The sequence below is a fragment of the Paroedura picta genome, unplaced genomic scaffold, assembly GCF_049243985.1.
Source record: "Paroedura picta isolate Pp20150507F unplaced genomic scaffold, Ppicta_v3.0 Ppicta_v3_sca21, whole genome shotgun sequence".
Taxonomy (NCBI): Eukaryota; Metazoa; Chordata; class Lepidosauria; order Squamata; family Gekkonidae; genus Paroedura; species Paroedura picta.
The window spans coordinates 5,101,584-5,156,176 of NW_027518618.1; the positions used below are offsets into that span (position 1 = coordinate 5,101,584).

Genomic DNA, 54,593 nt, shown 5'->3' on the forward strand with positions numbered 1-54,593 from the left:
CTCTGCGCTTCCTCAACATTCCAGCAATTAATCCTGGGGAAGATTCAAATGAGTAGCCGTGTTGGTCTGAAGTAGCACAATAAAATCAGAGTCCAGTAGCACCCTTAAGACCAACAAAGATTTATTCAAGGCGGGAGCTTTTGAGTGTAAGGACTCTTCGTCAGACTGAGAACTGACCATCATAACAGTAGGAATATATAAGCAAAAGTTAATCTTGTTACATTAGTAAACTGTGTCACAGCATCCAAACACAGCCACATGATAACTCTCTGCCAAACTAGCCAATCGGCTCATACCCTACTATTTACTGCTGGCAAGTTATTACAACACTCAATACTTTGACATATCCTGGACTCAACAAGGACAAAGGTTTTTTATCTCACTATGCATGCTAACCTTATGTAACTTGTGTAGCCACATTCCTCACAATTTATTTTAATTGGGATTATGTGACTGTTAGAAATATGTAATGTAATTTTGAATTCTACTTTCTGGTCCCAGGACAAGATAGCTGCCAGCTTAGTTTCCACTTGTAAGAAAGTTTCACACTGGGATGGAGACAGACGGAGCTGGCAGTAAATAAGGGTGTGAGGTGTGGATCACTGGCTTTGACAGTTTTATTTCTGATATCTTTGTGAACTACAAATGGGTTGGAGGGGTTTGATTGGCTGGTTTGGCAGAGAGTTATCATGTGGCTGTATTTGGTTGCTGTGACAAAGTTTACTAATGTAACAAGATTAACTTTTGCTTATATATTCTTACTGTTACGATGGTCAGTTTTCAGTCTGACGAAGGGTGCTTGTACTCAAAAGCTCACGCCTTGAATAAATCTTTGTTGGTCTTAGAGGTGCTACTGGACGATGATTTTATAATCCTGGGGAAGGCGCTTGCCAAGCATGTCTTGACCATTTCCTGTGATTGCATTCCAGAGAGAACAGGATCCGTGGTCAAGCTTGAAATCTGCTTGTGCTACTTATTTATCGCATGGCCCGTGTGTCACACAGCCAGGAAATCCTAGGATTGTCCGGCAGCCAAGCAGGAGACATCTGGAGGTGTCTCCGTGCCGTGATCTAGGTATCCAAATGCTAACAATAGCCAGCCCTGAGATCTGCCTCTTCAGGCCGGGTCATGCTTTGTGATGGAGGCTGAGGGCATGTTTGGCTTGCTTGGTGCCCTGCGACAATGGCATCTCTTGCACATCCTGTGAAGATCTCTATTTCCCGTGTGGCCTTTGGAGAGGGTGACTGAGCACTGGCTGGCCCAGGACGGGGTTGTGCAAGAGAGCCCGGACGCTGCAACAGTGAGGAGGAAGGAAGGATGAGTGACGTGCCTCTTTGGCAGGCTGAATCACATGGGGCTCCGGATCTGTTTGGATCTGTTCAGGGGAGATGCCAACCCCAAGGTCCACAGCTGAGACAACTGAGGAGCCAGGGAGCAGCAGAGACTTGTGGGTGAGTCCCCAACCACCAAGGGAATACAGCCAGGGTTTGTGCCCAACACACTGCAGAGCCACTGGGGAGGGGGATGCTACAAGCCCTGTTCCGAAGCCCCCCTGACCAAGCTCCCCACTTGAGATGCTGTCGCCCAGTGGGGGGATGGGGCAGCACTGGGGGGTTTCTGCACACAGGGCTATGGCCTGGGAGCAGCCCTTGCAGGAGAATGGGTTGGCAGATGGGGGCAGTGGGAAGGGGGCTTGTTGAGCCCAGGGAAGAGGGGGCGAAGAGGGCAGACCCCTCTAGGTTTTTTTTTTTGGGGGGGGGGTCCAGCTCTCTCCCAGTCTCTGAGCAGGGTTGCTCCTGTGGAATGCTTGGCTGGGGGACCCCGAGAGAGAGCTCTACTCTGCCTAGCCGGGCCCTGCCTCAGCCCTTGGGGTGCCTTGGCCCTTCGGGTGTGGTTGCAACGCAGACATGGGGCAGGGCCCGGAGTCCAGCGACGGGCTACTCATCACGGACGGGCCAAACGCAGCGCTGGAGTGGCTGCTGACCTCCCCTCTCGCTGGGAACCCCACGGCCTTTGCCTGGCCCTGCCGCCCCCAAACCTGCGCAGCGGGAGAGCGCTCTGCACAAGCTCAGAGGGCACGGCGGGGGCGTGCCCGCAGCGCTGCTCCTCCTCCTCCGGCGAGGGTCGAGGGCGGCGGCGGCGATGCGGCTGGAGGCTCTCGGACAGGTCCCCGACCCCGAGGGGCAGGGCGCGGCGCGCTCCGAGGCTCAGGCCGGTGGAGAGCAGGTAGGACGTGCGGGTGTCTCCGGGCGCCGCCTCTCGGGGGTCCGGCCAAGCGGCGCTGCGAGCGGACGTGGCGGTTTCTGGCCAGCCTGGAGGTTTCTGGCGGGCCTGCGGGCGGAGGATCGGGGCCGGGCAGCGCCTGTCTCTTTCCCGGGAGGAGGCCCTTCGCGGGGCGCGCTCCGTCGGGCTGGCCTTGTCCGCGGTGGGTCTCGGGCAGGGGCACGCGCCTCTCTCTTCCACCGCCTCCCGTCCCGCTCCGCTTGCGCCCCGAGAGGCCCGACTGGAGCGACAAGCGCCGCTGCTTCCGCCCGGTGAGCTCCGAGGCTCCCCGCCAGCCCCGGGGCTCGGGTCCCTCGACCCCTGCTGTGGAGGCGTCTGGGGGCGGCAGGGTTCTTGCCAATCAGAAAGGCGCGCAAGAACCAGGGAGGGTTACTGCCGGACGCCCTCGGAAGGAGCCCCGATTCCTATGAGGACTTGCAAGGGACCTTCACCTGCATATAGATGTCGGTTTGCCACCCTGGCGATTGATAGATGATAGAAAAACATATTTAATGTGTTTCTGCGTGTTTTAAAACGATTGCGTTTGCTTAATGTTGACCTCTGAGGAAGAACTACACAGGTCCGAAAGTTTTGATTGTTTTCAATATCTTTACATGTTTGAACGCTACAAATAATACATTTATTTCTCAACCTTTGTAGGTTCTCAACTTTATTCCAGGTTGGGTCCCCTCCCCTTTTTTTCTTTATTTTTGTTGCTGTTGTTTATTGCTTCGCAGTTCTAAAATGTCCATGCCTGGAATACAACGTTTGACTCTCCTTGAAGACCAACAATATCTTATTAATGGTAGGCGCTTTAATGCATGTGCATGCTTCTTCAGAACAAAACCTCATACTCTGAATAGAATTTGGCTGGCTTTCCAGGTGCTCCTGAACTCAAACCTGGTTTCACTGCTTCAGACTAACATGGTGAGCCACCTGGAATGTTTCAGGGACTGTCCACTGGGACATCCCGTGGAGTCTTCCTGAGGATGTGCGTGGCACCTTTGCCAGCCTGCCTAACGTGGGACGAAGAGGCCTGGGCTCTGGGTCACAGTATGCCGTGACTTGGTGCGCTTTCCCCTGGGGCTCCAGTGTGCCTGTTCCCTTGGAATTCATTTCCTGCCTGGTGAGCAATCCTGGCCTCCAAAGGGAGCTCTCTTAAGTGGCCAGTTGCTGCTTTTGTTCCTTGCCCGAAACCTGGTCCCAGGTGATGCTGGCTTCGCTGACTCCCACCTGGGAGAGGGAGGGGCCCAGGTACATTGTTAGTGGATGGCTCAGCCCAGCTGTGCTCTGGGAGGGGCAAAAGCAGCCCTGAGCTTTGGCAGGAGCACGTGGCTGGATGGAGCCTGCAGTGCTGTAGGGACTTCAGGAAACGTGGAGAGGCTTCTGTCAGGCGCTCAGGTCTCACAACAGCTCTGGGGCTCAGAGCACTACATTGTGGGCTGTAGCTCACAGAAGCTTGTCCCACAGTCCATGGCTGGATGCCCAAGTACTACCCGACGCTGTATAGCTCTCACTCCAGGAGAGCTGAAGTGGTCTTAGCCAGACCTGTAATCGCCTGAGATTAACATGCACAACCCCTTCTAACCTCTGCCCCATCTCTTGAGCCACTAGGGTGGAGGCAAGGGTGAACAACCCACCTCCGACACTGATGCTGTGCAATGCCAGGTCGATTAATAACAAAGCCTCCAATCTGCAAGCTTACTTTGCAGAGCAGAGGGTAGACCTGGCATGTGTGATGGAAACCTGGTCCAAAAATGGCAAAACAGTCACTCTCAAAGAGCTGGTCCCTGCCGGGTTCTCTGTCCTCCATCAGTCGCAGACCATGGGGCGGGGAGAAGGAGTGGCAATCCTGATCTGTAATAACATCTCCTTCAGGGCTCTCCCTGCGCCAACAATCCCAGGAATTGAGTGTGTTTGCCTCGGGTGGAGCACAACCGAGCGCGTGGCCATCTGGCTGATGTATTGCGTGCCCAATGCACCTCCAGATGCCCTGCCTGCCCTGCTAGAGGCGGCCACTGCTTGGACATTACAGTTCCCCAGACTATTAATTCTGGGGGACTTTAATGTCCATGCGGAATTGCCGTCTTCTGGCAATGGGCTGGACCTAGTGTCAGACATGGCGACCGTAGGGCTCTCGCAATTTGTTGTTGGCCCTACCCACCAAGCAAGTCACTCCCTGGTCTTGATTTTTGATGCAGGGTTGAGTGTGGATCCGGTCATGACTACTGCTGTGCCGTGGTCGGACCACTATACCCTGAAGACTCGGCTTAGGTTGCCACCTCCCCCTCAGTTGGGCACCGAGCACATTTCAGCTCGCCCGCGGAGACTTATGGATCCAATTGGATTCCTGAATGTTCTGTGGGGCCCAATACCTCCTGGCACTTCTCTAGATGGACTGGTCAGCAACTGGCATGACAGAATGCTGGCAGCCATTGATGAGATAGCTCCCAAACGCCCTCTCCGACCCCGTCTCTAGAGGGCTTCATGGTATATGGAGGAGCTCCGGCAGAAGAAACGGGAACTGAGATAGCTAGAGCGAGTTTGGAGGAAGACTCACGACAAAGAATCGAGAGCATCTTATAGAATGCAGTTAAGAGCCAATGAGATGGCGGTGAAGTCAGTGAAACGAAACTTTTACTCGACTAGCATTGCGTCTGCGCACTCATGCCCGGCACCTTCCTGCAACTTTAGACACAGAAAGTGAACTAGAGGCCCCTTGGCCATCTTTGGAGAGAACAATGAGTCACTTCAGATGACTCACAAACTGAAGTGGACAGGATGCTAGCAGCGAGGTCAACCGCTTGCCCACTAGACTCCTGCCAATCGTGAATCCTAAAAATGACAGACAGAAGAATAGGAGTCCCCCTCCAGGAAATAATTAACCTCTCCCTCTCAACAGGAAAATTCCTGGAGGGTCTAAAAGAGGCAGTGGTACACCTGTTATTCAAGAAACCATCTCTGGCCGCACAAGACCCTGACAACTATCACCCACTTTCGCTCACAGCCTTGACTCTCCATTATACAGGAGCATTTGCCTCATTATATTCAAATATTAACAAGGACGGACTCATTGCCACTGATGAAAGCCAGAATGAAAATGGAAAACAAATGAATCTAGAGACCGTTTTGGCAGAATCAAAGTCTAAATAAATAACATAAGAGACTTTTTATCTTCTTATGCTTAATTAAGCCACTGGATAGATTCTGTCTCTCCTTCGTCACAGTTTTGGAATCATCCACTTTTTTCGTGCAGCACTTAGTGGGCCAAATATCAGCATTCCTGGAGGAAACTTCAGCCCTTGACCCATTTCAGTGTGGCTTCCGGCCTGGACATGGGGAGGAGACAGTGTTAGTCGCCCTGACGGACGACCTCCGATGCCAGCTAGACCAGGGCGAGTCATCGCTGCTCATACTATTAGACCTATCGGCAGCGTTTGAGACAGTAGACCATGAACTCCTAGCTCAGCGCCTTGCCGACACCAGAATACGGGGAACAGCCCTCAAATGGCTGAATTCCTTCCTCCGGGGCCATGGACAGAGGGTAGTGATAGGAGAGAGAATATCTAACCAACACCAGCTCACATGTGGGGTCCCACAAGGAGCAGACCTCTCTCCTATCTTATTTAACATCTTTATGCACCCTCTGGCTCAGCTGGTGCGGAGGTTTGGGCTGGGTTGCCACCAATATGCGGATGACACCCAGCTCTTCCTCCTGATGGATGACCCGCCCTGACTCCCCCCCCCCAGAATCCTTAGCCAGATGTTTGGAAGCAGTGACAAAATGGATCAAGCAGAGTCGCCTGAAGCTCAGCCTTACAAAGACAGAGGTCCTATGGTTGGGTAGGAAGGGACTATGGGAGGAAGCATGTCTGCTCACCCTGGACGGTGTGCAGCTCTCACCAACGCACTCCGCCAGGAACCTGGGCATGATCCTGGATGCTTCCCTTACAATGGAAGCCCAGGTCACAAAGGTAGCACGGCTGGCATTCTATCACCTCCACCAAGCCAAGCTACTAGCGTCCTACCTGGACCCAGAACACCTAGCCACAGTGATCCATGCGATGGTCACCTCTAGGCTGGACTTCTGCAACTCGCTCTACGCAGGCCTGCCCTTAGTCTTGACCAAGAAACTACAACTGGTGCAGAATGCTGCGGCCAGGATTCTCACTAAAACATCATGGAGATCCCACATCCGGCCGGCACTCCAACAACTTGGCTGTCTTCCAGTTGAATTCCGGATTAACCTTAAAGTTCTGGTAATCACCTTTAAGGCCATACATGGTTTGGGCCCAGTGTATCTGAGAGACCGCCTCCCTGCCTATACCCCCAAAAGTGTGTTATGCTCGGCCACCTCCAACTGGCTGCAGATCCCTGGCCCTAGAGAAGCGTGTCAGACCTCAACGGCCAGAGCCTTCTCGGTCCTGGCCCCCACCTGGTGGAACGAGCTCCCTGAGGGGCTCAGAGCCCTGCCCGAACTTCCACAGTTCCGCAGGGCCTGCAAGAGGGAGCTTTTCTACCAGGCATTTGCTTGAGGCCAACTGACTCAGAACACCTGCTGGTCCCCCCATGACTCTCCCAATGTTACTGTTAATTGTTATTTATATTATAAATGTGGTTTTGTAATCTTTTGTTGCTTTATTGAAAGTTGTTTTGATGTTATAGTCTGTATAATGTTCCATGTAAGTTATATAATGTCCAGTGTAAACCGCCCAGAGCTGCAAAGAAATGGGCTGTATAGAAATACAAATAAATAAATAAAAACAATTTGACCTTTTCCTGCCATTTGGAATGCACATTTCCCAGCTTTTGATCTTATTGTTGACAGACTAAAATGATTTGACTGTTAAAATTTGGTGTGTATCAGAAAGGCTGATAGAAGATCCTTCTCCAGAGGACATTGGGAGGCCTTTGGCATGTCCAAAACGGGGGCTGGCATATTTCTTGCTGGCCTCGGCTGACAGAGGAGAGTGAGTGGCTGCTCCACTTGGCCTGGTTTGTGTCCAACAGGGGGGGGTGTACCATAGCTTAGTTTTTTTAAAAAAAATTGTATTTATATACCACCCTCCCCAAAGGCTTTCTCTGGGGGGGGGGAGTATCCTAGAAACTACCCCCCAACTGATCCAGGAAGCACTTCAGGTGTTTGTGGCTGGGAAAATGGGGTCCAGGCCTGGACAGAGCTACGGCCTGAGTTTGTGCTTCTTGTTTCTTCCCCCGACCCTGCCTTGGCAACTGAGGGGAGGTCCTGGCTGGGCCTGAGGTCTTTGAGGCTGTGTCCACTGGCCCTTTTAGGGGTGAGTGGGTCTGCTGAGAACTAGGCAGCCTGTTCAAAAACAGAGAAGGGGTGCGTGTGAGGGGTGGGCCCCCTTTCCGCCCCTCTCTGCAGGGCACAGGCTCCAGTTGTCTTGGGAACAGATGTGGTGACATGCTCTGTGGGCGTCTGGGATTCTCCTTCAGGTGTGGGCATTAGAGCAAGGGCTAAAAATAGGTGCTCCTCCCCTGCTGGGATGGCTTTGAGAGCCAAAGGAGGCCAGAGCGCGCCCTCTGGAGAATCCCTCCTGAGCCTTTCCGCTTTGAACCCAGTCTCTCTTTCTAATTTGAGAAGTCTGCGTGGCGGCCGTGTGCAGCAGTCCTTCAAGGCTCCTCACCATCCACCCGCACCCCCCACCCTGGGCATGCTCTCCCTGGCTGCTGGGCTGGGAAATGTCTTGGATGCCTGGTCTGCCGTGCACCAGGCCACCAGGCGAGAGAAGCATACCCTGCCCTGGAGTTAGTGCTGTCCCTCTGCCTTCTCATGGGTCAGGGCTGGCCTAGATCTTTCCTGCCTCATCACGGGCCATGAGAGTTCATGAACCCCCTTTTGTGGCTGCCTCACGGCTTCTATGTTAGTATCCCTCCCCCCCAATTGCCACTGCCTCGCTTGTCCTGCCTCCCCAGCCCAGCTACCTGTCTGCAGATGGCAGGCAGGAAGTCCATCATGCACTCTCCCACTGCTCAGCACCTGGAGGAATCAGCTCCTCTTCTGACCTCCCAGAAAGGAAGAAAGGGGGGGATGATTCCGGAGCCCCCAGACTTGACTTCAGTGCCAGGCCTCCTCTCTGGCAGGTAAAGCAATGGAGAATGCTTTGAGCATGCACAGAGTGCATTTCCAGCAGGTGTTCCTATGTCGGACTTCCTGTTGGCTTGGACCCAGACATCTCCTTTAGATCCAGTCGTGTCCGGATTGTGGTGGCAAACTAGGTCTGGGTGTCGGGGAGTGTCGGGGATCCTGCTCCCATCATTTTCATCCTGCATGTGGGAGTGCAATTGCACCTGAGTAGAGCCTCTTGGCTGGAGCTGCTCCCCCCCCCCGCCGTTTTTTGCTGTTATGGAAAATTACTTGCCAGCAACCCAGTTGCCTAGCATCACTGTCTCCTCCCTCCTTTCTGTGAAAGGGAGGGGCCACCCCTGTTGTGACTACGATGGGGGAGGAGGAGGAGGCGGCGATGGCAAAGGGAAGCGCGTAAAAGCTTGACGCAGGCAGAGGGCCAGAAGTTATTATGCGTGCGTTTCCCCTGGCGCAGCCGCTGGGACCTCTGGATGCCCCCGGCCCTGGGGAGGCCATGCGAAAGCCAGACAGGAGCCCCAGCCGGGTAAGCCCCTGGCCCCCGTGACTGTCTCCGAGTCTTGCTGTGCTGGCCATGTGCATGAGGCCCCATGGGACCTCTGGCTGAAGAGAAGGGTCATGGAATCCGGGGGAGGGGGGGAGGCGCTGGTTTGGGCTGCTCCGGTTTTTCTGAGGCTACAGCTGTGTATTGTGGGATCCGGGTGCCTGGATCTTGGCAGTCTCTCCCTAGGTGTCTTCCTGGGACTTTCTTCCTTTCCCATGAGAGCTGTGCTGAGTGGTGTGGGAAATATGCTTTGTGTGTGCTCAGAGGTCCTCTGTGCTACATGATGCTCTGCATGTTCCTCAGCTGGATTCTGGCACTGCAAGCTGGTTCCAGGGCTGTGGTTTGACCCTTTGTTGACAATGTTGTTTTTTTCCCCTCCTGCTTCTTTCCAAGGGTGGGGCAGGGCCCTTTGTCTCCTCCCCCTCCTCTGAGACTGCGTTGTGCAAGCCGGTGTGACTCTGTGCAGGAGGCACATGAAAGTTCCTGGAAAGGGGGCAGCAACCTGCCATCTGTGCGTTCGTTTGTGTGCGTGGGAGAAATGAGGCTGCTTTCAGGAGGGGGGATGTTTTCATGGCTGTTGTAAGCCAAGTTGGGGCCCTTCCCTAACGTGGTATAGGGGGCAGGTCAGCCTGACTCCAGCAGGTTGCAGACTCTTTGCTCTCCTTCCGAGCAGGGAGGGGGGTTGTCAGTGGTTGCCCTGCAGAAAGAGGCACTCTGCACATGCTCTGAAGACTCCTCTGCTATTTGCTGCCATGTTCACAGTGTGAGGCTGGGCTGGAAACAGGTCCTGGGATGAACTCTACCTCCTGGCCAGCCCAGTTAGGTGGTCCCAGACGCACTTTTGTTCTGGAACAGGGCCCTCTCCGTGCCAGTTTTGGCCCTCTGCGCCTGAGCAGGCCCTGCTCCCTGGCTTCGCTGCCACCATGGGCATGCCTCAATGCCCCCTCCATGGGCTTGGCTCAGAGCTGTTTGTTTACACAGGACAGGTGGCAAACTTGGCACCCACTGCTCCTGCCGCTGCCCGCAGGAGGCCATCCTGGAAACGCTGAGGTATTGGGGGCTGGCATTTCCCATGAAGGGCTCTGCCTGCTCCCGTGCCAGCCCAGCCCTGCTGCCTTGGAGCCTCCTGGCAGCTGAAGGTGCTGTATGTGTCTTATGGGGGTTGGAAGGGCTGAGGGCAACTGCGCAGCACTGGTGGATCTGTGGGGATGTCCTTTTGGGGGGGGGGCCTAGCAGGGCTCTGGGGGTTCTGAGGCCATGGGCCTGATGTCAGCACTGGAGGCACTTGTCTAGAGCCTCAGACCTTTGGAGCCGATAGTGGTGATAGTAACGAATAATGGAGAGGACTTCAGAGCATGTGCAACGTGCCTTTTTCTGCAGGGCAACTGCTGCCAGCCTGCCCCCTTGCTCAGTAGGAGGGCAAAGAAAGCCAGCGTGGTATCGTGGTTAGCAGTGGCAGCCTCTAGTCTGGAGAAGCAGGTTTGATTCTCCACTCATCCTCCACTTGCAGCCAGCTGGGTGACTTTGGGCCAGCCTCAGTTCTCTTAGAGCTCTCTCAGCCTCATCCCATTCTCTATGCCCCAGAGGGTGTGTTCTGGGGAGAGGAAGAGTAGATGATTGGAAACTGCTTTAAGATTCCTTCGGGTAGGAGGAGCTCTTCTTTTTCTTCTTTAGCTCTTCTTTTTCTTCTTCATTCCCAGCTCTCTGAAGTATTTGTTTTGACTTTGTCCCCAATGATGGAGAAAAGAAGCTCCATGTGTACTCAGTCTAACAGCAAAGCATAGGGGGGGGGGAGCAGGTACCCATTTCATGAAGGACTTCCATGACAGGATTGCACCCTCATGCCGCCTTGTTCTGCTCCTCTTCTTCATTTATTAAGTCAAAACAATGGTGTTTTTGAGCATGCGCAGAGTGCTGCTCCTGCGCCTCTGGGCACAAAATTTTTGATCCCCAGGCAGTCCTTAGATTTTGGGGGGGAAGGGTGAGGGATCCTTTATGGCAGCTTAAAAACTGACCTCAGCCCACAATCAGTTGTGTTGCTGGGTTTTTTTAGGCTTTTGTTTTGAGTTGTTGCTGCTGCTGCTACTAACAGTTCTCCCAGGGCTGTGAGCCCGGTGTGTGTGTGTGTGTGGCCATTCAAGAGGGTCTCAGCCAGGGGTTCAGCAGGGTGCGAACTCCTGATCGGGGCTCTCCACAATCATGACCTCTTTGGTCCTTCCCCATTTATGAGCCTTAAAGGAAAGCAGGGCCTTTTCCCGGTGGCCCCCAACACTGGATCCTGCACTTCCTGCATCTGACAAGGGAAGCTGAGATTCTGGAGCTGGAGCCTGAAAAACTGGTCAGCGACTGAGGTGCTTCTGGACAAACCCCAGCCTCTTTCCTGAGCCCCCTTCTCCAAACCTGTTTGAAGGGCAGTTCTTGATCTGGTTCCAATCTCATTATTTTTAGGCAGACAAAATGACAAGATGGGGTTCAGGCTCTGCTTTGCTTTCCCTTAGGGAGTCTCAAAGTAGCTTACGGTCACCTTTGAGTCAGGACTCTGTAAGTGGCTTCCAAAGATTTTGCAGAGAATGGCATGCCAAGTACCGGAGAACTCGTGGCCCTCTGCCTGGCACTACTTGTGGGCAGGGTGCAGGGTGCCGTTGCTTCTGGCCCGGCAGCATTTTTGGTCAAGGTGTGGTTGATGTTTTACTTCTTGAATGTCAGAGACAATCCAGGCATCCTCTGAGCTAGGATCTGGTGCTGAAGGCTGTTCCCAATGTGCAGGTGGAATTCAGGCAAGACCGCTCCAATGCAGCATAGTGCTTAAGAACATACTCTGGAAGATCCAGATTCAAATTGCTGTGGAAGGGAGAACTGGGGCAGTCACACACGAAAAGAGCAAGAGTCCAGAAGGACCTTAAGCATGAACAAAACTTGTGGCACCAGCTGAGCTTTTGTGGCTCCCAAATGCTCCTCCCCAGTCACCAATTTTGTGAGTCTTGAAGGGACACCTATTTTGATCTTTCTACCTGACAGAGTTCTTGTGAGGATAAGGCAGAGGAGAAGAGAAAGATGTAAGCTGCGCTGGGTCCCTATTGTGGAGAAGGATGAGAAATAAAAAAGGGAATAAAAGATATTTCTGAGCATGTAGGGAGGGGATTCTGGGAATTACTGTCAAAAGTCCACATTCCTTGGCTGAGCAGAAGAGCCTCTGCTTGGTATGCTGGGTTGAGTTGCCAGCAGAAAGGACCAGGCAAGAGGGGATGGGAATGGCTCTGCCCACCTGAGCAGACAAGACTGATCTCGACAGATCGAGGGTCTGATTCAGTAGGAGGCAGCTTCACATGTTTTCATAGGGGAAAGCACCTCCAGTCGCCCTTGAGCATCATGCTTGGGGGGGGGGGAATCAGCCTGGAGGAATGGCTCAGTGGGAAGTGAGAGGATTTGCATAAAGAAACAGATGCAGAGTGCCCAAAGCCATGCTTCCTGCCTCTCTCACTGTGGGTTCCACTGCTCTTGAATCTAAGGCCAAAGCTGAGAGTGAGCTAAGATTGGCCAGGGAAGCCCATTGTAACAAGAAAAGATTTTTCAGTTATGTGAGGAGCAAATGTAAAGTAAAGAAGGCGATAGGCCCACTGTTGGGTGCAGACAGACAAACTCTAACGGAGGATGCAGAGAAAGCAGAAAGGCTTCGCGCCTATTTTACATCTGTTTTTTTCCCACAGGTCAAAGGGTTTAGGCACATCTAGAGATGGCAGTAGCCAAGGGATAGTGTCTGGGTGGCAGGTTGACATGGACAGAGAGGTTGTCAAGAGGCATTTAGCTGCACTAGATGAGTTCAGATCCCCTGGGCCAGATGAAATGCAGCCGAGAGTGCTCAAAGAACTTTCCGGAGAACTTGCAGAACCCTTGTCCATCATCTTCGGGACCTCTTTAAGGACTGGAGATGTCCCGGAGGACTGGAAGAGAGCAAACGTTATTCCGATCTTCAAAAAAGGGAGGAAGGATGACCCGGTAGTTCAGCAGTGGAATAGGCTGCCTAAGGAGGTGGCGAGCTCCCCCTCACTGGCAGTTTTCAAGCAAAGGTTGGATACACACTTTTCTTGGATGCTTTAGGATGCTTTGGGCTGATCCTGCGTTGAGCAGGGGGTTGGACTAGATAGCCTGTATGGCCCCTTCCAACTCTATGATTCTATAATTCTATGATTCTCTAAACACTTCGAACTGTGTTCATTGTAACAATGTAATTTCGTCTGTCGTGAGCCACCCCGAGTGCCTGGAAAAAGGATGGCAAATAACTGTAACAACCCATCACCTTCCTTTTGCTGTGCAGATCAGGCCGTGGAGGAGGCTGAAGAATATGGTCCACTGGTCTCCCTGTGTTGTGTCCTTCCGAAAACGCTACCCGTGGGTGCAGCTTGCAGGCCATGCAGGTAAGCACGAGGGCAGGGAAGAGGGCCCATGTATACTGTATGGGTCTGCTTCAGCAGCAGATGACAGTGCTATAGTTGGTGCCAGATTCTGGTTCCATCCCCCACCCCGCAAGGTAACCTTTTCCCTGGGGGTGGTAGTGAACCTTGAAGGCTCCCAAGGCAAAATGAGAGCTGCAGGTGGGGTAGCTGTACAAAATCAAATATTTCCTCCCCTTATTCTGTCCCTTGTCCCCACACTTCTCAGGGCCTAAATAGTCAGCAGTGTGTTGGCTTGGCTGCATGGAACCTGGGAGGAACCACCGTTCTGCCTGAAGTGTTGCGGGGGCAGCATGATCCTGTTGGCACCTTGTTTGTCCCAGAGCTCGGGGGTGGGGGTTGCCAAGCCAGTGAGAGTCAAGAGGAGGGCCTGTCTGCACTGCCTGCCCTTTACCTTGGCTTCTCCCCTGCAGGCAACTTCAAGGCTGGGGATTTTGGGCGCATCCTGAAGAAGCACTGCTCCAACGAGCAGCAGTGCTTGGAGCGTCTGGTATCTGACACCCTGCAGCCGTACGTGCCTGCATATTACGGCCTGGTGGAGCATGAGGGGGAGACCTACATCCAGATGGAGGACCTCCTCTCTGGCTTTGATGCCCCCTCCATCATGGACTGCAAAATGGGAGTCAGGTGAGACTCGCAATCAGCAGGCTGCATGGCCCAGGGAAGGCAGAGGATGGGCCACACCCAGGCTTAACTCTCCGCTCCCCTGGCAACAGGACATATCTGGAAGAGGAGCTAGAGAAGGCGCGGGAGCAGCCCTGTCTGCGCAGAGACATGTATGACAAAATGATGGCTGTAGACCCTGCAGCTCCCTCCCCAGAGGAGCACACCCAGCAGGCTGTTCTGAAGCCCCGCTACATGCAATGGAGGGAGACCCTCAGCTCCACCACCACCCTCGGGTTCCGGATTGAAGGCATCAAGGTAAGGGAAATGCAGTTGGGGTGTGTGGGAAGGGCAAGACAAAACAAGAAAGCCCCCCCCAATCCCCTGCTGTCTCTCTGCTTGGGGGTAAAGCATCAGTCACCTCTGCACATGACCCACCTGAGGGATCTCTCCTCCCCAGAAAGCCAATGGCGCCTGCAGCACCAGCTTCAAGAAGACCCGGCAGCCTGAACAAGTGAGGCAGGCCATTTGGGATTTTGTGGACCGTGACCGGCACATTCTGGTGAGGAGGTGGCAGTTACCCCGGGTGCTGACATGTGGGCACCTGTGAGTCATGACTGGGAAGTGCAGGCTGCATTCTTGGTGCGTCTTTACTTGGCCTGGGAAGTTTCTCCTGTGCCCATTCCCTCTTTCTGCCTTGAAGGTGGGTAGAGGCTCCCCTGGTTGCTACCCAAGGAATCTTTGGCCCCGCAGCTTCCTGATGCTCTTTGCTCTCTCTCTTTCTCTCTAGACGAACTACCTGGGACAGCTGAAGGACATGAGGTTTGTTCTGGAGCAGTCAGACTTCTTCAAGGCACATGAGGTAGGTGGGTGTGCATGGGAGCTTCCTAGTCCAGTGCTTTGGCCCTCGCCTCCCTCCTGGGTAGACTACCTCATCTCTCGACCTGGCCCCAATGTTCTCTCTCTTGCACTTCCAGGTGGTCGGCAGCTCCCTGCTCTTTGTCCACGACCACTCCAAGCTGGCTCGAGTCTGGATGATTGATTTTGGCAAGACGGTGCCCCTGCCTGCCCAACGGACCTTGACCCACCGGCTGCCCTGGGTAGAGGGGAACCGCGAGGATGGCTACCTGTGGGGCCTGGATAATCTCATCGCTCTCCTGGGAAAGATGCTGAGCGAGTGACCGTGGGGCAGAGGCAGGCTCTCCTCAGGCGGCTGGAAGCCAGGATACCGTCCCAGCCCCCTCTAATTTATTCAGCCAGTAGGCTACCCTGCCCTGCTCAGAGGGGAACTGAGGAGACTCTGGTGGTGCCAGTAATCCACTGCCAGTTGGGCAGAAGAGTCCCCAAAGGGACCCAGTTTGACCCAGCCAACGTTATAGTATCTCTTATTATTTATTGTAGGAGAAAGGGATAGTTTGAGGGGGCCTCCGCCTTTGCTGTGCGCCTGTGTCTTTGCCGAGCTGCTATGCTGGGGGGGAGAGAACCCTTCTAGGGACTTGGCTGGTGGGCTTCTGCAAGAAATTGGGCTGGCCCCTGGGAGCCAGCGGAGAGAAGGGGCTCTTCTCAGCCAAGATGATGGCATAGAGGCAGGGGTTTTGGAGGCAGGGCTGCAGCATCTTGGAAAGCAAAAAGAAAAAAAGGGGGGGGTAGAGCTTATCTAATGTTCCTTCCTGCTAGCTGGAACCTGACTCTTTAAAGCCGGACAAAGGGGACCTAGCTACATCCTCTTGCTGGTCTGGATCCTTCCCCCACTACTACGGTGGCTGCTAGAATAACCAGTCAGGAGGTCCTCTTTCCAAAGGAGAGGGCTCCCAGAGCATCTGGGGTTGCGGGTGACCACTGGGACTTCAAGGCCTTGCCCAAGCGCCTGTTGGTGGTGCTACACTGAGGAAGGGCTAAGGGAGAAGCGGCCATGGGGGGTGGGGGGAGGCAACTGCTCCGGCCCTCTAGGGAAGAGTGCAGTGCCCTTCCACCTTCTGTGTAAATGTTGACACTTAAAACATTGTTAAAGAGACGAGGGTCATGTCCTCTTGTGTGGCATTTTCTTTCATGCATGCCTGTGGGTTGGGGGGGCTCTGCCCCTTAACTCACTCTGTGCGACCGTCAGGGCAATCGGACCTTTTGTTGGATCTTGGGCACAAGTTCTACCTGCAGGCGTCTTTTGGGGAGAAAGACCTAGGACAACTTCAGGCTTAGGGGTCCCCTGGGCGATATGTGCCCCTCCTCTCCTGCCTGTCATATGCATGCAGTCAATGCCTGCCCAAGTACAGACAAGTGCCCTGAGATATTGGGAGGAAGAATACCTGCCCCCCCTCCCCATCCTGCTGGCACAGCGTGTGTGTGAGTGTGTGTATGTGAGCACCTCCTCAGGCCAGTCAATATATGGCTGAGGCCACATTCAGGCAGGCTGCCCTTGCCTGCCTTGGCCTCCCATCTAAATCCTGGCCAGGGATGACCCTGCTTAGTTGGGGAGGGGGGAGGTTCTTGGGTGGCTGCGGCCGCTGTACAAGGCCCAAAGGTGTCCTGCATGCAACAGTGCTGCATAGCACCCCCACACATGGCTTGCACCTCAAGGGCCAACGTTTGGATGCTCCTCATGCTCTTCTGCTGGGGTGGAGGCGAGAGGAAAGCACAAGTGGTGGCAGACTCCTCGATGCCCAGAAAAGGCCAGGGACTGGAGGTTCAAAAGCAGGGCCCCGCAGGCAGTTTTATTGGGAGGCTCCAGGTCACCATGCAGCCTGAAGAGAGGGAGCTGAGCCAACAAAGAGACCATCCTGCTTTCAGGAAGGCAGAGGAGTCCAGCTGGTTGAGCAGTTACACTCCACCTTGCATTGTGAAGTTCGCTAGCTGACCTCTCCTTGGCCCACCTCAAATGGTTTTTGTGAAGATACAAGGGGGGGAGCATCCACACGACCACATCACATTACCACATGATCCTTCGGCCTTTCAGCTCCCGATCAGCCTCTGCCCGATCCTTTTCTGCCCTTGCGGATCCCTCCCCTCCATCCCTGCTTCAGGTTTCGGAAGGCTTTGAGGCAGGGAGAGGGTGCAGGAGGACAGCCCGGCCACACAGCCCCTCCTGCACACCCCCTGCAGGTACAACATAGACCTTGCCATCAGCAGCCCGCCTGGGGCTGAAGTCGGTGAGCTGGGCGTTGCTCTCCTGCAGCTGCCTGTAGCTCCATAGCTGGTAGCGGCAGCTCTTGCCCTGCTTGGAGAGCAAATATGTTTCAACCAGGGCCTCTGCTGGAAGTGGGGCACATGGAAGGGTGGCATGAAAGAGACCGGGCAGCTCCTGGTCTTCCTGGCATGCTGGCAGTGGGGAGTCCCTCCTCAGACCCAGCAGAGCTCCTGCAGGAAGGAGAGACAGGTGAGGGTCTGGAGCTCATGAGCCTCGTATCCAAACGCCGTTCCCCCTCCCATCTTGCACTGGCCTCCTGGCCTGGCTGTTGTCCTTCCATCCATGGCTGCTCATCAGGGGTTCCTGAAGAGCTCACAGACAGCCCAAAGTTTTGCTCTCTGCTGTCAAGGTGCAGCTCACTTAGGGAGACCTCCAGGAGGGCTTTCAAGGCCAGAGACTTTCAGAGGTGAGTCTCTATTAATTCCCTGCCTCTGCAGGGTGGCCCTGGCCTTCCTGGGAGGTCTCCAATCCAACCACCAGCCAACCCTACTTAGCTCCTGAGAGCTGGTGAGATTGGGCTACCTGAGCCTTCCACATCTGGGCAACATGACTGCTTAGAATTTTCACATTTCAATTAAGCAGCTCAGGGAAGATGGGCCAATTTTAAGCAAATGCCTCTCTACAAAGTAGCCTTCCTTTCCCGATCAGTTTGCCCAAGGTAGCTCCCAATTCCACCATTCTTCATATAAAGTGATGACAAAACCAACAGCGGCCATTCATAGCGAGCCCAAGACAAACAGTGGCAGAGAAAAGAAACATCAGGCAAGGAATGCTTGAGAGACCCTGTATCCCAGGGGCCATGATGGAGTCACGAAGTAATGCACCCTTCCCTGGGGAGCTTTTTGGAGCTCCACATGCCCAAAGGCTAGCAACCGCCTGATTTTTGCATGTGCTAAAACTGTTGGGGCATGATTGGCTGGGAATAAGCATGTGGTTTGAAGTCCTGGTCCCAAGCTGGTTACAACATTAGAATGTGAAGCCAGCCCCTTAAACTGACCTTGGAAAAAGCCTGGAAACAGTCCATGCTTATTGCATGCTCTGAAGCCAGCTTTTAAAGCCTTTGGAACTGCTGAAGCCAAACTCAACAATGCAAATGACTACCTCTGGAAAATAAGATGACTCATCTCATTCTGAATGGTCTATGCATCTGGCTAAGGGCGACATCAGGTCAGAGGGAGGCAGATCACCCCGGCTCTGATTGCTCATGCAACCACTCCCTCGCCGTAAGTTCCAAAATGTGAACACCCATGGCACTACCTCATACCAAATTGGGTGGTCATCCCCTCCTGCCTGGTCCTTTTAACAGAAGATGCTGGGGACTGAACCTGGGACTTTCTGCCTGCAAAGCAGAGGTTCTGCCACTGAGCCAAAGCCCCTCTCCACAGCTCTCCAGGGTCTCAAGTGGAGGTCTTTCCCATCTGCTTCTGCCTGGTCCTTTCAACTGGATATGCTGCTGGTGACTAAAAAAGCAGAGGTTCTGCCACTAATACAGCTTGAGAGACAGCAAGCAGGAACTGCCTGGCCCAGTGCATGTTCACTGTAAACAGACTTTGGCTCTGAGCAGCTGTTAGACTCCCAGGTGCTCCCCTCCAGAGCTTCCAAGATGCTCCAGGCCTGCTCTTCCAGTGGCCCAACAAGAAGCCGAGAGAGGCCAGGCCTGGAGACTGCTACCTCCTTGTGTGCAGAGGTGGCCAATGCTTCCCTTGCCAGTCACCTTAAGCCATGCCTCAATAGCAGTGTGGAAAGCCCTCTCCCCGGCCAGGGCAATGCTTCCAAGAGCAACTTCATTGCGGACCAAAAAAATCGGCAACAGCAGTTGACGGGAAGGCGAGAGGATATCGAGGACAAACCACTCAGAACTGATACCAAGCATTTTCTCCTCTTCACTGAATCTTTGTTTCTGGGGGAATGATGCAGATCCTGCGTGCTTTTCTTCCCTCCCTCCTGTGTCTCACCTGGCAGCCCCACTTACCTGAGACAACAGCCCAGTGAGCTTTGTAGCCATGCCTGAGACAGGGTTCATGGTTGGAATCCTCATCATATCTGGCCTGGGCGTTAAGGTCTGCCCCACAACCATGTAGAACAGAGGGCAGCAGTGCAGACAGACCAAGTGCAGCGCAAAGACAGCTGTGCCCTGGTTCTTTCCTCCCATGAAAGGACAGGTTGGCCCTCATCCCAACTCCTGGTGCTGCTCAAGCAAGTTCCATAAGGCAGGATACGGTATCAACAGAGGGAGGTTGGTGAGGAGATGCTGAAGGATCCTCTCATGGTTCTTTCCATCCAGGCCTCCAGACAGCAGCTCTGCTTGGCAGGAGAACACTTCCTCAGCGAGTCTGGCCATGTCAGCAGCTGCAGCAGGCAGAAGGAGGGTAGGGGAGTGCTTGGGAGGCCAGTAGGTAGCCAGAGAGTCCCCCAGCCTCATGTAGGAGGGAGCAGCTGGCCAACTTCCCAGGTAGCACACATACACAAACTCAGCCTAACCCCACACCCAGGATCCACACAGGCAGGACTAAGGCATCTTGTTTGGCTGCTTGAATCTTTGGTGACCCTGCCTACAGTTCTTCCTCCACTACCAACCTGAAAACATTTCCCCTTGGGCAGTATAACCTCTCTCCAAAGCCACCTGCACCACTTCCTCCAGGGTCACAGCCTTGGGTGGGTGTAGAAGGGCCCCTGCCATCCACAAGGCCACCAGGCCACACCTGGAGGGGGAGAAAATTAGGAAAGGTGATCTGGCTGCTGCTGGCTTTTCATGTTTTGTAGTAGAAACACGCCAAAGCTACCTCACAGTTGCTTGTTTGGGGCATCATTTATGGCTCTTCCATTAGCCATAAGAAGGGGGAAGGAGTTTGGCAAAAATAAGTAGCATTGTCCTGCGTTCATGAAAGCCCTGTCCCCCTACTCCTGATTTCTCAACACTTTGCAGCATCACTTGGCATCCATATGAGCTTAGAAACTTTGTGTTCCTTTTAAAAAAAATAAAGAATATGTTTTTAACAAAGACATTTGGGCTTGATACCAATCTGAGAACCACTCATGAGGTGGTTCTCACCTGTCCAGAAGGTGTTCTTCCCTTCCTAGGGTTCAGGGCTGGTGGCCATTCCATTCTCCACCATGCCGCTCCACAAACCCCAACCTCGTGTTTGTCACCTAGCTGATCTCAGAACTGAGGGCCATGTGCCCTGCTCCGAGTTCCTGGCTGAAAGAACAGCAAGACATAAAGAGACAAGCTGGGTTTGTGGCCCTGCTTGGTTATGGAAGTTCCTTATAGGGATGTTGTGGGGATGAAACTGAACCGCGTAACCCAGAACTCTCTGGGAGATGAAAACATTAGAAACAGAAGAGGAAGGAGTGATTTTGCTTTCCTTTTTGCCTATATTGGCTCACAACACATAGAAGAAGAGATAGCGGACCTGTTCCAAACAGCATGCAGTGTACCCAAGATTGCATGGAGCCCATTTAGAGTACAGAAAAAAAAAGAATACTCACTGAGGGCCCTCCTGAATTAAGGAAGGCATGGGGCGGTGGAAGATGAGCCACTTTAAATGCGCACTGAAGCTGGAATAGAAGAGAGAGAGTCCCTTAAGGGCCCAGTCCAACATTTCAGGTACTTTCTCCTCCTGCATAATTGACAAGGCGCTGAATTTTTCTTATCCCTGGGGCTCCAAATCTGAGTGGCTAAAAGAAGCAGCTCGACTCCAGATATCTTGGGAGAGGGGGATTCTTTGCCTTACAGGAAATTTAAAAGGTGGAATCATGGAAATGGAAATGTGGAAAGAGAAAATGGAAGACCACTCAGAAGATGCTGTCAGCAGAATGTCCCTAATCCCAAAGGTAGAAAGCTGTAATTAGAAAGTGCTAAGACTTTCAGATACAACAGGAGCTCCTATACTAGAGGCAGCTAAACTGTTTTGGACTACAATTCCGATGAGCCCCTGACAGTTGACAGGGTAACTAGTCCATGGATATCTGCAGAACAACAGTTTGGCCACTGCTGTCCTATACAAACACAGCTCTCCAAGCAATCTCAGAACAGACCAGGAGATAAGACATGCAGCAAAGAAAACTGGTTCAGGTGAGTAGCTGTGCAGGCATGAAGCAACAGAACAAAGTTTGAGTCCAGCAGCACCTTTCAGTCCAACCAAGTTTAATACTGGGTAGAAGCTTCCATGTGCATGAACTCAAAAGCTAATGCCCCAAATTAAAATTGGTGGGTCTGAAAGGTTCTGCTGAATACAAACTTTGGTCTACAGGAAATAAATATTTTAGGCAAAAGCTTCAGCGTTACACTGTATTCCTCTTCAGAGATGGAAAAACGCAGACCCCTTTAGCCCTGCCTGAATCGGTTAGCCTTAAAGGTGCTATGCACTCAAAAGCTCCAGCCTTGAATAAACCTTGGTTGGTCTATAAAGTTCTATTGAACACTCTGTGCGTGCAATCAAAAGCTCCCACCGTGAATAAATCTTGGTTGATCTTAAAGGTGCTATTGGACACTCTGTGGGTGCACTCTGAAACTCCCGCCTTGAAGCAATCTTGGTTGGCCTTAAAAGTGCTCTGCGCATCCACTCAAAAGCTCCCGCCATGATTATAGGCAACATGCTCCCTAATAAAATCACCAATTTAGGCTTATTTCACCACTCAACAGCAAACAAGGATATCCTGTCTGAAGTATATAGACATCTTAACTAACAATGGATAGAATATAACCAACTGAAGTTGAGACTCAGAACGGAATTTGGAACCTCAAAGGGCTCCCTAAGGCAGTGGTCCTCAACCCCCAGTCCAGGGACCGGTCCCGGTCCATGGATCAGTCGGTACCGGGCCGCGGCTCCTCCTTGTCCTCCTCCCCAGCTGTTGCCTTGGGGACCGCCCTGCCACTTTGCCGCAGGCTCACCTTTGGTGCTCTCCGGCAGCTGCCACGGCTGGGGTTCCCCATGGCTGGGTTGCTGCTGGCAGCGCCCCCCCAGCGGGCGGTGGGAAGTCAGGAGTGCCAGCAGGAAAGCAAGTGGAGCAGGGGCTCAGGCAGCGACGGTGATGTCCCTTGGCAAAAGACTACCACCCCCCCCGGGCCTCAGTAAAATTGTCAAGCGTTGACTGGTCCCCGGTGATAAAAAGGTTGGGGACCACTGCCCTAAGGGAATTTAAGCAAATCATTATACAGGAAAAACCCCACTTACAAAAGCAAATTTATAAAATACCCTTGCAATATGAGACTGAAACAGAGGCTATTAAGAACTGCATGATTAAGTGGATGATGAACCTTAAAACAAATCTCTGTAGAAACTTGGGAAGGGATATGAAATAAGATACCAAAGCTAACTAGGAGTCAGGCTGTTAGGGAGAATTGGTATAAAATGTTTTATCGTTGGTACCAAACACCAAAAGCTTTAGTAAGGACGTCTAATGGGGGTAAAAATAAATGTTGGAAATGTCAGGAGGTGGGATCATTTTTTCACGTGTGGTGGAAGTGTCATAGGGTGTATAAGTATAAATATTGGTCTAAGGTTCACTTGGAACTAGAATAGATGCTAAAAATTAAGTTTGACATGAAACCTATTGGTTACTCAGCTTCTTTCCAGACACTCTGCCGGTACAGGCTGCTATAACGGCAGCCAGAATACTGTTGGCTAAGAACTGGAAAGATGATACCCACGACAGAAATTCGGCTAGAAAAGCTATCTGACTTTGCTAAGTTGGCGAGATAGTATTATTTAATAGCCGACCGGAAATGGAAGCTGTTCGTGGACTACCAAACTAACCAATGACTGAATGGAGGTGAGGGAGGGGGGATAAATATTAATTTAAAAAAAAAGCTCCCGCCTTGAATAAATCTTGGTTGGTCTTAAAGGTGCTTTGGACATTCTGCTGCTTCAGACCAACGGGGCGACCCACTTGAGACAACCTGCCCGAGGGCGTGACGTCACAGCAGGCCGCCCAATTGCGCACCGCCCACCTGCCCCTCCGGCGCCGCAGCAGTTCCCGCAGGTCGTCCTCCGCGCCGGGCCCGCCTCGCTCCAGCGCCGCCTTGAGCAGCTGAGTCCCGCTGGGCGACGGAGGAGGCGGCAGCGGCGGGGGGGGAGGCGCAGGCGGCCCCACCTCCAGGGACCGCGACATTATTCGCGGGCGGGAGGAGGCCTCGGAGGCCTCGTGCTCTCGCCTTGGGCCTCCATTCTGGGCCGCACGGAAGACCAGAGGTCAAAGGTCACCCTTCAGCCGGGGTAGGCCAAGGATCGCTTCTCATTGGCTGATGTCGCCAGCACCTACGACGGGTCAAGGGTCATCCTCCAGGAAACCACGCGCGCCTTCTTACTGGGGGAGTCCTGCCCCATCTTATCCTGGGCGAGGCGGCCCAATAAAATGCGGCGACGGGGCGAGTGACAGCCCCGTCGGCCAATCGGATTGTCCTCTTGCCAGTCGCGCCGGCAACGGCCAGGCCGTCCCATCCACACTCTCGGCTTTCCTTCGTGAAGGGCGCAATAATTGGTCGGAGCGAGAGGAAGGAGGCGGGCCCGCCTTCGAGCGGCCAATCGTGGAGCTTCGCAGGGGAGGAGGCGTCGACGAAGGCGGGCTCGGCTCCCTGATTGGCTGTTCCGGCCGCAGGGGATTGTGGGGGCGAGCGCCGATGCCCTCGCATGTGTGGGCGCCGCCCTCCTTCTCCCGCGCTCCACCGGTGAGCGGCTGCCCTGGCCAGGAGTGGGATTGGGGATTGGGGACGTGTTGGCCTCCCTTGCGGGGCTGTCGCGGAGCCTTGGGAAGGGTGTGGGCCTATCCCGGACGGGAGCCCACGGTGTGGGGGGGGGGTCGGCCTCTTCCTCACTGCTCCCCTCCTCCTCCTACAGGTTGGTCCCGAGCAGCGGTCGCCATGGCGGTCCCCGAGCCCCGCCCGAACCACACCATCTACATCAACAACCTCAACGAGAAGATCAAGAAGGACGGTGGGGGAGGGACACGAAATCTATCCTGGGGGGAGGGAGCCGGAAGTTGTGTGCCCCCCCCTCAACAAAGCATTATTTTTGGTATAAGCTATGGTGTGTAGGCACAGAGTGCACAGAGTTTGAGTCCTGAGACACCTTTAAGACCAACAACATTTAACTCTGGGTTAGCCTTCCAGTATCTGAAGAAGCGTGCACACGCACAAAAGTTTCTGCCCAAAATTCAATTTGATGACCTTAGATTAGAGGTGCCTGACTGGACTCAACACTTTGTTCTGCTGCTCCAGGTTCCTGCCTGAATCAAAACACAAGTACTTGAAGTATACAAGTCCTTGTCCAGGAAGAGTATCCTTACAACAGGCCTTACTTGGCCCACAGTCAATTTTTCTGATAGCCAGCGTATTAAATTGCTTTATCAAGTATTTATATTTATTTTACAAATTATGTTGGTAACTGCCCTGAGAGAGGGGTGGGATGAAAATTGATATAAGTGAAGGCTTTGCATGGTTGCAAAGTTCACAGGCTCTGTTCCTTTACAAATTATTTTAGTTTGTGTAAAAGTATTTCTGAATGACAAGAAGGTGGGGGGGGTTCTGAAAATGTAGCAACTAGTAAAAGGGCAAAATAAGAAATAAACTAATGGTGGTGGTAGATCTGCACAGGAGTTTCTGTAAAAAAATTCTATATATCTAAAAATTAGTCCATACATAATGGTGTAGCATTGATACATCCCAATATCATTCAAATTGTAAAGTCCTCGAGCCTTAGATTTACAAAAAGTGGACATTTATCTCCAGTTTTGCATAGTTTTCAGGAAGCCAGGAGCCCTCATCAGGCAGGCCTTTGCATAAAGCTTTGCTCAGATGTGCAGTGAGCAGTCCTTGATGATGTTCTATGCACTAAATGTGTTATTGATGTTCTCAGAACAAAGGACTCATGTGACTGTTGGCTTTCCTTCCTCTCAGAGCTGAAGAAGTCCCTCTACGCCATTTTCTCCCAGTTTGGCCAGATCCTTGACATCCTGGTGTCTCGCAGCCTGAAGATGCGGGGCCAGGCCTTTGTCATCTTCAAAGAGATCAGCAGTGCCACCAACGCTTTGAGGTCCATGCAGGGCTTCCCCTTCTACGACAAGCCCATGGTGAGGCTGTCTGCTTTGGGCTGAGGAGGGCTGGGTTGAGGGTGTGCTGCCACAGCACGGAGAGGATGTAGATTCATTATAAGTGCTGAAGGTGTGTTCAGACATGTGAGTTTGTGTGTGGAAATTGTTTCCACGAAAAGTGCTTTAAAAACACAAGAAGAGCCCTGCTTAATCAGATCAGTGGTCCAGCATCTTGTCTCATACAGGAGCCAACCATTTCCTTTGAATGGCCAACAGCAGGGCAGAAAGGCCGAGAACTTTCCTTGATGTTGCTCTGTGATTCAGAGGTTTTGTGCTTCTGAATGGAGAAGTTCCTATCAATTACCATAGCTAGTAGCCATTGATAGACATATTCTCCATGAATCTATCTAATCCACTTTTAAAACTCTTGTTTTGTGTCCATCACTCCTTTTTGCTTGGAGATAATTCTTCTCCATGACAAAAATCTATTTTCTTTGCTCTTGTGTGCCTGATGCCATAGGCTATAGTTTGCAGTAGTTTCCGGACAAACAACAGCACTAGATTTTCCAGTTCCTTGTTAGCTTTAGAGCATCCCTTATGCAAGGGGCAGCTTTCTCTTTTCAGTGCAAGCAGGCATCCTCTATGTGCGGTACTTTAGTATGCTTGATGTGAACTTCCTGGCTGACTCTGAACTGTGGCTCCAGTTACTGTTTTCTCAACTCTGGTAAAACAACTCAATTCGTGGTTCATCTGAGGTTGGCCTTGTGGCTGCTCACTGCCATACTGTGGTGGGCTTAGTCCCCTCCCCACATAACTGAGCCCTTCCTCTCCCCAACCAGAGGATCCAGTATGCCAAATCGGACTCTGACATCATAGCCAAGATGAAGGGCACGTTTGTGGAGCGGGACCGAAAGCGGGAGAAGCGGAAGCCCAAGGGCCAGGAGGCTGCTGCCGTCAAGAAGCAACTCCCGGGGGCGGGGGCCCCAGTGGCACCTGCCGTCCAAGGCGCTGTGCCTGTGAGTGTCCCCCACTGCGGTTTTGCAGGGGGCTATCTGCTGGAGAGAAGTTTCACATGGTTGTGTTCTGGGGGTGTCGGGAGGGAGACAGGTCTCCCTTCCCAAAGCAGTTACTGCTGCAACGGCTCAAGGCCTGCAGGTCCCAGTTCTGGCTGTCGGTTAGTTAGTGGTCTGTCACTGAAAGACAGGAAGCCCTTCTGCAGATGGTAGCTTCTGCCTTGAGGATGGGGTGGGGTGGCTGCATTGGGAGGTCAGCCCCCTTCCTTGCAGTGGGGAATGGAAGTCTTGGGTAAGGTGGGGTGTCTGCACTTTGGACTTCACCATTCATCCCTCTTCTTTCCTCTCCAGGGGATGCCACACATGAACCAGGCCCCACGGATGATGCCACACATGCCAGGCCAGCCCCCTTACATGCCTCCCCCTGGCATGATGCCACCTCCTGGCATGGCACCAGGGGCTATTCCTCCAGGGGCTATGCCCCCTCAGCAGATGCTGCCTGGGCAGATGGCCCCAGCACAGCCGGTGAGCACAGGGGGTGGGTGGGAATTTGCATGGCTTGACAGGAGAGGCCTGGAGGACACTCCTGTGGTTCCAGGATTTCCATACCAGCAGTTCCCTTTCTCTCTGTCCTGTTTAGCTGTCAGAGAACCCCCCCAACCACATCCTGTTCCTCACCAATCTGCCCGAAGAGACCAACGAGTTGATGCTCTCCATGCTATTCAATCAGTAAGTGTCCAAATGAGGTGCTCCATTGGGAAGGAGGGTGACAGGGCTGGCCAAGGAGGGCTTGGGCCTGCCTTCTTTCCTTGCCTGCCTTGCCTTGCCCGGAAGGAGGGAACTCCTTCCTCTCTTTTTGTTTCCCTCCCTCACACATAGCTGCAGACACAGGACTTGGGGTGTAGGGTTGGGACAGAATCTGCCTGCTTCGAACATTATGGGTTTAGGATCCTTTACTCATTCGTTTGTCTCATCTCTTGTTTTGAAACCATGACATTTGTGCTGGTGTCTGTCCCTGATGTTTTTATGATGGAGACCCTGCTTTACTCAGCAAAACTCTATAGGTGTCACCCTGCTTTTGTGCCATTGTATTTTTATGCTGCCCTTCCAAAAGTCTGTCTTCAAAGACTGGGAGAGGAGAACCTGTTAAACATCCTTCGGCAGACTGACACATGCAGATGGAAGGGGGGGGGTCATGGGGTTGCTAGTTTGGACTTCTGGGCAGTTCTCAGTTCTCTTTCTGCTTGCCTTTCTGCAGGTTCCCCGGCTTCAAGGAAGTGCGGCTGGTCCCTGGCCGGCATGACATTGCCTTTGTGGAGTTTGACAATGAGGTGCAGGCCGGAGCTGCCCGTGATGCCCTGCAGGGGTTCAAGATTACCCAAAACAACGCCATGAAGATCTCCTTTGCCAAGAAGTAATGCCTTCTTGGGCTTGGAGGCCACAGGCAGCCCCCCCCCCCTTTCTCATTGGTCCCTGTGAAAGGCCTTGGGATTTGTTTCTGGTGTTTGATTCTTTTTCCAGTTGTGTTCGGGGAGGTAAGTGTGTGTGAGAGAGCGGCTGGCTGGGCAAAAGGATTTCTGAAGCAGAGGCATGGATGGGCCGGGCAGCTTCTAGTGCGTCTGTGGCTTGGCTGACAGGGGAGGTGTGTGTGTGCGCGTGCATGTGTGTGTGTGTGAGAGAGAGAGAGCATTGTGTTGCATGAAGATAGCCGATTTCTGGCAAAAGCATTGTACCCAGAGTCTGACGGCCAGACATAGCACCTGGAGCTTTTCTCTTTTGTAATAAAAAGCCACACACTGGTTTCATCTTAATGGTTGGCTCTTATTGATGGGAGACTAGTCAATGGGGTGGGAAAGGCACTGGGGTAGGTAAGGTCTCTGCGGCAAAACTCAAGAAAGAGCCAGCGGGTCACTACACATGCAGTGGTTGGTCCCCTGGGAGGTGGGCAGGGGAGCTAGGAATGTGCTTGCTTTGTGACACAGGCCTTTGTTTCCTGGGCAGACCGATGTCCAGCAGAACGGGGTTGGTCCTGTTGTCTTGGAGATAATGAAATGTTTCTGCCCCTCTTTCCAGTTACAGAGGCTGCTGGACTGTTGGCACTTCAGGTTCAGTTGTTGTCTACTCAGGCTGGCAGCTGTTCTGCAGGATGCCAGGAAGAGGTCTTTCCCATCCCCTGCTCCTGTGTGTCTTTTCCTCTGGGGGTGGAACCGGAGACTGCCTGCATGCCAAATGGAGGCTCTGGCGTGGAGCCCTGGCCCCTCCTCAGAGGGTTGTCTCTGCCAGAGTGAACTTTGAGTCTCAAGTGCTTCTCCCCCCCAAACCTTGCTGACCTCTAAGGTGTGAATATAGCTGCTCCGCAAACACACATAGCTGTCTTCTATTGAACCAGAACAAAATTGGAGTCCAATGGCGCCTTTAAGACTGCTGTTGACCCATGTACTGCTGGTTTACTCTCTCGTTATATTTGCACTCCTGTTTCATTATCTGGGGAAGTATGCATGCGCACGAAAGCTCACACCTGAAATAAAGCTTTGCTGGTATTAAAGGTGCCCCTGGACTCAAATTTTGTTTTGCTACTTCAGACCAACATGGCTACTCATCTGAGTCTATTGAACCAGGCCTTTTGATGCTTCAAGGCCAGCATTTTTTGGCCAGACTGGAAACTACTCTGCAGAGTTCCAGGCAGAGGTTTTTCATATCTGCTGCTTGGGACATTTTACTGGAGATGCTGGAGATTGAGCTGGGGTACTTCTGCGTGCAAAGCAGAGGCTCTCTCCCCCTGAGACGTGCTTGCCCTTAAAGCATGAACACATGAAACTGCCTAATACAGAGTCTACTCAGAGTGGCAGTGATGCTGCTGCTGGGTGGTTGAATCTGGGGCCTTCTACAAGTCAAGCAGACGTCCTGCCAATGAGCCCTGAAAGAAACTCACATGAAGCTGCCACCGCCTACTGAATCAGACTCTCGGTCTATCACAGTCAATCTTGTCTGCTCAGGCTGGCAGCTGCTCTCCAGGGTCTCAGGCGGAGAAAGATCTGCATGCCAAGTAGGTGCTCTTCCACTGAGCCTCAGCCCCTCCACAGAAGACACCTGAACCTGCCTTAGACTGAATTAGAACCTTGGTCCTTCAAATTCAGAATTGTCTACTCAGACTATCAGCTGCTCTCCAGGGTCTTAGAGGTCTTTCCACAGGACCTGTAAGACAGCTGTCCCACTAAGCCTACAGATGAGGCTGATGGTTGATGACCTCTAGGACACTGGCCCCCCTCCCTGAGAATCCATCTAACCCACTTATCTACAACAGCTGGGTTGTACCCCCCCATTAGAGTATATATTGAATAAGAGGTAGCAGTTTTTAAATTGTCTTAATTATTGATCTGTTTATTCAATAATTCACTTGGTTGTCAGGCATTTAAAACTTGTAAAGCTGCCCTAAGAGCCCCTTGTGGCGCAGAGTGGTAAGGTAGCAGTCTGAAAGCTCTGCCCATGAGGCTGGGAGTTCGATCCTGGCAGCCGGCTCAAGGTTGACAGCCTTCCATCCTTCCGAGGTCGGTAAAATGAGTACCCAGCTTGCTGGGGGGTAAACGTTAATGACTGGGGAAGGCACTAGCAAACCACCTTATATTGAGTCTGCCATGAAAACGCTAGAGGGCATCATCCCAAGGGTCAGACATGACCCGGTGCTTGCACAGGGGATACCTTTACCTTTTTAAAGCTGCCCTGACTCTGACAGGGAAGGGTGGCATACAAAAATAAAATGTATTTATTTGCCACTGCCACCTGATCCTTGTAATGGGATGCTGCCAGGGATTGAGCCTGAGATCCCCCTGCCAAGTGGCTTCTCTGCCCCAGATCCAGGGCTGAATCTCCCTGCTCGGTGTGGTGGCTTCTTTGGGGCTCTGGCCTCCTCAGTGGGCTGCCCAGCTGTGAGGACACAAGTCAGAGTGGGCAGAAGGGTGTGCAGAGAGACTGCTGCCGCCAGCTCCAAAGCCATGAGCAGGGTCTCTCCGGAGAGGGAGGACAGGGGCCGTTCACAGCCTTCTGGTGTTGCAGGGAATTAAACAGGAAACAGCTTTAGCACAGAATGTGGTGATTTGCAGTTTCCCGGGGTCCTTTGCATGCTCCTGCTGCTTGTGGGGAGGACAGAATCAGTGGGGTTGCTGCCTCCATGACAACTGCTTACCTTCTGCTCAGTGGAACTTTTAAAGCTCTCAACAGCCCATCCTGTCCAGCTGTCTTCTTCCAGTCCTGCTCCCCTGTGGGGGGGGTGTCTGGACACAAGGAGCTCCCTGTCCTCCAACCTCAAGGGCCAGCCTGTTCTCTGAGCTGGGCCGCTTCCTGTTTAGCCAGGCAACAACATCATGTTGGCTCTCTGCCCCTCAGTCGTGGTGCCTCGTAGCCCTGACATCCCTCCACTTCAAAAGCCACACAGAATGGAGAAGATTAAATTCCAGTAACTCTGGCAGCATGCAGGTCATTGCGTGACTCATTAAATTCAAGGGAAGCAGGACCGTGGAGATCATTCCAAAAGCAGTGGGGTGAAGACCTGGGCCGTGTGCCTCACTGCCCCCACCCCTCACGCCATGTTGGTCTTAAAGGTGCTACTGGACTCTGATTTTATTGTGCTATTTCAGACCAACACCCATTTGAATCTGGCCCCACCCTATAAAGGATCCTTTTCAGAAGGTAGAGTATTGGTGAGCATTCTGCAGCAGCGTTTTGCAACTCAGCCAAGGGCAGGGTGGGGTTTAGCTCCCCCAGACGGGAAGCCAGTTCCTCTCAGAGTTTGGAGTCGTCATTCTCTTGCAGGAGCTGCTGAAATGAGAGGAGCTGCCTGGGGTGCTGTTTGGGTCGGACTCGCTCTCTGGGCCCTTCTAGGGCCTGTGCAGGGTGGGCGGCACATGGATAAACTGGCAGAGAAGAAGCTTTGCGCTGATCCTGAATGCAACCGTGAGTGACTTTTCTGCCCTGATCAACTCTTTTTGGGAGTATCAGGCAAGAACAGAGCTACCTCCCCCCCCCCTCTCCTTCCACATACACACTGGACTTGTCCTTAGCACTGATAGTTCAGCATAGACTGCTGCTGAATTTGGAGGTTTATCTTCTCTGATCCTGTGGAGATAAAAGGGGGCCTTGCCAAGGCAAAACAAAGGGTGCAGGAGGGCAAATGTCTTTTATAACTGAACCACCCCCTACATGTTCTGCAAATGTCTTTTATAACTGAACCACCCCCTACATGTTCTGTGCGCAGCTTCCTCTGGGCAAATTTCATTCTCTCTGCACGTAAAGCATGGAGACGTCATTCATTTATCAATTACTCTTGTCCTTCTGCACCTGTTGTTTCTATTGTGATTCTGGCCCACCCATCATCCTGTGGCAATGAGTTCCACACCGTACGTTGTGTGTTGTGGGAAATCAACACTCGAGTGAAGGGGAAGAGCTGGATTGGTTTGTTCCTGAAGGAGCCTTATAATTGGCTGCCCTTGTTCTCCCCACAACAGACACTCTGGGAGGGAGATGGGGCTGGGAGACTTCTGAGAACTGGGCCTGACCCAAGAACATCCGCATGGTTGCATGTGGTAAAGGAGGAGGAGAAGTGGGGAATCAAATTCAGTTGTCCAGAAGAGGGGCTGCCACTCTTAATCATGCCCTCACACTGGGTCTCAAAGAGATGACCAACCACCTTGCCCCCTACCCAAGTTTGGATGGGAGACTCTGGTGCCCACTTCTTTTTCTCTCCCCCCCTTGCATTCCAGACCCCATTTCCATTGCAGAGGCCCTGCAGGATTACATCGCCCCTGACTGTCGCTTCCTCCACATCCAGAGGGGACAGGTGGTTTACATCTTCTCAAAGCTGAAGGGGCGCGGACGACTCTTCTGGGGAGGAAGCGTGAGTAGTCACAGGGAACCCTCTGGGGCAGTCAGGGCTTCAACTGTTGTGCAGGGACCATGGGGGAGGCCCTCTGGCCACAGAGCCATAGCTAAAGTCCTGACCCCCCCCCCATCCCCATTGCCCTTCTCTATTGGTACCTGACATTGCCCATCTGTGAAATTAGCAAGAGAATTGGGGAAAGGGGGGGTTCATTGTCCTGATTGGGATGGCCCAGGTTAGCCCTGTCTCAGAAGCCAGACAGGGTCAGCCCCAGTTGGTGCTTGGATGGGAGACCCTTGAGGGTCCCGAGCTTCCATGCAGAGGAAGGCAATGGCAAACCACCAGTGCAGCCTAGCCTGATCTCCTTGGATCCTGGAAACTAAGCAAAGCAGGCAGCAAGGAAGTCATGAGTGGTTACACACAGGCAGGTCTCAGGAAACCATCTCCTGCCTTGACCACCCTCCAGGGGGTTACCACAAGTCAGCCATGGATCGACAGCAGAAGCAAAACTCTGTGATTATTTGTGAGAAGGGCAGTCTCCTTTATTAGCCAACAGTAAGGACTTCGAGACCCCACTTCCTGTAAGGGGAACCAAAGAGCTTACAGATACGATTCAGCTCAGCCATGCATCCCTAAATTAGAATTAGACAAGCGTCCCAGAGATAGAAGGAGGGCACCCTCAGCTGCTATGGAAGCCACTTTGGGACAAAAGGGCTCTTCGTGCTCCCCAGGGAAGGCCACGGGAGGAGGAATAAGTTCTTCCACGGCAGCACCCTTCCCATTGAACCTCCAGAAGGTCAGCTGCGGCCATGCCATGGGACCCCAGAACCAGGCTGTTCAGGGCAGCAGAGAAAGGTGGGATCCCAGGCAGGCAGGGTAAGGTAAATGGAATGTCTCCCACTCCCCCAAGCGCCCAAGTTTTGTTCCAGTGGAAATGTTTTCCAAAGGCGGAGAGGGTGGCGCAGGGACCCCATCAAGAAATGTGAATCCTGAAGTGAGCTGCGATAGTCTTTGCCTGGGGGGAGAGGGGAGGAGGGGTTGTTGATATTGCTTCTTGTTGGCCACATGACTTTGCGCTCCTGTGAACACTCCTTCTTCCCGCACAGGTGCAAGGTGACTATTATGGGGAGCAGCCAGCCCGCCTGGGCTATTTCCCCAGTTCTGTGGTCCGGGAGAACCGTTATCTGAAGCCGGGCAAGACGGAGGTAAAAACAGATGTAAGTGTGGCCTGCCTCTCTCCCACTCCACAGGAGGAGCTGGGCGGAGCAGTGGTTGGCAGGGAGCTGTAGAAGAGCCGCCATTCCAGACTTCTAATCCCTGCTGCATCCTTTTGTTGCTCTCCATGTTCCTATTTCTTCAGAGATGTCCCTGGCCTCCCCTCTCATGGGGACTGGGGAGGCAACAGACTTGGCTGGGCATTCAGGCTATGGTCCCCTCCAGTGCCAAGTCATGGCATCAGCCTGGCTTCCTTTGCTATGTGTGTGTGGGGGGGTCATGGGGCGCATTCCCCAGGCCTTCCTGGAGGGCTCAGTCTATTCTCTGTAAGCACATCTGGACAGGGATTTCAGTGGCACTGTTGAAAAGTAATTGCCGGGGGGGGGGGGGCTTGTCTTCCAGAAATGGGACTTCTACTGCCAGTGATGCCAATAGCCCTGGGCCTGCACCAGAGAACCCATCCTGCTCTCAAGCCCCAGCGCTTCTTCCTTGAATTTCTCTCAGCCAAGCAGAAAAAAAATGTCCCGACTTTGAAGTTGTCACTGGTTGTGACCTTTTCCCTCCTTCCCTGACCCAAGGGGGGGGGGGACTTTGGGGCAAGGCAAAACTCTTCCCTTGCTATCAAATATTAAAGGCTTTCCTTAAAATCTGTGTGCGTGCATCTGTTTAAGTTTTGCTACCTGTGCAGGAGGCTGCAACAGGGCAGGAGGATTGCAAGAGGCTGCAACAGGGCAATGGGAGGGTTTAGAATCACAGAGTTGGAAGGGTCATCTAGTCCAGTGGTCCCCAACTCCCGGTCCAGGGACCGGTCCCGGTTCCGGGGGTCAGTCAGTACCGGGCCGCGGCTCCTCCTCATCCTCCTGCACAGCTGCTGCCTCGGGGACTGCCCTGCCACTCTGCCGCCGGCTCACCTTTGGTGCTCTCCAGCAGCTGCCATGGCTGGGGCTCCTCCTCGGCATGGCACTATGCAGCTGCTGCTGGCAGTGCCCCCCAGCGGGTGGCGGGAAGTCAGGGGCACCGGGGGGGAAGCAAGCAGAGCAGGGGCTCAGGCAGCAGCAGTGATGTCCCTCAGCAAAAAACTACCCCCCCCCCGGGCCTCAGTAAAACTGTCAAGCATTGAACGGACCCCGGTGATAAAAAGGTTGGGGACAACTCCCTGCACTGTGCTGGACACTCACAATCCTACCGTTCATCCACTGTAACCTGCCACCCCCTTAAGCCTTCACATAATCAGCCTCTCCATCAGATTGTTATCCAGCCTCTGTTTAAAAATTTCCAATGATGGAGAACCCACCACCTCCCGTGGAAGCCTGTTCCACTGAGAAACCGCTCTGTCAGGAACTTCTTCCTGATGTTTAGATGGAATTTCTTTTGAATTAATTTCATCCCATTGGTTCTGGTCCGTCTCTCCGGGGAAGAGAACAACTCTGCTCCATTCTTGATATGGCAGACTTTTAAATACTTGAAGATGGTTATCAAATCCCCTCTTGGTTGTCTCCTCTCCAGGCTAAACAGACCAAGCTCTCCCAACCTTTCTTCATACCTCTTGGTCTCCAAACCACTCACCATCATTGTTGCCCTCCTCTGGACACGCTCCAGTTTGTCTACATCCCTCTTCAACTGGAGTGCTCAAAACTGAACACAGTACAAGTGAGGCCGAACCAGAGCAGAGTAAAGCGGTATCCAGTTTGGTGCAGTGGTTAGGAGTGCGGACTTCTAATCTGGCATGCCGGGTTCGATTCTGCCCTCCCCCACATGCAGCCAGCTGGGTGACCTTGGGCTCGCCACAGCACTGATAAGGCTGTTCTGACCGGGCAGTGATATCAGGGCTCTCTCAGCCTCACCCACCCCACAGGGTGTCTGTTGTGGGGAGAGGAATGGGAAGGCGACTGTAAGCCACTTTGAGCCTCCTTTGGGTAGGGAAAAGCGGCATATAAGAACCAACTCTTCTTCTTCTTCTATCATCACCTCCCGTGATCTGTATACGATATTCCACTTGATATAGCCCAAAATCCAATTTGCCTTTTCTGCCACCGTGTCACACTGTTGACTCACGTTCAATGTATGGTCTACTAAGACTCCTAGATCCTTTTCACACATTGAAGGACTGCAATCTGGATTTTCAGATAGTTAAGTGGATAGGGAATTGGTTAGAGAACTGCACTCAAAGAGTTGTTGTCAATGTTGTTTCATCAGACTGGAGAGAGGTGAGTAGTGGGGTACCTCAGGGCTCGGGGCTCGGCCCGGTACTTTTTAACATATTTATTAATGATCTAGATGAGGGGGTGGAGGGACTACTCATCAAGTTTGCAGATGACACCAAATTGGGAGGACTGGCAAATACTCCGGAAGATAGAGACAGAGTTCAACGAGATCTGAACACAATGGAAAAATGGGCAAATGAGAACAAGATGCAATTTAATAAAGATAAGTGTAAAGTTCTGCATCTGGGTCAGAAAAATGAAAAGCATGCCTACTGGATGGGGGATACGCTTCTAGGTAACACTGTGTGTGAACGAGACCTTGGGGTACTTGTGGATTGTAAACTAAACATGAGCAGGCAGTGTGATGCAGCGGTAAAAAAGGCAAATGCCATTTTGGGCTGTATCAACAGGGGCATCACATCAAAATCACAAGATGTCATAGTCCTATTGTATACAGCACTGGTCAGACCACACCTGGAGTACTGTGTGCAGTTCTGGTGGCCTCAGTTCAAGAAGGACGTAGATAAAATTGAAAGGGTACAGAGAAGAGCAACGAAGATGATCTGGGGCCAAGGGACCAAGCCCTATGAAGATAGGTTGAGGGACTTGGGAATGTTCAGCCTGGAGAAAAGGGTTGAGAGGGACATGATAGCCCTCTTTAAGTATTTGAAAGGTTGTCACTTGGAGGAGGGCAGGATGCTGTTTCCGTTGGCTGCAGAGGAGAGGACACGCAGTAATGGGTTTAAACTTCAAGTACAATGATATAGGCTAGATATCAGGGAAAATATTTCACAGTCAGAGTAGTTCAGCAGTGGAATAGGCTGCCTCAGGAGGTGGTGAGCTCCCCCTCACTGGCAGTCTTCAAGCAAAGGTTGGATACACACTTTTCTTGGATGCTTTAGAATGCTTAGGGCTGATCTTGCGTTGATCAGGGGGTTGGACTTGATGGCCTGTATGGCCCCTTCCAACTCTATGATTCTATGTTACTGCCAGGATAAGTCTCCCCCATCCTATATTGGTGTATTTGGTTTTTCCTACCTAAATGCAGAACTTTACATTTGTCCCTATTGAACTTCATTTTATTCGGTTCAGCCCACTTCTCGAACCTATCAAGATCATCCTGTAATCTGATTGTCTTTGGTTGTGTTTGCTACTCTTCCCAGTTTAGTATCATCTAAATGTAATAAGTATCCCCTCTAATCCCTCATTCAAATCATTTATAAATATGTTGAACAACACAGGCCCCAGGGCAGATCCCTGAGGTACTCCACATCACTCTTCTCCAAGAGGATGCTGAACCATTAACAAGTACCCTTTGAGTATGATCTGTCTACCAGTTATTGATTGATCTGACAGAATTACGATCTATACCGCATTTTACCAACTTGTCAACAAGAATACCATGTGGGTTAGGGTTAGGGTTAGGGGTTAAGAAGTTCAGCCCTCTCTTCATCATCTGTTATAATTTCACTTTCTTGTCCTTGCAGTGGCCTTACCATGTCCCTACTCTTTTTCTTATTCGAAATATTATTGTTGTTGTTGTTATGTGCAAAGTCGTGTCTGACCCATCACGACCCCATGGACCCCATCCTCCAGGCCTTCCTGTCCTCTACCATTCCCCGGAGTCCATTTAAGTTTGCACCTACTGCTTCAGTGACTCCATCCAGCCACCTGATTCTCTGTCGTCCCCTTCTTCTTTTGCCCTCAATCGCTCCCAGCATTAGGCTCTTCTCCAGGGAGTCCTTCCTTCGCATGAGGTGGCCAAAGTATTTGAGTTTCATCTTCAGGATCTGGCCTTCTAAAGAGCAGTCAGGGTTGATCTCCTCTAGGACTGACCGGTTTGTTCGCCTTGCAGTCCAAGGGACTCTCAAGAGTCTTCTCCAGCACCAGAGTTCAAAAGCCTCAATTCTTTGACGCTCGGCCTTCCTTATGGTCCAACTTTCGCAGCCATAAATTGCAACTGGGAAGACCATAGCCTTGACTAAACGCACTTTTGTTGGCAGGGTGATGTCTCTGCTTTTTAGGATGCTGTCTAGATTTGCCATAGCTTTCCTCCCCAGGAGCAAGTGTCTTTTAATTTCTTTGCTGCAGTCCCCATCTGCAGTGATCTTGGAGCCCAGGAAAATAAAATCTGTCACTATCTCCATTTCTTCCCCATCTATTTGCCAGGAATTGAGAGGGCCGGATCCCATGATCTTTGTTTTCTTGATGTTGAGTTTCAAGCCAACTTTTGCACACTCCTCCTTCACCCGCATCAACAGGCTCTTTAGTTCCTCTTCACTTTCTGCCATTAGAGTGGTATCATCTGCATATCTGAGGTGGTTAGGGTTAGGGTTAGGGTTAGGGTTAGGGTTAGGGTTAGGGTTAGGGTTAGGGTTAGGGTTAGGGTTAGGGTTAGGGTTAGGGTTAGGGGTTAGGGTTAGGGTTAGGGTTAGGGTTAGGGTTAGGGTTAGGGTTAGGGTTAGGGTTAGGGTTAGGGTTAGGGTTAGGGTTAGGGTTAGGGTTAGGGTTAGGGTTAGGGTTAGGGTTAGGGTTAGGGTTAGGGTTAGGGTTAGGGTTAGGGTTAGGGTTAGGGTTAGGGTTAGGGTTAGGGTTAGGGTTAGGGTTAGGGTTAGGGTTAGGGTTAGGGTTAGGGTTAGGGTTAGGGTTAGGGTTAGGGTTAGGGTTAGGGTTAGGGTTAGGGTTAGGGTTAGGGTTAGGGTTAGGGTTAGGGTTAGGGTTAGGGTTAGGGTTAGGGTTAGGGTTAGGGTTAGGGTTAGGGTTAGGGTTAGGGTTAGGGTTAGGGTTAGGGTTAGGGTTAGGGTTAGGGTTAGGGTTAGGGTTAGGGTTAGGGTTAGGGTTAGGGTTAGGGTTAGGGTTAGGGTTAGGGTTAGGGTTAGGGTTAGGGTTAGGGTTAGGGTTAGGGTTAGGGTTAGGGTTAGGGTTAGGGTTAGGGTTAGGGTTAGGGTTAGGGTTAGGGTTAGGGTTAGGGTTAGGGTTAGGGTTAGGGTTAGGGTTAGGGTTAGGGTTAGGGTTAGGGTTAGGGTTAGGGTTAGGGTTAGGGTTAGGGTTAGGGTTAGGGTTAGGGTTAGGGTTAGGGTTAGGGTTAGGGTTAGGGTTAGGGTTAGGGTTAGGGTTAGGGTTAGGGTTAGGGTTAGGGTTAGGGTTAGGGTTAGGGTTAGGGTTAGGGTTAGGGTTAGGGTTAGGGTTAGGGTTAGGGTTAGGGTTAGGGTTAGGGTTAGGGTTAGGGTTAGGGTTAGGGTTAGGGTTAGGGTTAGGGTTAGGGTTAGGGTTAGGGTTAGGGTTAGGGTTAGGGTTAGGGTTAGGGTTAGGGTTAGGGTTAGGGTTAGGGTTAGGGTTAGGGTTAGGGTTAGGGTTAGGGTTAGGGTTAGGGTTAGGGTTAGGGTTAGGGTTAGGGTTAGGGTTAGGGTTAGGGTTAGGGTTAGGGTTAGGGTTAGGGTTAGGGTTAGGGTTAGGGTTAGGGTTAGGGTTAGGGTTAGGGTTAGGGTTAGGGTTAGGGTTAGGGTTAGGGTTAGGGTTAGGGTTAGGGTTAGGGTTAGGGTTAGGGTTAGGGTTAGGGTTAGGGTTAGGGTTAGGGTTAGGGTTAGGGTTAGGGTTAGGGTTAGGGTTAGGGTTAGGGTTAGGGTTAGGGTTAGGGTTAGGGTTAGGGTTAGGGTTAGGGTTAGGGTTAGGGTTAGGGTTAGGGTTAGGGTTAGGGTTAGGGTTAGGGTTAGGGTTAGGGTTAGGGTTAGGGTTAGGGTTAGGGTTAGGGTTAGGGTTAGGGTTAGGGTTAGGGTTAGGGTTAGGGTTAGGGTTAGGGTTAGGGTTAGGGTTAGGGTTAGGGTTAGGGTTAGGGTTAGGGTTAGGGTTAGGGTTAGGGTTAGGGTTAGGGTTAGGGTTAGGGTTAGGGTTAGGGTTAGGGTTAGGGTTAGGGTTAGGGTTAGGGTTAGGGTTAGGGTTAGGGTTAGGGTTAGGGTTAGGGTTAGGGTTAGGGTTAGGGTTAGGGTTAGGGTTAGGGTTAGGGTTAGGGTTAGGGTTAGGGTTAGGGTTAGGGTTAGGGTTAGGGTTAGGGTTAGGGTTAGGGTTAGGGTTAGGGTTAGGGTTAGGGTTAGGGTTAGGGTTAGGGTTAGGGTTAGGGTTAGGGTTAGGGTTAGGGTTAGGGTTAGGGTTAGGGTTAGGGTTAGGGTTAGGGTTAGGGTTAGGGTTAGGGTTAGGGTTAGGGTTAGGGTTAGGGTTAGGGTTAGGGTTAGGGTTAGGGTTAGGGTTAGGGTTAGGGTTAGGGTTAGGGTTAGGGTTAGGGTTAGGGTTAGGGTTAGGGTTAGGGTTAGGGTTAGGGTTAGGGTTAGGGTTAGGGTTAGGGTTAGGGTTAGGGTTAGGGTTAGGGTTAGGGTTAGGGTTAGGGTTAGGGTTAGGGTTAGGGTTAGGGTTAGGGTTAGGGTTAGGGTTAGGGTTAGGGTTAGGGTTAGGGTTAGGGTTAGGGTTAGGGTTAGGGTTAGGGTTAGGGTTAGGGTTAGGGTTAGGGTTAGGGTTAGGGTTAGGGTTAGGGTTAGGGTTAGGGTTAGGGTTAGGGTTAGGGTTAGGGTTAGGGTTAGGGTTAGGGTTAGGGTTAGGGTTAGGGTTAGGGTTAGGGTTAGGGTTAGGGTTAGGGTTAGGGTTAGGGTTAGGGTTAGGGTTAGGGTTAGGGTTAGGGTTAGGGTTAGGGTTAGGGTTAGGGTTAGGGTTAGGGTTAGGGTTAGGGTTAGGGTTAGGGTTAGGGTTAGGGTTAGGGTTAGGGTTAGGGTTAGGGTTAGGGTTAGGGTTAGGGTTAGGGTTAGGGTTAGGGTTAGGGTTAGGGTTAGGGTTAGGGTTAGGGTTAGGGTTAGGGTTAGGGTTAGGGTTAGGGTTAGGGTTAGGGTTAGGGTTAGGGTTAGGGTTAGGGTTAGGGTTAGGGTTAGGGTTAGGGTTAGGGTTAGGGTTAGGGTTAGGGTTAGGGTTAGGGTTAGGGTTAGGGTTAGGGTTAGGGTTAGGGTTAGGGTTAGGGTTAGGGTTAGGGTTAGGGTTAGGGTTAGGGTTAGGGTTAGGGTTAGGGTTAGGGTTAGGGTTAGGGTTAGGGTTAGGGTTAGGGTTAGGGTTAGGGTTAGGGTTAGGGTTAGGGTTAGGGTTAGGGTTAGGGTTAGGGTTAGGGTTAGGGTTAGGGTTAGGGTTAGGGTTAGGGTTAGGGTTAGGGTTAGGGTTAGGGTTAGGGTTAGGGTTAGGGTTAGGGTTAGGGTTAGGGTTAGGGTTAGGGTTAGGGTTAGGGTTAGGGTTAGGGTTAGGGTTAGGGTTAGGGTTAGGGTTAGGGTTAGGGTTAGGGTTAGGGTTAGGGTTAGGGTTAGGGTTAGGGTTAGGGTTAGGGTTAGGGTTAGGGTTAGGGTTAGGGTTAGGGTTAGGGTTAGGGTTAGGGTTAGGGTTAGGGTTAGGGTTAGGGTTAGGGTTAGGGTTAGGGTTAGGGTTAGGGTTAGGGTTAGGGTTAGGGTTAGGGTTAGGGTTAGGGTTAGGGTTAGGGTTAGGGTTAGGGTTAGGGTTAGGGTTAGGGTTAGGGTTAGGGTTAGGGTTAGGGTTAGGGTTAGGGTTAGGGTTAGGGTTAGGGTTAGGGTTAGGGTTAGGGTTAGGGTTAGGGTTAGGGTTAGGGTTAGGGTTAGGGTTAGGGTTAGGGTTAGGGTTAGGGTTAGGGTTAGGGTTAGGGTTAGGGTTAGGGTTAGGGTTAGGGTTAGGGTTAGGGTTAGGGTTAGGGTTAGGGTTAGGGTTAGGGTTAGGGTTAGGGTTAGGGTTAGGGTTAGGGTTAGGGTTAGGGTTAGGGTTAGGGTTAGGGTTAGGGTTAGGGTTAGGGTTAGGGTTAGGGTTAGGGTTAGGGTTAGGGTTAGGGTTAGGGTTAGGGTTAGGGTTAGGGTTAGGGTTAGGGTTAGGGTTAGGGTTAGGGTTAGGGTTAGGGTTAGGGTTAGGGTTAGGGTTAGGGTTAGGGTTAGGGTTAGGGTTAGGGTTAGGGTTAGGGTTAGGGTTAGGGTTAGGGTTAGGGTTAGGGTTAGGGTTAGGGTTAGGGTTAGGGTTAGGGTTAGGGTTAGGGTTAGGGTTAGGGTTAGGGTTAGGGTTAGGGTTAGGGTTAGGGTTAGGGTTAGGGTTAGGGTTAGGGTTAGGGTTAGGGTTAGGGTTAGGGTTAGGGTTAGGGTTAGGGTTAGGGTTAGGGTTAGGGTTAGGGTTAGGGTTAGGGTTAGGGTTAGGGTTAGGGTTAGGGTTAGGGTTAGGGTTAGGGTTAGGGTTAGGGTTAGGGTTAGGGTTAGGGTTAGGGTTAGGGTTAGGGTTAGGGTTAGGGTTAGGGTTAGGGTTAGGGTTAGGGTTAGGGTTAGGGTTAGGGTTAGGGTTAGGGTTAGGGTTAGGGTTAGGGTTAGGGTTAGGGTTAGGGTTAGGGTTAGGGTTAGGGTTAGGGTTAGGGTTAGGGTTAGGGTTAGGGTTAGGGTTAGGGTTAGGGTTAGGGTTAGGGTTAGGGTTAGGGTTAGGGTTAGGGTTAGGGTTAGGGTTAGGGTTAGGGTTAGGGTTAGGGTTAGGGTTAGGGTTAGGGTTAGGGTTAGGGTTAGGGTTAGGGTTAGGGTTAGGGTTAGGGTTAGGGTTAGGGTTAGGGTTAGGGTTAGGGTTAGGGTTAGGGTTAGGGTTAGGGTTAGGGTTAGGGTTAGGGTTAGGGTTAGGGTTAGGGTTAGGGTTAGGGTTAGGGTTAGGGTTAGGGTTAGGGTTAGGGTTAGGGTTAGGGTTAGGGTTAGGGTTAGGGTTAGGGTTAGGGTTAGGGTTAGGGTTAGGGTTAGGGTTAGGGTTAGGGTTAGGGTTAGGGTTAGGGTTAGGGTTAGGGTTAGGGTTAGGGTTAGGGTTAGGGTTAGGGTTAGGGTTAGGGTTAGGGTTAGGGTTAGGGTTAGGGTTAGGGTTAGGGTTAGGGTTAGGGTTAGGGTTAGGGTTAGGGTTAGGGTTAGGGTTAGGGTTAGGGTTAGGGTTAGGGTTAGGGTTAGGGTTAGGGTTAGGGTTAGGGTTAGGGTTAGGGTTAGGGTTAGGGTTAGGGTTAGGGTTAGGGTTAGGGTTAGGGTTAGGGTTAGGGTTAGGGTTAGGGTTAGGGTTAGGGTTAGGGTTAGGGTTAGGGTTAGGGTTAGGGTTAGGGTTAGGGTTAGGGTTAGGGTTAGGGTTAGGGTTAGGGTTAGGGTTAGGGTTAGGGTTAGGGTTAGGGTTAGGGTTAGGGTTAGGGTTAGGGTTAGGGTTAGGGTTAGGGTTAGGGTTAGGGTTAGGGTTAGGGTTAGGGTTAGGGTTAGGGTTAGGGTTAGGGTTAGGGTTAGGGTTAGGGTTAGGGTTAGGGTTAGGGTTAGGGTTAGGGTTAGGGTTAGGGTTAGGGTTAGGGTTAGGGTTAGGGTTAGGGTTAGGGTTAGGGTTAGGGTTAGGGTTAGGGTTAGGGTTAGGGTTAGGGTTAGGGTTAGGGTTAGGGTTAGGGTTAGGGTTAGGGTTAGGGTTAGGGTTAGGGTTAGGGTTAGGGTTAGGGTTAGGGTTAGGGTTAGGGTTAGGGTTAGGGTTAGGGTTAGGGTTAGGGTTAGGGTTAGGGTTAGGGTTAGGGTTAGGGTTAGGGTTAGGGTTAGGGTTAGGGTTAGGGTTAGGGTTAGGGTTAGGGTTAGGGTTAGGGTTAGGGTTAGGGTTAGGGTTAGGGTTAGGGTTAGGGTTAGGGTTAGGGTTAGGGTTAGGGTTAGGGTTAGGGTTAGGGTTAGGGTTAGGGTTAGGGTTAGGGTTAGGGTTAGGGTTAGGGTTAGGGTTAGGGTTAGGGTTAGGGTTAGGGTTAGGGTTAGGGTTAGGGTTAGGGTTAGGGTTAGGGTTAGGGTTAGGGTTAGGGTTAGGGTTAGGGTTAGGGTTAGGGTTAGGGTTAGGGTTAGGGTTAGGGTTAGGGTTAGGGTTAGGGTTAGGGTTAGGGTTAGGGTTAGGGTTAGGGTTAGGGTTAGGGTTAGGGTTAGGGTTAGGGTTAGGGTTAGGGTTAGGGTTAGGGTTAGGGTTAGGGTTAGGGTTAGGGTTAGGGTTAGGGTTAGGGTTAGGGTTAGGGTTAGGGTTAGGGTTAGGGTTAGGGTTAGGGTTAGGGTTAGGGTTAGGGTTAGGGTTAGGGTTAGGGTTAGGGTTAGGGTTAGGGTTAGGGTTAGGGTTAGGGTTAGGGTTAGGGTTAGGGTTAGGGTTAGGGTTAGGGTTAGGGTTAGGGTTAGGGTTAGGGTTAGGGTTAGGGTTAGGGTTAGGGTTAGGGTTAGGGTTAGGGTTAGGGTTAGGGTTAGGGTTAGGGTTAGGGTTAGGGTTAGGGTTAGGGTTAGGGTTAGGGTTAGGGTTAGGGTTAGGGTTAGGGTTAGGGTTAGGGTTAGGGTTAGGGTTAGGGTTAGGGTTAGGGTTAGGGTTAGGGTTAGGGTTAGGGTTAGGGTTAGGGTTAGGGTTAGGGTTAGGGTTAGGGTTAGGGTTAGGGTTAGGGTTAGGGTTAGGGTTAGGGTTAGGGTTAGGGTTAGGGTTAGGGTTAGGGTTAGGGTTAGGGTTAGGGTTAGGGTTAGGGTTAGGGTTAGGGTTAGGGTTAGGGTTAGGGTTAGGGTTAGGGTTAGGGTTAGGGTTAGGGTTAGGGTTAGGGTTAGGGTTAGGGTTAGGGTTAGGGTTAGGGTTAGGGTTAGGGTTAGGGTTAGGGTTAGGGTTAGGGTTAGGGTTAGGGTTAGGGTTAGGGTTAGGGTTAGGGTTAGGGTTAGGGTTAGGGTTAGGGTTAGGGTTAGGGTTAGGGTTAGGGTTAGGGTTAGGGTTAGGGTTAGGGTTAGGGTTAGGGTTAGGGTTAGGGTTAGGGTTAGGGTTAGGGTTAGGGTTAGGGTTAGGGTTAGGGTTAGGGTTAGGGTTAGGGTTAGGGTTAGGGTTAGGGTTAGGGTTAGGGTTAGGGTTAGGGTTAGGGTTAGGGTTAGGGTTAGGGTTAGGGTTAGGGTTAGGGTTAGGGTTAGGGTTAGGGTTAGGGTTAGGGTTAGGGTTAGGGTTAGGGTTAGGGTTAGGGTTAGGGTTAGGGTTAGGGTTAGGGTTAGGGTTAGGGTTAGGGTTAGGGTTAGGGTTAGGGTTAGGGTTAGGGTTAGGGTTAGGGTTAGGGTTAGGGTTAGGGTTAGGGTTAGGGTTAGGGTTAGGGTTAGGGTTAGGGTTAGGGTTAGGGTTAGGGTTAGGGTTAGGGTTAGGGTTAGGGTTAGGGTTAGGGTTAGGGTTAGGGTTAGGGTTAGGGTTAGGGTTAGGGTTAGGGTTAGGGTTAGGGTTAGGGTTAGGGTTAGGGTTAGGGTTAGGGTTAGGGTTAGGGTTAGGGTTAGGGTTAGGGTTAGGGTTAGGGTTAGGGTTAGGGTTAGGGTTAGGGTTAGGGTTAGGGTTAGGGTTAGGGTTAGGGTTAGGGTTAGGGTTAGGGTTAGGGTTAGGGTTAGGGTTAGGGTTAGGGTTAGGGTTAGGGTTAGGGTTAGGGTTAGGGTTAGGGTTAGGGTTAGGGTTAGGGTTAGGGTTAGGGTTAGGGTTAGGGTTAGGGTTAGGGTTAGGGTTAGGGTTAGGGTTAGGGTTAGGGTTAGGGTTAGGGTTAGGGTTAGGGTTAGGGTTAGGGTTAGGGTTAGGGTTAGGGTTAGGGTTAGGGTTAGGGTTAGGGTTAGGGTTAGGGTTAGGGTTAGGGTTAGGGTTAGGGTTAGGGTTAGGGTTAGGGTTAGGGTTAGGGTTAGGGTTAGGGTTAGGGTTAGGGTTAGGGTTAGGGTTAGGGTTAGGGTTAGGGTTAGGGTTAGGGTTAGGGTTAGGGTTAGGGTTAGGGTTAGGGTTAGGGTTAGGGTTAGGGTTAGGGTTAGGGTTAGGGTTAGGGTTAGGGTTAGGGTTAGGGTTAGGGTTAGGGTTAGGGTTAGGGTTAGGGTTAGGGTTAGGGTTAGGGTTAGGGTTAGGGTTAGGGTTAGGGTTAGGGTTAGGGTTAGGGTTAGGGTTAGGGTTAGGGTTAGGGTTAGGGTTAGGGTTAGGGTTAGGGTTAGGGTTAGGGTTAGGGTTAGGGTTAGGGTTAGGGTTAGGGTTAGGGTTAGGGTTAGGGTTAGGGTTAGGGTTAGGGTTAGGGTTAGGGTTAGGGTTAGGGTTAGGGTTAGGGTTAGGGTTAGGGTTAGGGTTAGGGTTAGGGTTAGGGTTAGGGTTAGGGTTAGGGTTAGGGTTAGGGTTAGGGTTAGGGTTAGGGTTAGGGTTAGGGTTAGGGTTAGGGTTAGGGTTAGGGTTAGGGTTAGGGTTAGGGTTAGGGTTAGGGTTAGGGTTAGGGTTAGGGTTAGGGTTAGGGTTAGGGTTAGGGTTAGGGTTAGGGTTAGGGTTAGGGTTAGGGTTAGGGTTAGGGTTAGGGTTAGGGTTAGGGTTAGGGTTAGGGTTAGGGTTAGGGTTAGGGTTAGGGTTAGGGTTAGGGTTAGGGTTAGGGTTAGGGTTAGGGTTAGGGTTAGGGTTAGGGTTAGGGTTAGGGTTAGGGTTAGGGTTAGGGTTAGGGTTAGGGTTAGGGTTAGGGTTAGGGTTAGGGTTAGGGTTAGGGTTAGGGTTAGGGTTAGGGTTAGGGTTAGGGTTAGGGTTAGGGTTAGGGTTAGGGTTAGGGTTAGGGTTAGGGTTAGGGTTAGGGTTAGGGTTAGGGTTAGGGTTAGGGTTAGGGTTAGGGTTAGGGTTAGGGTTAGGGTTAGGGTTAGGGTTAGGGTTAGGGTTAGGGTTAGGGTTAGGGTTAGGGTTAGGGTTAGGGTTAGGGTTAGGGTTAGGGTTAGGGTTAGGGTTAGGGTTAGGGTTAGGGTTAGGGTTAGGGTTAGGGTTAGGGTTAGGGTTAGGGTTAGGGTTAGGGTTAGGGTTAGGGTTAGGGTTAGGGTTAGGGTTAGGGTTAGGGTTAGGGTTAGGGTTAGGGTTAGGGTTAGGGTTAGGGTTAGGGTTAGGGTTAGGGTTAGGGTTAGGGTTAGGGTTAGGGTTAGGGTTAGGGTTAGGGTTAGGGTTAGGGTTAGGGTTAGGGTTAGGGTTAGGGTTAGGGTTAGGGTTAGGGTTAGGGTTAGGGTTAGGGTTAGGGTTAGGGTTAGGGTTAGGGTTAGGGTTAGGGTTAGGGTTAGGGTTAGGGTTAGGGTTAGGGTTAGGGTTAGGGTTAGGGTTAGGGTTAGGGTTAGGGTTAGGGTTAGGGTTAGGGTTAGGGTTAGGGTTAGGGTTAGGGTTAGGGTTAGGGTTAGGGTTAGGGTTAGGGTTAGGGTTAGGGTTAGGGTTAGGGTTAGGGTTAGGGTTAGGGTTAGGGTTAGGGTTAGGGTTAGGGTTAGGGTTAGGGTTAGGGTTAGGGTTAGGGTTAGGGTTAGGGTTAGGGTTAGGGTTAGGGTTAGGGTTAGGGTTAGGGTTAGGGTTAGGGTTAGGGTTAGGGTTAGGGTTAGGGTTAGGGTTAGGGTTAGGGTTAGGGTTAGGGTTAGGGTTAGGGTTAGGGTTAGGGTTAGGGTTAGGGTTAGGGTTAGGGTTAGGGTTAGGGTTAGGGTTAGGGTTAGGGTTAGGGTTAGGGTTAGGGTTAGGGTTAGGGTTAGGGTTAGGGTTAGGGTTAGGGTTAGGGTTAGGGTTAGGGTTAGGGTTAGGGTTAGGGTTAGGGTTAGGGTTAGGGTTAGGGTTAGGGTTAGGGTTAGGGTTAGGGTTAGGGTTAGGGTTAGGGTTAGGGTTAGGGTTAGGGTTAGGGTTAGGGTTAGGGTTAGGGTTAGGGTTAGGGTTAGGGTTAGGGTTAGGGTTAGGGTTAGGGTTAGGGTTAGGGTTAGGGTTAGGGTTAGGGTTAGGGTTAGGGTTAGGGTTAGGGTTAGGGTTAGGGTTAGGGTTAGGGTTAGGGTTAGGGTTAGGGTTAGGGTTAGGGTTAGGGTTAGGGTTAGGGTTAGGGTTAGGGTTAGGGTTAGGGTTAGGGTTAGGGTTAGGGTTAGGGTTAGGGTTAGGGTTAGGGTTAGGGTTAGGGTTAGGGTTAGGGTTAGGGTTAGGGTTAGGGTTAGGGTTAGGGTTAGGGTTAGGGTTAGGGTTAGGGTTAGGGTTAGGGTTAGGGTTAGGGTTAGGGTTAGGGTTAGGGTTAGGGTTAGGGTTAGGGTTAGGGTTAGGGTTAGGGTTAGGGTTAGGGTTAGGGTTAGGGTTAGGGTTAGGGTTAGGGTTAGGGTTAGGGTTAGGGTTAGGGTTAGGGTTAGGGTTAGGGTTAGGGTTAGGGTTAGGGTTAGGGTTAGGGTTAGGGTTAGGGTTAGGGTTAGGGTTAGGGTTAGGGTTAGGGTTAGGGTTAGGGTTAGGGTTAGGGTTAGGGTTAGGGTTAGGGTTAGGGTTAGGGTTAGGGTTAGGGTTAGGGTTAGGGTTAGGGTTAGGGTTAGGGTTAGGGTTAGGGTTAGGGTTAGGGTTAGGGTTAGGGTTAGGGTTAGGGTTAGGGTTAGGGTTAGGGTTAGGGTTAGGGTTAGGGTTAGGGTTAGGGTTAGGGTTAGGGTTAGGGTTAGGGTTAGGGTTAGGGTTAGGGTTAGGGTTAGGGTTAGGGTTAGGGTTAGGGTTAGGGTTAGGGTTAGGGTTAGGGTTAGGGTTAGGGTTAGGGTTAGGGTTAGGGTTAGGGTTAGGGTTAGGGTTAGGGTTAGGGTTAGGGTTAGGGTTAGGGTTAGGGTTAGGGTTAGGGTTAGGGTTAGGGTTAGGGTTAGGGTTAGGGTTAGGGTTAGGGTTAGGGTTAGGGTTAGGGTTAGGGTTAGGGTTAGGGTTAGGGTTAGGGTTAGGGTTAGGGTTAGGGTTAGGGTTAGGGTTAGGGTTAGGGTTAGGGTTAGGGTTAGGGTTAGGGTTAGGGTTAGGGTTAGGGTTAGGGTTAGGGTTAGGGTTAGGGTTAGGGTTAGGGTTAGGGTTAGGGTTAGGGTTAGGGTTAGGGTTAGGGTTAGGGTTAGGGTTAGGGTTAGGGTTAGGGTTAGGGTTAGGGTTAGGGTTAGGGTTAGGGTTAGGGTTAGGGTTAGGGTTAGGGTTAGGGTTAGGGTTAGGGTTAGGGTTAGGGTTAGGGTTAGGGTTAGGGTTAGGGTTAGGGTTAGGGTTAGGGTTAGGGTTAGGGTTAGGGTTAGGGTTAGGGTTAGGGTTAGGGTTAGGGTTAGGGTTAGGGTTAGGGTTAGGGTTAGGGTTAGGGTTAGGGTTAGGGTTAGGGTTAGGGTTAGGGTTAGGGTTAGGGTTAGGGTTAGGGTTAGGGTTAGGGTTAGGGTTAGGGTTAGGGTTAGGGTTAGGGTTAGGGTTAGGGTTAGGGTTAGGGTTAGGGTTAGGGTTAGGGTTAGGGTTAGGGTTAGGGTTAGGGTTAGGGTTAGGGTTAGGGTTAGGGTTAGGGTTAGGGTTAGGGTTAGGGTTAGGGTTAGGGTTAGGGTTAGGGTTAGGGTTAGGGTTAGGGTTAGGGTTAGGGTTAGGGTTAGGGTTAGGGTTAGGGTTAGGGTTAGGGTTAGGGTTAGGGTTAGGGTTAGGGTTAGGGTTAGGGTTAGGGTTAGGGTTAGGGTTAGGGTTAGGGTTAGGGTTAGGGTTAGGGTTAGGGTTAGGGTTAGGGTTAGGGTTAGGGTTAGGGTTAGGGTTAGGGTTAGGGTTAGGGTTAGGGTTAGGGTTAGGGTTAGGGTTAGGGTTAGGGTTAGGGTTAGGGTTAGGGTTAGGGTTAGGGTTAGGGTTAGGGTTAGGGTTAGGGTTAGGGTTAGGGTTAGGGTTAGGGTTAGGGTTAGGGTTAGGGTTAGGGTTAGGGTTAGGGTTAGGGTTAGGGTTAGGGTTAGGGTTAGGGTTAGGGTTAGGGTTAGGGTTAGGGTTAGGGTTAGGGTTAGGGTTAGGGTTAGGGTTAGGGTTAGGGTTAGGGTTAGGGTTAGGGTTAGGGTTAGGGTTAGGGTTAGGGTTAGGGTTAGGGTTAGGGTTAGGGTTAGGGTTAGGGTTAGGGTTAGGGTTAGGGTTAGGGTTAGGGTTAGGGTTAGGGTTAGGGTTAGGGTTAGGGTTAGGGTTAGGGTTAGGGTTAGGGTTAGGGTTAGGGTTAGGGTTAGGGTTAGGGTTAGGGTTAGGGTTAGGGTTAGGGTTAGGGTTAGGGTTAGGGTTAGGGTTAGGGTTAGGGTTAGGGTTAGGGTTAGGGTTAGGGTTAGGGTTAGGGTTAGGGTTAGGGTTAGGGTTAGGGTTAGGGTTAGGGTTAGGGTTAGGGTTAGGGTTAGGGTTAGGGTTAGGGTTAGGGTTAGGGTTAGGGTTAGGGTTAGGGTTAGGGTTAGGGTTAGGGTTAGGGTTAGGGTTAGGGTTAGGGTTAGGGTTAGGGTTAGGGTTAGGGTTAGGGTTAGGGTTAGGGTTAGGGTTAGGGTTAGGGTTAGGGTTAGGGTTAGGGTTAGGGTTAGGGTTAGGGTTAGGGTTAGGGTTAGGGTTAGGGTTAGGGTTAGGGTTAGGGTTAGGGTTAGGGTTAGGGTTAGGGTTAGGGTTAGGGTTAGGGTTAGGGTTAGGGTTAGGGTTAGGGTTAGGGTTAGGGTTAGGGTTAGGGTTAGGGTTAGGGTTAGGGTTAGGGTTAGGGTTAGGGTTAGGGTTAGGGTTAGGGTTAGGGTTAGGGTTAGGGTTAGGGTTAGGGTTAGGGTTAGGGTTAGGGTTAGGGTTAGGGTTAGGGTTAGGGTTAGGGTTAGGGTTAGGGTTAGGGTTAGGGTTAGGGTTAGGGTTAGGGTTAGGGTTAGGGTTAGGGTTAGGGTTAGGGTTAGGGTTAGGGTTAGGGTTAGGGTTAGGGTTAGGGTTAGGGTTAGGGTTAGGGTTAGGGTTAGGGTTAGGGTTAGGGTTAGGGTTAGGGTTAGGGTTAGGGTTAGGGTTAGGGTTAGGGTTAGGGTTAGGGTTAGGGTTAGGGTTAGGGTTAGGGTTAGGGTTAGGGTTAGGGTTAGGGTTAGGGTTAGGGTTAGGGTTAGGGTTAGGGTTAGGGTTAGGGTTAGGGTTAGGGTTAGGGTTAGGGTTAGGGTTAGGGTTAGGGTTAGGGTTAGGGTTAGGGTTAGGGTTAGGGTTAGGGTTAGGGTTAGGGTTAGGGTTAGGGTTAGGGTTAGGGTTAGGGTTAGGGTTAGGGTTAGGGTTAGGGTTAGGGTTAGGGTTAGGGTTAGGGTTAGGGTTAGGGTTAGGGTTAGGGTTAGGGTTAGGGTTAGGGTTAGGGTTAGGGTTAGGGTTAGGGTTAGGGTTAGGGTTAGGGTTAGGGTTAGGGTTAGGGTTAGGGTTAGGGTTAGGGTTAGGGTTAGGGTTAGGGTTAGGGTTAGGGTTAGGGTTAGGGTTAGGGTTAGGGTTAGGGTTAGGGTTAGGGTTAGGGTTAGGGTTAGGGTTAGGGTTAGGGTTAGGGTTAGGGTTAGGGTTAGGGTTAGGGTTAGGGTTAGGGTTAGGGTTAGGGTTAGGGTTAGGGTTAGGGTTAGGGTTAGGGTTAGGGTTAGGGTTAGGGTTAGGGTTAGGGTTAGGGTTAGGGTTAGGGTTAGGGTTAGGGTTAGGGTTAGGGTTAGGGTTAGGGTTAGGGTTAGGGTTAGGGTTAGGGTTAGGGTTAGGGTTAGGGTTAGGGTTAGGGTTAGGGTTAGGGTTAGGGTTAGGGTTAGGGTTAGGGTTAGGGTTAGGGTTAGGGTTAGGGTTAGGGTTAGGGTTAGGGTTAGGGTTAGGGTTAGGGTTAGGGTTAGGGTTAGGGTTAGGGTTAGGGTTAGGGTTAGGGTTAGGGTTAGGGTTAGGGTTAGGGTTAGGGTTAGGGTTAGGGTTAGGGTTAGGGTTAGGGTTAGGGTTAGGGTTAGGGTTAGGGTTAGGGTTAGGGTTAGGGTTAGGGTTAGGGTTAGGGTTAGGGTTAGGGTTAGGGTTAGGGTTAGGGTTAGGGTTAGGGTTAGGGTTAGGGTTAGGGTTAGGGTTAGGGTTAGGGTTAGGGTTAGGGTTAGGGTTAGGGTTAGGGTTAGGGTTAGGGTTAGGGTTAGGGTTAGGGTTAGGGTTAGGGTTAGGGTTAGGGTTAGGGTTAGGGTTAGGGTTAGGGTTAGGGTTAGGGTTAGGGTTAGGGTTAGGGTTAGGGTTAGGGTTAGGGTTAGGGTTAGGGTTAGGGTTAGGGTTAGGGTTAGGGTTAGGGTTAGGGTTAGGGTTAGGGTTAGGGTTAGGGTTAGGGTTAGGGTTAGGGTTAGGGTTAGGGTTAGGGTTAGGGTTAGGGTTAGGGTTAGGGTTAGGGTTAGGGTTAGGGTTAGGGTTAGGGTTAGGGTTAGGGTTAGGGTTAGGGTTAGGGTTAGGGTTAGGGTTAGGGTTAGGGTTAGGGTTAGGGTTAGGGTTAGGGTTAGGGTTAGGGTTAGGGTTAGGGTTAGGGTTAGGGTTAGGGTTAGGGTTAGGGTTAGGGTTAGGGTTAGGGTTAGGGTTAGGGTTAGGGTTAGGGTTAGGGTTAGGGTTAGGGTTAGGGTTAGGGTTAGGGTTAGGGTTAGGGTTAGGGTTAGGGTTAGGGTTAGGGTTAGGGTTAGGGTTAGGGTTAGGGTTAGGGTTAGGGTTAGGGTTAGGGTTAGGGTTAGGGTTAGGGTTAGGGTTAGGGTTAGGGTTAGGGTTAGGGTTAGGGTTAGGGTTAGGGTTAGGGTTAGGGTTAGGGTTAGGGTTAGGGTTAGGGTTAGGGTTAGGGTTAGGGTTAGGGTTAGGGTTAGGGTTAGGGTTAGGGTTAGGGTTAGGGTTAGGGTTAGGGTTAGGGTTAGGGTTAGGGTTAGGGTTAGGGTTAGGGTTAGGGTTAGGGTTAGGGTTAGGGTTAGGGTTAGGGTTAGGGTTAGGGTTAGGGTTAGGGTTAGGGTTAGGGTTAGGGTTAGGGTTAGGGTTAGGGTTAGGGTTAGGGTTAGGGTTAGGGTTAGGGTTAGGGTTAGGGTTAGGGTTAGGGTTAGGGTTAGGGTTAGGGTTAGGGTTAGGGTTAGGGTTAGGGTTAGGGTTAGGGTTAGGGTTAGGGTTAGGGTTAGGGTTAGGGTTAGGGTTAGGGTTAGGGTTAGGGTTAGGGTTAGGGTTAGGGTTAGGGTTAGGGTTAGGGTTAGGGTTAGGGTTAGGGTTAGGGTTAGGGTTAGGGTTAGGGTTAGGGTTAGGGTTAGGGTTAGGGTTAGGGTTAGGGTTAGGGTTAGGGTTAGGGTTAGGGTTAGGGTTAGGGTTAGGGTTAGGGTTAGGGTTAGGGTTAGGGTTAGGGTTAGGGTTAGGGTTAGGGTTAGGGTTAGGGTTAGGGTTAGGGTTAGGGTTAGGGTTAGGGTTAGGGTTAGGGTTAGGGTTAGGGTTAGGGTTAGGGTTAGGGTTAGGGTTAGGGTTAGGGTTAGGGTTAGGGTTAGGGTTAGGGTTAGGGTTAGGGTTAGGGTTAGGGTTAGGGTTAGGGTTAGGGTTAGGGTTAGGGTTAGGGTTAGGGTTAGGGTTAGGGTTAGGGTTAGGGTTAGGGTTAGGGTTAGGGTTAGGGTTAGGGTTAGGGTTAGGGTTAGGGTTAGGGTTAGGGTTAGGGTTAGGGTTAGGGTTAGGGTTAGGGTTAGGGTTAGGGTTAGGGTTAGGGTTAGGGTTAGGGTTAGGGTTAGGGTTAGGGTTAGGGTTAGGGTTAGGGTTAGGGTTAGGGTTAGGGTTAGGGTTAGGGTTAGGGTTAGGGTTAGGGTTAGGGTTAGGGTTAGGGTTAGGGTTAGGGTTAGGGTTAGGGTTAGGGTTAGGGTTAGGGTTAGGGTTAGGGTTAGGGTTAGGGTTAGGGTTAGGGTTAGGGTTAGGGTTAGGGTTAGGGTTAGGGTTAGGGTTAGGGTTAGGGTTAGGGTTAGGGTTAGGGTTAGGGTTAGGGTTAGGGTTAGGGTTAGGGTTAGGGTTAGGGTTAGGGTTAGGGTTAGGGTTAGGGTTAGGGTTAGGGTTAGGGTTAGGGTTAGGGTTAGGGTTAGGGTTAGGGTTAGGGTTAGGGTTAGGGTTAGGGTTAGGGTTAGGGTTAGGGTTAGGCGTTAGGGTTAGGGTTAGGGTTAGGGTTAGGGTTAGGGTTAGGGTTAGGGTTAGGGTTAGGGTTAGGGTTAGGGTTAGGGTTAGGGTTAGGGTTAGGGTTAGGGTTAGGGTTAGGGTTAGGGTTAGGGTTAGGGTTAGGGTTAGGGTTAGGGTTAGGGTTAGGGTTAGGGTTAGGGTTAGGGTTAGGGTTAGGGTTAGGGTTAGGGTTAGGGTTAGGGTTAGGGTTAGGGTTAGGGTTAGGGTTAGGGTTAGGGTTAGGGTTAGGGTTAGGGTTAGGGTTAGGGTTAGGGTTAGGGTTAGGGTTAGGGTTAGGGTTAGGGTTAGGGTTAGGGTTAGGGTTAGGGTTAGGGTTAGGGTTAGGGTTAGGGTTAGGGTTAGGGTTAGGGTTAGGGTTAGGGTTAGGGTTAGGGTTAGGGTTAGGGTTAGGGTTAGGGTTAGGGTTAGGGTTAGGGTTAGGGTTAGGGTTAGGGTTAGGGTTAGGGTTAGGGTTAGGGTTAGGGTTAGGGTTAGGGTTAGGGTTAGGGTTAGGGTTAGGGTTAGGGTTAGGGTTAGGGTTAGGGTTAGGGTTAGGGTTAGGGTTAGGGTTAGGGTTAGGGTTAGGGTTAGGGTTAGGGTTAGGGTTAGGGTTAGGGTTAGGGTTAGGGTTAGGGTTAGGGTTAGGGTTAGGGTTAGGGTTAGGGTTAGGGTTAGGGTTAGGGTTAGGGTTAGGGTTAGGGTTAGGGTTAGGGTTAGGGTTAGGGTTAGGGTTAGGGTTAGGGTTAGGGTTAGGGTTAGGGTTAGGGTTAGGGTTAGGGTTAGGGTTAGGGTTAGGGTTAGGGTTAGGGTTAGGGTTAGGGTTAGGGTTAGGGTTAGGGTTAGGGTTAGGGTTAGGGTTAGGGTTAGGGTTAGGGTTAGGGTTAGGGTTAGGGTTAGGGTTAGGGTTAGGGTTAGGGTTAGGGTTAGGGTTAGGGTTAGGGTTAGGGTTAGGGTTAGGGTTAGGGTTAGGGTTAGGGTTAGGGTTAGGGTTAGGGTTAGGGTTAGGGTTAGGGTTAGGGTTAGGGTTAGGGTTAGGGTTAGGGTTAGGGTTAGGGTTAGGGTTAGGGTTAGGGTTAGGGTTAGGGTTAGGGTTAGGGTTAGGGTTAGGGTTAGGGTTAGGGTTAGGGTTAGGGTTAGGGTTAGGGTTAGGGTTAGGGTTAGGGTTAGGGTTAGGGTTAGGGTTAGGGTTAGGGTTAGGGTTAGGGTTAGGGTTAGGGTTGGGTTAGGGTTAGGG

At 51.7% G+C, this 54,593-nt stretch overlaps 4 protein-coding genes across 9 annotated transcripts; 3 read left to right on the plus strand and 1 right to left on the minus strand.

The window, feature by feature from the left end:
- Positions 1 to 1,986: 1,986 nt before the first annotated feature.
- ITPKC (inositol-trisphosphate 3-kinase C) lies at positions 1,987 to 19,499 on the plus strand. The gene is made up of 7 exons (XM_077318686.1): positions 1,987 to 2,226; positions 13,228 to 13,327; positions 13,777 to 13,990; positions 14,080 to 14,284; positions 14,427 to 14,528; positions 14,757 to 14,828; positions 14,944 to 19,499. Exons 1-7 carry the CDS (start codon positions 2,143 to 2,145, stop codon positions 15,145 to 15,147), a joined length of 981 nt encoding a protein of 326 aa, XP_077174801.1. The 5' UTR covers positions 1,987 to 2,142; the 3' UTR covers positions 15,148 to 19,499.
- On the minus strand, positions 16,648 to 23,455 carry ACTMAP (actin maturation protease). Of its 3 annotated transcripts, XM_077318685.1 has the most exons (7): positions 23,101 to 23,215; positions 22,042 to 22,278; positions 20,637 to 20,705; positions 19,725 to 19,849; positions 19,367 to 19,496; positions 19,120 to 19,190; positions 16,648 to 17,317 (listed from the first exon to the last, which is right to left on the minus strand). In XM_077318685.1, exons 3-7 carry the CDS (start codon positions 20,663 to 20,665, stop codon positions 16,980 to 16,982), a joined length of 693 nt encoding a protein of 230 aa, XP_077174800.1. In that variant the 5' UTR covers positions 20,666 to 20,705; positions 22,042 to 22,278; positions 23,101 to 23,215; the 3' UTR covers positions 16,648 to 16,979. The 3 variants fall into 3 exon arrangements, with proteins under 3 accessions (XP_077174800.1, XP_077174798.1, XP_077174799.1); XM_077318683.1 differs by lacking the exon at positions 22,042 to 22,278 and having other exon boundaries at positions 23,101 to 23,455; XM_077318684.1 differs by lacking the exons at positions 20,637 to 20,705; positions 22,042 to 22,278 and having other exon boundaries at positions 23,101 to 23,454.
- A 146-nt stretch (positions 23,456 to 23,601) lies between these two features.
- SNRPA (small nuclear ribonucleoprotein polypeptide A) lies at positions 23,602 to 28,002 on the plus strand. 3 transcript variants are annotated; one of them, XM_077318680.1, is made up of 7 exons: positions 23,602 to 23,817; positions 23,987 to 24,175; positions 25,045 to 25,217; positions 26,018 to 26,194; positions 26,543 to 26,716; positions 26,832 to 26,920; positions 27,450 to 28,002. In XM_077318680.1, the coding sequence occupies exons 2-7, from the start codon at positions 24,010 to 24,012 to the stop codon at positions 27,607 to 27,609; spliced, it is 939 nt and encodes a 312-aa protein (XP_077174795.1). In that variant the 5' UTR covers positions 23,602 to 23,817; positions 23,987 to 24,009; the 3' UTR covers positions 27,610 to 28,002. The 3 variants fall into 3 exon arrangements, with proteins under 3 accessions (XP_077174795.1, XP_077174796.1, XP_077174797.1); XM_077318681.1 differs by having other exon boundaries at positions 23,987 to 24,163; XM_077318682.1 differs by having other exon boundaries at positions 23,603 to 23,817; positions 23,987 to 24,082.
- Positions 28,003 to 29,979: 1,977 nt separating this feature from the next.
- On the plus strand, positions 29,980 to 33,906 carry MIA (MIA SH3 domain containing). 2 transcript variants are annotated; one of them, XM_077318688.1, is made up of 5 exons: positions 29,980 to 30,877; positions 31,001 to 31,141; positions 31,948 to 32,081; positions 33,170 to 33,268; positions 33,681 to 33,906. In XM_077318688.1, exons 1-5 carry the CDS (start codon positions 30,775 to 30,777, stop codon positions 33,702 to 33,704), a joined length of 501 nt encoding a protein of 166 aa, XP_077174803.1. In that variant the 5' UTR covers positions 29,980 to 30,774; the 3' UTR covers positions 33,705 to 33,906. The 2 variants fall into 2 exon arrangements, with proteins under 2 accessions (XP_077174803.1, XP_077174802.1); XM_077318687.1 differs by having other exon boundaries at positions 29,988 to 30,877; positions 33,170 to 33,280.
- Positions 33,907 to 54,593: the final 20,687 nt, after the last annotated feature.

Bases quoted from the DNA above. Each gene is read 5' to 3' on its own strand.
- ITPKC (XM_077318686.1), top strand. From the start codon at position 2,143: ATGCGGCTGGAGGCTCTCGGACAGGTCCCCGACCCCGAGGGGCAGGGC. The intron at 14,285-14,426 runs GTAAGGGAAATG...TCTCCTCCCCAG, and splicing joins TCCGGATTGAAGGCATCAAG to AAAGCCAATGGCGCCTGCAG. The intron at 14,829-14,943 runs GTAGGTGGGTGT...TTGCACTTCCAG, and splicing joins ACTTCTTCAAGGCACATGAG to GTGGTCGGCAGCTCCCTGCT.
- ACTMAP (XM_077318683.1), bottom strand. From the start codon at position 23,261: ATGTCGCGGTCCCTGGAGGTGGGGCCGCCTGCGCCTCCCCCCCCGCCG. The intron at 19,191-19,366 runs GTATCCTGCCTT...CGCCCAGGCCAG, and splicing joins AACCTCCCTCTGTTGATACC to ATATGATGAGGATTCCAACC. The intron at 17,318-19,119 runs GTAAGTGGGGCT...TCCTTCCTGCAG, and splicing joins TCACTGGGCTGTTGTCTCAG to GAGCTCTGCTGGGTCTGAGG.
- SNRPA (XM_077318680.1), top strand. From the start codon at position 24,010: ATGGCGGTCCCCGAGCCCCGCCCGAACCACACCATCTACATCAACAAC. The intron at 25,218-26,017 runs GTGAGGCTGTCT...CTCCCCAACCAG, and splicing joins CCTTCTACGACAAGCCCATG to AGGATCCAGTATGCCAAATC. The intron at 26,195-26,542 runs GTGAGTGTCCCC...TTTCCTCTCCAG, and splicing joins CCGTCCAAGGCGCTGTGCCT to GGGATGCCACACATGAACCA.
- MIA (XM_077318687.1), top strand. From the start codon at position 30,775: ATGTTGGTCTTAAAGGTGCTACTGGACTCTGATTTTATTGTGCTATTT. The intron at 31,142-31,947 runs GTGAGTGACTTT...CTTGCATTCCAG, and splicing joins CGCTGATCCTGAATGCAACC to ACCCCATTTCCATTGCAGAG. The intron at 32,082-33,169 runs GTGAGTAGTCAC...CTTCCCGCACAG, and splicing joins GACTCTTCTGGGGAGGAAGC to GTGCAAGGTGACTATTATGG.